This window comes from Aulonocara sp. 'chitande type north' Nkhata Bay, linkage group LG16, assembly GCF_057382095.1.
Source record: "Aulonocara sp. 'chitande type north' Nkhata Bay isolate Kocher_YH1m ecotype deep benthic linkage group LG16, A_spYH_male_GT1.1, whole genome shotgun sequence".
NCBI classification, from domain to species: domain Eukaryota; kingdom Metazoa; phylum Chordata; class Actinopteri; order Cichliformes; family Cichlidae; genus Aulonocara; species Aulonocara sp. 'chitande type north' Nkhata Bay.
Genome location: NC_141359.1, coordinates 32,104,775 through 32,176,863, shown reverse-complemented (window position 1 = coordinate 32,176,863; position 72,089 = coordinate 32,104,775). Strand labels below are relative to the sequence as shown.

The following is a 72,089-nucleotide window of genomic DNA, read 5'->3' as shown; positions in this document are numbered from 1 at the left end:
AACAGAAACGTGAGTAGCAAGCAGCTTGGCTTTTATATTCAGGTGAAGAGCAAAATGAACATTTAGGGTACAGCAGAGAGTAATTTGTGTGACAGCTGTAGTAAAACCCAATTTGTGTTTGTCTGTTTAGGTGACTTCCAAGCGAGATACGTGGAGGAGCACCGGCTTGGAGAAGGAGGATGTGGAGCAGTGTTTGCTGGCTACCGCATAAAGGATCATTTACCAGTAAGTGTTCAGATGGTGATAGTAAGACAGGCAGTAACGCAGATAAGGGATAATATCGTAAGCTGTTTTACACCTTTAATTATGTCATACTGAGGAAATGCTCATCAATGCCCTGTGTCTTTTAGGTGGCCATCAAACACATCCCAAAGGGGAACGTGTACTGCAAAGTGAAGGTAAATATGCAAAACTTGAATTGCTTTTACATTAGTGGATTGCATGCAGCGTTCACCTGTGGAACGTCTGTGCCTCATCATCCACTTTGTTGAAATATTTCAGGATGATAACGGGAAGAATGTGTCAGTGGAAGTTGCCATCATGCTGAAGCTTGCAGCTGAAGCAGATGGATCAGTGGAAACATCAGCCCCAGTGTCTCTGTTGGAGTGGTTTGACTTTGGCAGAGAGCTGATCCTGGTGATGGAGAGACCTGTCCCTGCTGTGGACCTGGATAAATACATAGAAGAAAATGGAGGATTTTTGCCAGAGGACAAGGCCAAGGCAAGTTGACTTGCCTTAGAAGAGTCTTAGACTCTACATCATTCAATCAAAGCACAGAGTGTTAGAGAAACATTAACCCATTGATTGATTATTGTCTTTTTCATCGTTTCCAGGTAGGGCTGGGCTATATCATACCGTTCACGGTAATACCGGTGTAATTTTGGGCAACGATAGGAAAATGAAATATCACGATAGAATATGGGTAAAACGCGCATGCGCAGTGCCCTTGTTTACATACGCACATGGCGGTGACGCAGAAAGAGAAGAGCAAAAGTGGATCGTTGAATGAAACGGATGAACCAGAACTGGTTTGTAAAAATGCTGCAACTTTAGTGGTGTGGAACTGGTTTAGCTTTTGTCCGTCTGATACACAACAAAGCACAATTTTTGGTAGCGAATGCTAGCGGGGCGTCGTTATTACCGTGTTGTTTGGAAAATACGGCACATTTAAAATCAATCCTTTGATTTTTCTGAAACTCGACAGTGCCCCTTATAATCCCGTGTGACTTATTGATGAATTCTGGTTGTGTTTACTGACCTCAAAACGATTTTATGTACACGGCAACTTTGCTAAGCTACAAAGCTGCACCGCTCGATGGATTGTCGGAGCATTACGGCTATCGTAGGCAGGCGCCTCGCGGAGTGATACGTACTGCACCTCAACATTATATTACCGTATTGTGTGTGTATAACCTCTTTTTAAGTTTTGTGGATATTATACATGGTTATGCTGAGGATATGTCGGCCAATTTCCACTGGAAATGCCTTTTGGTTAAACTGTCAGCAAGGAATTTGCACTGTTACATTTTTATATAACTATAATGGACATAAAAAAACAGCTGCTTGTTTAAGTGAAAATACATTGATGGGGTTTTTTGCACTAATAAAGTTGTAGAGTTGTAAAGTATTTTGTCTAGTGTCAATTATATCGTCAGTTATATCGTTATCGCAACTTTTCAAATGTATATCTTGATAAATATTTTTGGTCATATCGCCCTGCTCTATTTCCAGGTCATTCTGAAGCAGCTGGTTGATGCTGCGAAGCACCTGGAGGATAAACACATCTTTCACCGGGACATCAAGAGTGAGAACATTCTAATTGAGACCGGCTCAGATGTACCGCGTGTTCGTATCATCGACTTTGGACTGAGCTGCTTTGTTAAGGAGCAGTCGCAGTACCGCGTCTTCTATGGTAACATATTCTGCTCTTGCTCTTCACAGATGTCACAATTTTTGCCTTTTGTTTTAGAAGAAATTGCAATTGTCTCTGTTTATTAGGTACAGAAATTTACTCCCCTCCCGAGTGGTACGGGCGCAGTTGCTACAGGTGTGGACCCACCACGGTATGGCAAATGGGAGTGGTTCTGTACGAAGCGCTTCATGCGGGAGACTTTAACACCACGAGCTTCCTCAAAAAGCGCCTGAAATTCAAAAGACATCTGTCCAAAAGTAAGAAAACGTCACACTTCAAGACTGACTGATGGCTTGGACCACTGGAACTATCATCTTCATGTTTTTTCTCTTTCCTTTCTTTCCAGACTGCCGGGATTTCTTGGACGCGTGTTTAACCAAAGTCCCGGAGACGCGGCCGACGCTGGAGGAGCTACAGCATCACACGTGGCTGAGATAAGCATATCACACACACACACAAACACACACAATTCAGACGTTATCATTTATGTGTGATGTATGAATTACCTTGCTTTTTTTCAGGAAATAATTTTTTTAATTGGCCCACTTTAAATTTCAGTGTTTTGGAATTCCTGTAACCCCCCCAGCCATCCCAGGAAAGGGGATCTCTCTTTGAATGGGCTTTCCCGAGGTTTCTTCCCGTCAGTCTGGCCCCCCCAGGGGAGTTTTTCCTCGTCTTCATAGAGAGCTTGGGCTGGGTCAGGAGCTCCATCAAAACTGTCTTTATTTAATTACTCTAATGTAATCATATACTTTAAAGTAATCAAATAAAAGACAGTAAAAATCTGAAGACTTGAAGTAAACTTCCATTAAAATAAAACTTGTTTAATTCATCTTTGCTGAGGATACTGTGTTATTACTATTTCAAGGATTGTATTTTACCTACGATGTGTTTTGAAAAGTAAGCAAATTAAAAGGTAAATCAGGTTCAGGTATATACAAAAAAGTCACGCTGCCACTGCTCTGAAGACTTGCATCTGTTGCCCTAACCCCCAACCAGTCTTGACAGATTCTAGCAGAGGTTGCAGCAGTTTTTCCTTCCCACTGTTGCTGATTGTTTGCTCATAGTGGGCTGTCTGATTGGTGGGATTCTTTCTCTAATATGGTGGAATCTCTACCTTACGATGTAAAGCGACGGATGTGATTTGATGCTATAGTTACGATTGAATTTATTTGTTAATGTCCGTTCAAGAAAGTTTGATATTTCTTAATATCCGTCTATGCTCAGTGTGAACTGTGAGCTGTTTGACTGATCACCTAATGTGTGACAAAAGAATGCGCTGTGATGCTAATGACAGTCTGCGCTCTCTTACCTGTCTGCAAAGGTTGGCCATAAAATTACTGCTGCAATTTATCGGAGATGTGCAGAAGCAGAGGCAATTTACCGGATTTAAAAATGATGTAATTCATGCAATATTGGTTAAGCTACTGTTAAGACATAACGTAATAATTTAACAAACTGTGTTTATTTATTTATTTCTATAAATATTTCTATATATATATATGTGAATTCCACATTTGTTCCTTGTACTTAACCTAAATATTCAACATCCTCACTGAGGACTGCAGAGATTGACAAAAACAATCTCAAAAACTATATCTCAATCTGAGCTTGGATTGAATTTGCGTGTATGTCCGTTCAGTGAATTAGTCAAGTCAGGTGTGACTTTTTAAAAACAGAACAGAACCACTGTTGTTAAGCTTTATGCAACAGTTGCCCTAGATTAACAGTACTGGTGATTTCAAAATATGATTTTATGTTTCTGTAATAGTTAGATCAAAAATATAATGCTTAAAATTAAGGAGCTTGGAAAGAAAAGCGTCTGGACTTCTTTTAGTTGCTTGAAGGCGTTTCACCTCTCATCCGAGAGGCTTCTTCAGTTCTAAGAGTCAAATGGTGGAGAGTCCCAGATTTAAACCCAGTGAGAGTACCCCCCCAAAGAGGGACAAGGACCCCCTGATGATCCTCTACCTAATCACATGTGCCAAGGTGTGAAAACAGGTGTGGGTCACAATCAGCCAGGGTTTCGGGTGAGCTCATTGTGAAACCTGGCCCCACCCTATCATGTGATTTCCTGAGGCCAGATGCAGTGTTGCCAACTTAGCGACTTTGTCGCTATATTTAGCGAGTTTTCAGACCCCTTAGCGACTTTTTTTCTAAAAAAAAAGGCGCTACAAAAAGACGTGAAAGCGCGTATCGCTTTTACTCTCAACAAGCAGCGGGTGCTATAACGCAGTCAGTTCTTCTTTTACTCTTTTACTCTTGTGCTGTTTTGTGGATCACGAGGTTTAAAACTACTTATAAACAAACACACACAAAGTAGCTCCACCACAGTGCCTATTTCGGGTCACTTTTGCCGGTCCAAGCCCGGGTAAAGGAGCAAGGTTGGAATTGTGACATTAAAAAAAAACAATAATTGCTAAAATAAATTTAATTTGTAGTTCTAAATAAACTCTAAATGCATTTAGGACATTTTTTACTCACTTATGTCTCTTCCACGATGTTATTTCTCTCTCCAACAACATAGGTTACAATTAGATTAGCATGACCAATTATGCAAATTAGGCGATGACGTCATTTAGCGACTTCTAGCGACTTTTAGGACAACCAATGGCGATTTTCCTTACTGAGGAGTTGGCAACACTGGTCAGATAGCCCAGGATGTGAGTGGGTGTTAAGAGCCAGAGGGAGAGAGAGATAAAGAGAGCCAGGGGCAACAACGTCACATTAGAAAGGTATAGTAATCATCCACAACTATATTCAGTTGCAGATGATAAAGGATTCTGAAAGTTTATTCATGCAGGTCCATATGACAGAGAATATGCTTGTTCTTTTTGTTTTCATATTATAATTTATATTTAATTGTGTTGTGGTTTGCAGTGTTTTGTGTTGTTTCACTTTAAATTTGTAAAAGGAACAAGCTGAAAATTTAAATAGTTAAAAGTTGAAATGTGAATAGTTGATCTTTGTATTATATGATTTATTTATTATATTTTATGTGGAGTGAATAAATAAAAGTATATTTATGGTGGCCCCTAGAGACAAAGCATGTAAAAACTCCAAAACACGTACGAACTCTGAATCACGTACAAACTCCAAAACAAGTAAAAACACGTACAAACTCCAAAACATGTACAAACGAAGCACGTTAAAACTCAGAAGCACATAAAAACTCAAAACACGTACAAAAGACATCAGAAGTGCTCCAGGATGCTGGGCGCAGTGTTGAGCTGTTACCTAGTGGCTACACAAGCCAGCAAGTACCAACGACCGATTTGGTGTGTGGTAGTAACAGGTAAATGAACCTTTTTTAAATTATTTGAATATATATGAGTGCCTGTGTATAAATACACAAACAATACACACATGCTTTCAATTGTGTAATTTAAGTGATCTAGTAGCTCTGCTTTGGAAGTTCAGTTCATGCTAGAAATGTTTTTTGGCGTTTGTACATTTTGTCTCTAGGGGCCACCGCATATATTTATATATTAACATATATAAATAAAAACTTTTTTTTTTTACGTTAGTAATTCCTTTCGTGCATAATTTTATATTATTGTTAATAATAAATTAACTAGAGAAAGAAAACAACCTGAAGAGCCGGTTCGGAGCCGAAAGAGCCGGCTCTTTTTAGTGAGCCGAACCGAAAGAGCCAGATCTCTAAAAAGAGCCGGAAATCCCATCACTAGAACGCGATAGACGCGAACAAAAACGCCCCAAACGCCCCTAATTTGACATGTGCACATTCGCGCCTCAACGCGTGTCCAAGAAAAATCCATTTTGACGTGCGTGAACGGGAAATGTGGGAGGAAGTTTTGCCAGACGGTATCTTTGCAAGATGGCAGCTGTCGAGCTAGCGCTTGAAGAGAGAGTCTCCCTTCTCTATGTACTGTGGAGAGCAGAGCAGTGACGTAAAAGACGTCCTCGCCATACCTGGGTCCATCAGGTCCTCCAGAGGCGTGAGCAGTTTGCTGAGTTTCACCATTTGCTCCAGGAGCTGCGCCTGGATGACGGCCAATTCCAGCGATATCACCGTCTTTCACTCGGCCAGTTTGATGACCTGCTTGCCCGCGTTGGTCCCAGAATCGCCCGCCTAGACACCAATTACAGGCGCTCAATCCCACCTGCAGAGCGCCTGTCCATCTGCCTGAGGTTAGTAAAAGTATTTAATACAGTAGTCCTTTATTGATACCTGTGCTAATATATGCTAAACCATCTGTTTATACACTGCTAACATGGATGTGCTATGCTAACAGTGAATGCTCTCGGTGTTTACTGATAGCAAACTGTGGTACAGAGACGACTGTTTATAATATTTCTAGTGATACTCAGACGGTCTCATGAAGTCCTGATTTAATTCGATTTATGCTGTTATCAGTGTTTGCAATGACAGCATGGCTGTGGTGTCATATCAATGTATGCGCTCGGTGTTTGCTGATATCAAACTGTAGCATTAGGACCACTGAGTTAACCTTTGTAGTGATACTCACTCCTTTTTATTTAGACCTGGTTTAATTCTGGGATAGTTGAATATTTGTATATAATCACCGCAGACTGTTTTAGATTATATCTAATATATATCATGTAATTATCCTTATAATTACAAAATGTTTTATGTAAGATTTATGTTTTGTAATTTGTAATTTTGGAATTTCAATAATGTATTTTGTAACTGCAGTACACATAATACTCATTTTAAACAATTTTGTCCAGGTTCCTTGCCACCGGGGACTCCTTCAGGACCATCGCGTTCAGTTTTCGAGTTGGTGTGTCAGATCTAGTGATGGGATTTCCGGCTCTTTTTAGAGATCCAGCTCTTTCGGCTCGGCTCACTAAAAACAGCCGGTTCTTTTGGCTCCGAACCGGCTCTTCAGGTTGTTTTGTTGCTTTAATTAATTTATCATTAACAATAATATAAAATTATGCAGAAAAGGAATTACTAATGTAAAAAAAGTGATTTTATTAATATATGTTTATATATGGCCCCTAGAGACAAAGCACGTACAAACTCTAAAGCATATACAAACTCCAAAACACATTTCTAGCGTTAACCGAACTTCCAAAACAGAGCTACCCAGATCACTTAAATTACACAATTGAAAGCATGTGTGTATTGTTTGTGTATTTATAGACAAGCACTCATATTTATTCAAATAATTAAAAAAAAAAAAAAGTTCATTTACCTGTTACTACCACACACCAAATCCGGTTGTTGATACTTCCTGGCTTGTGTAGCCACTAGGTAACAAAAGCTCAACACTGCGCCCTAGCATCCTGGAGCACTTCTGTTGTCTTTTGTACGTATTCTGAGTTCGTACGTGTTTCTGAGTTTGTATGTGTTTTGGACTTTGTACGTGCTTTGTCTCTAATGGCCACCATGAATATACTTTATTTATTCACTCCACATAAAATGTAATAAATAAATCATATAATACAAAAAACAACTATTTACATTTTAAACTTTTAACTATTTAAATTTTCAGCTTTTTCCTTTGAAACAAATTTAACGTGAAACAACACAAAACACTGCAAACCACAACACAATTAAATATAAATTAAAATATTAAAACAAAAAGAAGATGCAAATTCTCTGTCATATGGGCCTGCATGATTTCTGAATCTACTATACCTTTCTAATGTGACGTTGTTGTCCCGCGCTCTTTTTTTCTCTGGCTCTGTTCCTGTGCTACTGCGAGTGTAACTAACGCCCCTCCCCCCTCTGCCCAGCGCAAAGTACAGGCCGCGCATGCGGAGTTTAGCGGAAAAAAGGGCCCGAGAGGGTGAGAGAAAGAAAAAAACAAAAAACCTCACGAGCCGGCTCGCGTCGTTCACTTCAAAGAATCGGCTCAAAGAGCCATTTCGTTCGCGAACGACCCATCACTAGTCAGATCATCCCCCAGGTAGCGACGGCCATCTGGGACTGTCTAGTGGACGATTTCATGGCTGTGCCTTCAACTGAAGACTGGCGGTCCATCACAGAGGGATTCCAGGAGAGCTGGAACTTCCCTCTGTGCTGTGGAGCTCTGGATGGGAAGCACGCCCAAAGGAACCCCATATATCATATAGGAGACACACACATTGATATATCCTAAATATTTATTCCATTTCTTTTTTTGTGGTGCCCAAATTTATGCACCTGCTAGATTTTGTTTAAACAATTATTGCACACTTTCTGTAAATCCAGTGAACTTCTTTTCACTTCTCAAATATCACTGCGTGTGTCTCCTATATGATATATTTAACTGACATTTTTTATTGTAACAACGATTTATACAGGAAAATAATGTCTATTAACAAGGTTGCCCAAACTTTTGCATCCCACTGTATTAGTATATTTTGTCATTAGTATAATATGAAATAAATTCTACATGTGTCAAGTCATGTGCCAACATTTGCTGTGTAATAGAACTGAGACATTAGTCATTATAAAAATTTATTTGAAATAATATTAAAATTCTCAAACAGAAAAACATTAAACATAAATATATAAAATATAAGTGTTTACAGAGAGACAGGAATAAAAAGGACCCAGCTGCTCTCCAGAGCAGGAACAAGGCTGAGGAGGAAATGCTCCATTGGAGACTGGTGTGGCCTCTTCAGGGACTCCAGGATGGCCAGCTCCACCGCCGATGGACCGTCCTGGGACCCGTCCCTCATCTGCCTCGGAGCTGTCCTCCTCTGTGGGCCTGTAAAACAGCACAAAACACAAAGAAATGAGAAGGCTGCTACTAGATTTTAATTTCAACATCGAAAAAAACAAACAAACAGGATATAATCAGATTGGTTGTAGACATTTAGTAAAGGTGATCACAAGGGAATCCCACTGAGTAAAAAGCTATCAGTGCTTGCTGTACATCTGATGCTACAATTACATACTAGTGATGGTAAATTTGATTCTTTTTACTGAATCGAGTTTTAATGAGTCACTCACCAAAGTGAATCGGATTTTTGAGTCATTTGATTCACTGGGTCAGTTGACCAGAGAGTGCAAAAAATTTACATTTTCACCCAAACTTAATTTGTTTCTCTTTTCATGTAAATCCCACTGCTAAGATGAATGATTCTAAAAAAACAACTATTTTATAGAGCAAAAACATTTCTAAAATTAAGCAATTTCCTATCAAAACTGCTTAATAAACATTTATTTTGTTTATTTTTATTTTATTAGCACTTTCCTTAAATGTGTTAAATATATATATTCTCATCTAAATGTCCACTGAACCAGGGGGCGGTAATGCGCCTTAACATTGGTTGCCAACCAAGAAGAAGAAGAAGAAGAAGCTGTGAGCCAGGAGGGAGGGGGTGAGTGAGTGAGTGATTCGTTCGCTTGCTCTATGATTCAGCACAGGAGGGAGGGGGTGAGCGAGTGAGTGATTCGTTCGTTCGCTCTATGATTCAGCACAGGAGGGAGGGGGTGTGTAGCTCAAATGTGCTGTTAGCAGAGCAATGCTACTGTGAACCGAGGAGCTATTTTCTTGATGTGAGCTTCTACTCAGGGTTTTTTCTTCCAGTTCAGAGCAGAAATGCTTTTGTTAAGAAACTGGCTGTTGTCCCCCCCCACACAATTTTAATTATAAGCTAGATATATTTCTACTAAGCGAATTAGTTTGCTAACAGAAACAGGGATGAGTCAGTGAGTCAGTTGGGCTTGTGAATCATGATTCACGAGTCAGTAAAGTGATTCTCGAGTATTGAACGATTCGTTCATGAATCGAACATCACTATTACATACCTGTGGTGCAGCAGCAGAAGCTCAGGGACTGGGGAGGCAGGAGAAGCAACAGGGGATGCTCTGCTGCAGAATCAGTTGGTTCTATCAATACAGTATTAAATGTTAACAGGTTGAATATAATAATCATAGAGTAGACAGTGGTCCCTCATTTATTGCAGCAGGGGTTCTCAGAATAACTAGCCCCTCGCCACACACTTTATACACTTTTTTCCCCACACACATGAACATTGGTCACAGTTCTCACAATTGATTCTCAAAGTGCAAACCTTTGTAGATTGCAAAACGTAAAAGTATTATTATGCCGCGTTTTGTCTTCATCTGCCTGCCACTTTCGTGCGCCTTTTCCCCTCACAGTGCAGGTGTCTATTTCCGAATGAGGGTCATAGTTATGGGTGTTTTTGTGCTGTTTTTTCTATTGGACGTGATGGTTATCAAAACCAAACATGATAAATTTGGCAAGCGCAGGAGACACGACACGGAGCAGATTTGTCAATCAGGCTGCAGAATGCAATGCTGTACTGTGCAATAAAAAATCACAGAAAAAGCAAAGCAGTGACGGATGAACAGCGGGACCACTGTGTGCTGTTTATTAATAAACAATAAAATATATTCCTAAATGACAACATGCATAAAAGCAGAACGGTATTTGTACGTCAGTGGGAAAATAGCGGTGGCTTGCTAGCTTTTGTGCGGCTTCCCCGGGTCAGCGAAAACTTTCAAAAGAGAAATGAATGAACTTACCAGGTTGCCCGATCTCTTTACATATCTTCCTCCAAGCTCGGTCCTTTTTATTCCTGTCTCGGTACAGAAAGCAGCTGGTGTCGTACAGCTCCAGGTTGTTTGCTACGGCATTGATTAGCCTTCCCTCCATTGAAGTATGAAGGGCTTTGGCTGGATCTGCCCCTTTGACCTAGGTCACAGCCACGTCACCAGGCTCCTGATTGGTTGTCGTGGCGTGATTTGACAGTTTAGATTTTGGAGTTTAGATTTTTCCAACTCGAGCGGTAGACGCGAAACGCGCGTATGCACAAATGCAACACAAACACTCACGCGCGTGGTTTTTTTCGCGAGTCAAACAGACCGACGCATGTTTCAGGCGTTTTCGCAACTCAAATCTGCTTCCGAATTTTCGCGGGAGCCGCAATCGCGGGTCATCACGCTTTTCCATTGACTTTACATGTAAACCTGACGTTCTATTCACGTCCATCGTGTTCGGTGTGAACACACCATTGGTCACATTACCATTGTTTAATTATAGTCCACAGACAGTGCATACCTACCTACAACAGCAAATGTCACATTGGCAGGCGGTGAGTCACGACAGGGTAAAAGTAGCGGGGCTTCGTTAGATGTGACACCGAGAGGCTCCATGTCACAAGTTTCTGGATGTTTTTTCTGCTTTTACCTCTGAACCTTATTAGGCTAAAAAAAAAAAAAGTAAAAGGAGAACCTGGAGCCGACGACAGGAGACGTCTAGAAGAATTAATGAGGTCAGCCATTTTGGTTGGTTAACAGTATTATTTTTCAGTGGTTGGGCCAGGCTGTTGTCTGCAGGAAGAGAGGAACATATGACATTTGCCTAATTAACTTGTGCCGCTGGTGGCGAGTTGGACTTCTACCATCACGGCGAGGACCCGCCGAAGATGTTTCTGCTGCTAAACCATCATTAAAAGGAGAAGCTAGTTTCCCCTCAGCCCGTCATATTATGACTTATTTTTTATCTGTTCTCTGTTCTTTTTAGCACTGAATCTTGTGCCAGAACATCTGACAAGGTTCAGAACGAGGGCAGAAGAAGATTATCAGGTTGCTGTGTTTTCCCCTGTTGAAGTGGGCAGACAGGGCTATGTCACCTGTGCAGAGATGAGGAGCTCTTAGGGCAAAGCCTCTGCTTTGGCTTAAGAGCTGAGTTAAACCAGGCAAAAACAGGTGAAAAGAATACATTTCTTTGCAGGTCTGTGTCTCTCTTGGTTAAGACTGTAGGGATCAATAAGTGAAAGATTTGAATCAAAATGTCACTGGCTGGCTGTGAAATTTAAGTGTAGCCTTGAACGGAATGTATCAAAAATTCCATAAAAGTAACATAAAAGAACTTAAAAAAAAATCAAACTTGAAAGTATGTTCCACATCAAAAAAGTGAAGCCAATGAGTGACCAGCAGGGGAAACTCCTCTGGCTGTGAAAAGAAGTCTGATTGTATAGAAGTGTGTTAGAAAATGAGCTTCCTACTTCCCTGATGAGTTTATGGTCTCAGTCGCTAACTGAATGAAATGTGATGATCATTTCAAATGATCAAGTCACTGCTGTCTGAACATGCATTGTTAAAAAAATTATGATTTAATTTGTTTATAAATTTTATTCTTGGCTTAGCATAGATGTGATTTACTTTTGGAGTCAAGCTTTATCCAGGAATGTTTTAAATGATTCTTTACTTTTGCAAAATAGAGCAAAATTGGACATTTTGCAATTATATTGACAAATCCAGCCATCCATTTCAACCTGCTAATCAAAAGTTGGGTCATAGTGGGTATTCTGAATATCCTTTCCAGTTCCTCCTGGGGGATTCTAACACCGTCTTAGTCAACATGAGACCTGTAATCTGTCAAATGATGTTTGGGTGTACTGTAGGGTCTCCTTCTAGCTGGGTGTGAGTTTAAAACCTCCAAAGGGAGACGACTAGGAGGACCAGATTCTTGAACTAAATAATTTGACGTGGCAGAGCAACAACTCTACTTTGATTTACTCTGAGGTGCTCACTCTATCTCTAAGGCCCAGCAGAGACAGCCCGAGTGGATGAACCTTATTTCAGCTGTTTATGTCTGCGACTGTGTTTGAAAGCTCCTCCATTCAGAGTTCAAAGAGGTCAGGATCCTGTTCACCAATGAATATAAAGTGGAAAACATTAGGGGAAAAATAAGGGGACATCATTTTGATTCTTAAGAAAAAACAGATATCCTTCTGGATGATGAACATTACAGGTACCGATAAAGTAAAAAAGCAGGATGCATGCTTTACAGTGTGAATGATAAGTAGCTAGCTTATAATCATACAGTGTACCTCAGTTTCTTAACCTTCCTGCCTTCTTGGGACCTTTTTGTGCCACTGCTATGTGTTAAATGGCTGCCATTTCCACTGTGTTCAGTGGAATATAACCAAACTTGCCACAGGATAGTTTTTACCTGTCAATGTTAATATTCCAGTGTGAATTCCTTAAATCAGCCTAAAATGGCTGAGCAGCAGAAATCCCCACACCCATCACCCTGGGGACCATTTTCTGCCCATTGACTTCCATTATAAACGCTATTTTTCAACCCCAAATTATCATCATATGATTTTATTTTTTCTTCTTTTCTTGGATGTCAATGAAGACTCGGGGCCTTGAAGTTTTAATTTTTAAATTGCAAAAAAAATGCAAAAAAAATAATGGCAGGTCAAAATGTATGTTGGTGCCAATCTTTGGTCCATCTAAAGGCCTACTTATAATGACAATCACATATTACTTCAACTGGTTTTTTGTGGAAATATTTAGTTTCGTTTTTTGGTTTTTGGGGCTTATAACACAGGGCGCTCATGTAATAACACTGGGATTTGAAGGGTTAAAACAACGAAAATATAATTAAAACTTTACATGAATATTTCAGGGAGAAGTAGTTTTACAAGGTTGGTTAATTTAAAGTGGAATAAAATATGGATATATGGTCTTTTTATGGCGTGGCTGAGAATGGTCCCTAGGGTGATGGGTGTGAGTTTTTTAAAGGATGGCAGGAGGGTTAATCTAAGATTTACTTTCAAAACAACAAATTGTTGGCAGCACAAATGCTCACATCACGTATGGGTGACGTCAGGGTGACCACGTCAGTGATGGAAGGTATCAATATTCAAAATGAATTTTGTTTCACAGTTGGTTTGATGCTCTGATTATCTGTACAGCATACTTAAGACATACATAGATATAAGACATACAGGATGAATTTAGTAAAAGAATTTAGTCATTGTAGAAGTGAAGTAATTTCTTCCCTCAAGTTTGACTCTAGAATTAATTTTAAGTGCTTCCTACAAACACAGCCAATTCATATTGGCATGTGTAATTCCAGGGATTAACCATCACATTGGATTAAATCCTCTGTCAATTCTGTCCCTTAACAATGCTGAGTGTTTTCATAGCTGTGTGACACTGCATCCTCCATCCTTCATTGATTGGCTCATTGAAAGAAGAGATCATCCTCTTTCTGCCTGGCCCCTGCTTATCTGACAGGCCCCAGCATCGTAAAGCTGATTGGAGTGGCAGACCTGCGCTCCTCGGCACCGGAGATGGCCCCTTTAGTGGCTGTAAATGACAAGCTGACTGACAGCTTGGGATTTAACCCTAATTACACCTGGCTAACCAGAGCCAAAACAGAGCATTTATAAGGAGAGCCCTTCGGCCGACGGAGAGTTCCATTCAATCCCCTGGAAGCTTCTATTTCACCTTCATTTTTATTTCCTGTCCCTGGAGTCTGACAAGCACCATGAAGAAGAAAACAACTTTATGCTTACCACCGAAATTTAATAACAGGTTTACGTAGGCAAAACAAAACTGCAGAGTTTGACAGCTCAGGGGACAGAGAGTGAGCCTAGCCTTGTGTTAGCATCATCGTTCTGTTTGAGCTACTGACGACCACAACCAAACCCCTTCCTCCAGGTATCACATACAGATGTAAAATGAAACCGGAAGAACTTAATCTGTCGTAGTTGTCGGTATCACCACCATCTCTCTGCCTGAGCTGTAATTCCTGTGTCTCTAGCCGTTTTCTCCTCGCAATCACTCTCCTTCTTTCCCCTGCCACCTCACACCTCTGTACCTCCCAGCTCTCTCTCTCTTCCTCCCTCTGTTCATCTCTGGCAGTCCCTGCGGGCAGATCGTAGCCTGGCAAGGCGCAGTGGCTTTATTGAACGCCGTCTCCTCATCTTTCATTTTATCGAGCGCCCCGGCCGTCGGTGCAGCCTGCCAGCCCCCTTCCTATTGCACCCCATTTGTCTTCATGTTTGGGCAGCTTTTCTCAGTCAGTCACTGATTGCATAGTGGACAACACCCTCTTGGTGCCGGCCCACACCAGCACAGACACATATCTGCACATGCACAAACACGTACTGGACCATATGTCTGGAGTATGCAGTGTGGGGGAGTGCAAGTTCTGCCGATGCATCATAGTTGTTAGTGATTGTGAAACTAATGCGCGCTTAAACACATGAAGTATGCTCCAAGCTGATCTTTGAGAAACCATATGCTGGGTACTTTTTTTGTTATCAGGGTTAGCACTGAGAAGGCTCCAAGGGTTCAAGAACTTAGTTATCAGCTGCACAATGTGACTGCACACTGTGGATTTTCTTACCATTATAAAGAACCAGAATAACCAGAAGTGTACACACTTCCAAACAGTTTGAATAAACATCTGGGAACTGAGGAGACTGGCTGTAGGACTTTTGGGAAAGGAACGTTGCCCCATGTCTCTTGTCTGATACTGGATTGTAGTTGCTCAGCAGTCCTGGGTCTTCTTTGTTTGTTGTTATTTCTTTTTTTAAAAACTTAATTCTCCAAATGTTTTCAGTCAGTCAAAGGTTTGAACCGCAGTTGGACCAGTTCAGCATCCAGACCCCTGCTAGATAAATGCAGAATGATGCTGGATAATTGAGTATCTTGCTCTACCCATGACATAAAGCATAAACAGTGGCTTTCTTGCCTTACAATACTCATGAGAAAAAGATTCTTAGAGTCAGATTTACTAACAGTCTGCACCAACACGAAACCTTTTGCCTCTAAAATGCTCCTGTGGGGATTTACAGTGTCAGCTTTGCGACTGAAAGGTGTGGACACAGATATTTTTCTTATTACATATGTTTTTGTAGGAGTTTCCCTTTCAGAGCACACAATTTTGTGAGGAAAATATTTAAATGAACTGCACAAATATAATTTACTAAAGTCTGCAGCACACAGTTTACTAGAAATCGTGTTGAACTGAACATAGAAAAGTCTAATTTTGTGCCCGACGTGGTCATTATGAGAACAAGGTTGTAGTTGCTGGGGTGGATGTCTCAAAGCTCTGCGCAGAATACCAAAACTATGCCTCTGTCCTGTAACTCTTCATTGATTTCTCACCCTGAATGTTTAGAGCCACACGTTTGTTTGGTCCCTGATAATTCTTGTATTTTCATGAGACACAGGAGAACCAAGAGGAGTAAATGGTCGGAAACCACAATAATGTCTCTGCGTGTCTTTTCTAAGCCGTTCCCTTTGTGACCTTTGGTAAGATGGCAGTATCTGATATCCTGAAAATGCGCAGTTAGGGGCAGATTTTTGTTGACATGATCTCAGAGCATTATCCAGAAAATTTAGCTCATGCTGAGCTACATGTGCGAAAATAGTAAATTTATATCGAAGCGTTTGGAGCAGCGTGAGCTGTGTGTCTCCTCAGTAACAGAGACTTCAACAGAGGAGCTCGTGTTAAATCCCCTGCAAAGTTATGAATGACGCTCTAACGGCAAAGTAAATCGTCCGAGGAGAAAAATCAATTTAGAAAATTGCTTGAATTCTTGCCGGCCTGTTTCATTGTCATTAAGAGATCAGACAGGAGGAGGGGATGAGATGAATGTCTCCTTGTGCTTAGGGGGCAAGTGCATAGCTTATACAGCGGCCTCTGAGGGCTTATTAATTTTGTCGGTGTTCCACCAACGTCTGCCGCTTCTCCTCTCTGCCTTTTTAAAGGGTCTGTCCAACAACGAACAAAGGAGGAATGTGAGTAATCGATGAGAAACTCTCTGGAGGAATTTACTCAGTCGCTTGTGTCGATCTTCACAATGGTGAAGAATCCTGTCTGTAGTTGGCTCTGATCTCTGCTGTTTTCCGCTGAATAACAGCAAAGTGTGCAGCAATGTTTGATTTTATCCTTTAACTACTTGAAGCAGCCGTTCTTTGGTACTCAGTGATGGGACATGAATGCAGTATGCCGTGATAGGGAGGAAGTGAACAGATGTTGCTATTATCTTCAGCCAAGATGTGCACAATCCATGAATGCAGCTCCCAGTCACTGTGTTCCTCCGTCTTTGTTTCCTGCAGCCTTTTGTTGCTCAACAACAGCCTGAATTAGATCACTGTCCACTGTTTTGCTCTGATGATTAGCTCATAAGCTACTGCAAGCACCCGTGATTACTGAGGCACGAGTGGAACAAGAGACAGCAGAGAGTGACTAGTTGTCATGCACAAGTCCGCCAATAGCCATCTGTTCCAACGTGTAAAATCAGTCTGTGTGAGAGCCTCGACGTATCCCAGAGGAACCGCACACACATTCAGCCACAGAGGAAAAGGCTTATTTAGGCCAGCTATACCTACAGTCAGAGTATATCAAGAATGAAGGAAGAAAAATTCAGTTACATACTGGAGAGCCAGCCTAACCCTTCAGTTAGGGTTAGTTTTGGCAACATGCTGAACGAAAAAATTTTAAGAAACTAGCAGATGTTACACTTCAAAATGAAGGCTCCGGTATATTTTGCCATCACATATTTTTTGTGAAAGATTTTCCAGTTGGCTGTCTTCACATAGTTAAAAGGTGTATAGAAAGGGATGAACAATAACTCTCTCAGGTCAAAGTTGTAATCAGTGATTACAGTGATCACTGGTGATCCCAACACTAATCCTAATCAACTGTAGCTAATGAGAATATGCAAACATGCAATCGCTCTCTCTCTCGCTCCCTCGCTCCCGATTTCCCTGTAAGTCTAATGTTACTGTGTCCTAAACCTCCTCCATGCCCAAAGCTGGCTCCAAGAAACAACTCTAAGGCTTTGCTTTTTAGAGGTCTCAGACCACAAAGAAAAATATTTTAAAATAAATTCTTATGAAGACTCTTCAATTGAGAAGTGGGAATGGGCAGACCTAAAGACTTTTATCACCTTTAGAAGTCTTTTACAAATCCAGATTCAATTCAGTGATGGTTCTTAGTGGGCAAAAAGTGCCATTTAAACTCACACGGTCAGTCTGTGGTCATTCCGTGATCTTTGTTCAATGTTAAGGTCCTGGGTATTTTTCTTCCTCACTGTCAACAAGTGCTGCTCATAGGAGATCACCAGATTGTTGGAGTACTCTCTCTCTTACAATAGAAAGCGCTTTGAGATGTCCTCCTATGAACTGGTGGGCAAAGTAATTTTTGTAATATCCATGTGAGATGGAGCAAAAGTGGAAATATTCCAATATCTTCAGGCCACATGAAAATCATGAAAAACAGGAGATGTTATCTTGATGTTCTCAAGAAAACATCTTGGATCCAGGAACCCAATTCATGCACGGTGTGGAGGAAGTATTTAGTCTTTATGAAAGGTACGCAAATCTTATTTATTAATGAAATTAATTAAAACATTTTGTGTTATTTGTTAATTAATTGATTTAATATCAACTTAAAATACCATAGTCAACCATTTCCTAAAGAACTAAGCCAATAGTCCTCTGACCTCACAGTTCTTACACTGTTTCTGTGACTGTGATCCAGACTGATAAAGGTCCTGTAGTCAAGTGGTCAATAAAATGGCAATTTATTAAAAAGCTGGTCATTTTGTCAAGTGTGTAAATGTTTTAAATTTAAACATTTATTAAATCGCTTTAAGTGAGTGTTGTTAAGGGCATTAAAACCAAATGATGGCGGTGTAATTACCCCTTTATTGTTCTCTTATTACTTGATTGCAATTTGTCTCTTTATGGTTTATTTATTGTATTTAGTCTCCAGCGCTGTGTTGTGTAAAAGTCAGAGCTGAGGTATTGCTTCATAAAACCTATGAGGGTACAACATAAGAGTTACAGATACTTGCACCTGATTCAAGTCTTTCACATCAGTAACAGAACGTTGTTTTCACACCCTGCCAAGCACTGAGGTGGCAGTAACCTCTAAACTACACCGACTGAGGGGAAGCGGTGATGGTGGGGATGAAATGTCAGATTAGGTGTTTAGATAAAGTCGGGGCTTTCACAGCTTCGCGGGATGACATGTTTTCATAGCCAGAGGTGGATTCCATCAGCAGCGAGTGCGAACGCGCCTCCTGATGCATCCCAGCAGCGTGACTGCAGAGTGAGACGGAGTTAAGGGGTGTTTGGGTTCATGCATGTTAAAATGTGCTCACACTGACTGCACACTTTAGCTGAGGATGTCATGAATATTGATCTGGAGGTGTGAGTCTGCGTGTGTGTTTGTGTGGGTGTGAAGCATGTGTAAATGACTGCGTGTCAGCTGTGTATATGTTTTTCTGTCTTGCGGGCTCCTCTGTGCCTGTTTGTAACTGTGGTGGCCCAATTTCTTGGTTGTGATCATTAAAGTTTAATCTTAAGCAATTACATGAGGTTATTTTACTTTTTGCAGTAGCTGCTGCTGCGGTTTTCAGAGATTTTGCCTGGATTTTGGTATGTGGAGTTTAAGTAAATGTTAAGGATGGAGTTTCTGTACAGGTCATAGCACTCACTGAAGACATTTATTGAAACTTAAGTTCATATTTTCAGAGGAAAGCATTTAAACTCTTAGTTAAGATGCCTGCTAAATCATGGATGGGGCAATTGGGCTACCTCACCAGGCTATGACTGAGTTGTCACATTCACAATGAAAGGACTTGGCACAGGCGGGATCCACATGCTTGTGTAACCAAAGTGGAAACCTCCAGGGCTCCAGCGTAGCTTTTGTAGGAAAAAAAAATGTATTGTGTATGTTTGCATCAAGCGCAAACCTCTTGGGCTAAAAATGAAGCCAACACTTAGTGCCAAACTCTCCAGTTCTTCTAACATCCACTAGAGGCACCAGCGGTACTTGAGTTCAGAAAGAAACACGTTCATAGTCTGACAAGGAAAATATTTTTGTTAGTATGGATGGGTACCTCCTTTATAACTATGTGGGGGTGAGCAATTTATAACTGACATGTTTGGATTTTGAGGCTTCAACTTAAGACTGTGGCTTTTGTGGATGACAGTGTGGTGCAGCGCTGTAGCCTCATACAGATGGTAAAACATGAAATGGCTGCACAAGATTTTGTTGGAGTTTATAACTGTTTTCTGGGAATTGAGTATTTCAACTGTTTACTTCAATAAAAGTTTTAATCCTTCTTTAGTGATAGTACTCAAGTTTTAGCGCCCATAAAGTAGCTAAAGTCAAATACGTGATATTACTGGGCCATAATCATGGATTCATGTGTGTCACTAATGTTTGTCATATTAATGGCATTTATATTCTTGATTAGCTTTATCTACAATAATAGTGATTCAAGTAGATTTAAACTAAAAATCAGCAAACTACAATAGAATTAAAGCTTAAAATATCAAACAAGAAACATTGAAATTAATTTAATTTTTCAATTTTTTTTCATTTATATAGCAACAAATCACAGCATTCGCAATAACAGCCTCAATGTGCTTTATGTTATAAGGTAAAGACCCTGCAATATTAGAGAGAAAACCCCAACAATCAGATGACCTATGAGCAAGCACTTAGGTGACAGCGGGGAAGAAAAACCCCCTTTTAACTGGATGAAACCTTACCAGACTCAGGGAGGGGCAGCCATCTGCCATCTGAGGGTGAGGAGAGAAAGAAAAGACAAAAAGGACTGTGGAACAGGGCCAGAGATTAATGGTTAAATGATGAAAAGTGTTGTATAAACACATGGCGAGTGAAAAAAGGTGAGTTTAATGATCCACATTTAGCTTTTTACTTATTTTTTGATGGTCTGAAGGCAGACACAGTCTCTGTGGGGATGGGGTTTTGAGGGGATGACAGGTGGGGAGAAACTGCAGTGACACGTTTAAGATTGAAACTCTGCTTATTGGTCCAAAAAATGGATCATCATATATGTTATTGTAGGGGAGTGGGGTGTCAATAAATTTGGCCAGATTTCGAGAAATGAGAGCTGCTCTACCCAAAGTGAGATGGATGTCATCTCTACTATCAAGACTGGGTTTTTCTCAGAAAGCTTACAAGTTATTGATAAAAGCAATAAACACCACAGGGACCTTCCTGGTGAAACCTGCACAACCAAGTTCAGTTTCCCTGTCGCTAACCATCTCTTCCTTAACATTCCCTGTCAGTCCACATTTTTTGCTTATACTGCTGTCAGGACCAGCAGCTCTACCTTTGAAAGAGCTGCCTGTCCCCAGTCTAAGTGTTCTACCACAAACCTTTGGTGCAGGATGATAAAACAAATCAGGTGATATGTGGAGAGGAGCTGCATGCTTCACAGGAGGTGATGGTAAGCTCTGAGCTCTTGCGAGCTGTAGCTACAGGCCTCGTTATGATTGTCAGATTGTCTAACAGCATCTGACCCCGCCTCCCCCGACACCTTTCCCCATGTGGGTTGTGGGAGCGCTGCATCCGACAATTTCTGTAACCTTTCAAAGTGGACAACCTGAAAATTGCACCTACTTACAGAGTGATGGGCCAGCTGTGGGGAAGTGAGAACGTTTACGGAAAGTCCAACACTAGCAATGACCTGAAGCAAGGACTGTCCTAAATTATATCTTCTTATGGCCATTTGTGGCACTCAACACTTCTCGCCTCACTCTTTGAGGGGAGTAGAGTTGAATACTGTGAACTGACATGTCGCCATTTTCTTTTCTAATATAAAATGGATCGAAACAAAGACTCTTGTCCTTCAGACCTTGTGAAACAAAAGACGATCCATGAAACTCTGCTCTAAAATGTTACAGAAGTGCAATATTTTAGTAGTGCAACTACACAGCCTTTATGTCCTCTTGTCCCCCTGTCACCCATATTAGGACAGTGTCCTGCATTGTGGTTGGTTAGTTTGCAAAAGTCAACCATGTAGGAGAGACATTATCCTAAAGTCTAGCATTTATTTAACATCTTTTGCTGCAAGTAAGGCTTGCACAGAGTGAAAAATTGCAAGTCAAATGAAGACTATGTAGATTTTTGTGCTTTATGATTAAAACTGCCAGCAATAAACAGAAAGCTGCATGAGGATCATGCTCAAAAAGAGAGCAGAGAATCAGCCACTGTTCTTTGTGAGTTGTATAGGTGACTTAGGTACCATGACAGGCTAACCAGGGATGCCACCTTGTTGGAGCCCAACTTTCTTTAGAAACCTAAAGAGGAAGTCTCCACCATGTTGCAGTCACAGGCATGTGTGATTGCTGTGATTCTCGATTGTGTCATTGCTGTGCATCATTTTGTGCACAGCCGAGACTCTGGGCCTGCGTCTTTAGCCGGGTTTTCACATTTATTTGTTGGAAGTGTTCCTCTGCAAATACCCTATAGCTGCTGAATGGGAAGTATGAAATAAATCGATTTGAGGTTATGACTGTATTACGACCAGCTGTGAGACTGAGGTTAATCTGAAGTTAAAATTGTTTTCATGATAATCTGCAGTTGTGTTTAAAATCAAAGTAGTTCTAATACATGGACTGTCCTTAAAATCTCACTTTCCAGCAGTTCCATACAGACTCTGGTTTTTCAGGCATACTGCAGCCTTTACACTGTTTCCTGCAATGAAAAACGCACGGCTATGTTTCTGCAAACTAGTGAAAGTTGCATAGGAGGAGGTGATTGATTCCCAGAAGACTGTCACCACCACTTTAACATGTCCATGTATAATGGTACATCTTCCTGTGTGGGCGTGCAAGCTCTGTATACAGAAGCAGCACAATGATAGTGATCAATAATAGTTGTGCTAGCAGAGTGACCCGAGCAGCCTCACAGGCCGCTCAGAAATACATCAGCCAACTCCTAACAACACCCCAGCTCGTTATTTCCTCCCTGGGGCCGCCATGCAATGCAGAGGCTAAAGGCAGCTGCAGCCACATGTATGTATATAAATATATATCTGCAGTGGGAGGTGGAGTTTGAAGGTGACAGACAAAGTCTCAGTCTCTCCAAAGTGGCTCAAGGTTACAGCTCACCCCAGAGGTTTGTCACTGAGAGGAGGGAAAGGACAGCGAGACAGCTGTGAAACGAATCGACAGTCACCAAAAGAACTGCGAAGGAGAGGCAAAGAGCTGCGTGTCTGATGTTTGTGCTGACCAAATTATTGGACAGTCATACAGCCGTTTCTATTTTAACATCATCGATACTTGTTGGTCGATTTTCTAATGACATTAATGCATTCAACTGGCGGGACGCTAGGGAGTTATACCTCTGTTACTGTTGTAAACAAGTTCAAAAGCACCATTCTGGCTCTGTGGGTGATTTGTGATCCAAATTCGGATTCATTCATTCATCTTTTTGTGAATCTGGAGGAATTCTTTGCCCTGGTGACTCATGAATCTTCCAAATGAAGAGCAGAAGCAGCCATTAGGCGACTTGTGAATGATGTCGAGTCAGCCAAGCCCCGCCACAGCCAGTTGCCGTGTGTAATTGTTCACCCTGTAGCCAGTCCTATCATTCATCATGGGCTGGTCAGTGGAAATCCGTGAGCAGGGTAAGAGAGAGGAGAGGACAAAGGGTGCGAGTTGAAGCTGAGGTTCATTAAGATTGGACCTTTTCTGCCAAAATGTGAGGGACTATAATGTCACTGGAAGCCAAAAGATGCAGTTTGTGGTGACAAGAATGAGCTTGATTTCTTTGACCTGACAGTGCTTGAAATGCCTCCAAAAACCCATTCATTTCCATGAAAGGTCAGGTTTTTTAGCATGAGATGCAAAAAGATAATGTAACGAGGCCAAAGTTAATTATTTGGCAACAAAAATTGTCCTTCTGACATGTGTGGCTTTAATCTTAACCTCTTTATAAATGAATTAACTTGAAAACATTGTTTTCTTAAATCTTACGTATATATAATGTATGTATAATGTGGGGCCAAGGTGATACAGCATAATAATATAGCCAAATTTTAATATGTAACGTGTTTGTGGGTATTAATGATGTAGTATATTCACTTCTCTATCAAGATTGTCCCACACAGTCCCAATCCATGACTGATAATGTTGTGTGTGTTCTTTTACTGTATTTTGCAGTGTGTTTGGGATTATTGTCGTACATTGACACCATTTCCAAGCAGATGCTTTCCAGATGCTTTTCATAGAGGATCAACATCCAACAGACACAATCCACTTTTTATGTTGGAATGGTTCAAATGTTGTTCAACAACAACAACAAAACACATTAATTTGAATGTGTTCAGGTGCGAGGTTTGAACTAAAAGTGAGCGACAAAGCAGTCCAAAGAAATACTTTGAAAAACCATCTGAAAGCCTGGAGAACTACTACTTTAGATCACTTTTAAGTACAAAATAGTATAATATAAAGAAATGAGGGGAGGCTCAATACTTTTGCACAGCACTGTATGTGCAAAGCCCAATTGCATGCAGCGATCTAGTTTCTACTCTATTACTACTCTACTACTCTATGGCATGCTTTAAAGTGTTAGTTTTTAGCAGAGATGTGTATAACTAGTCAAGTCGTATGATTAAACTTTGTTACCATCACCCATCACCACCAGAAATACTGGTTAGTTTGATGAATTGTTTTATTTCACCACTGTTCAACAGCACAGAACAGATATCAGCACGTCCCTTTTTTCTCTATGATACGAAGTTGCAAACAAACAAGGTGGGAAATAATATTTAAATGAAATTCTGCAGAAATTCTGCAATAGATACTCTTCAGCCTTATAGGGCTAGCTATATTCCACTGATATGATATTGATGATGATGCTTAGTTAATATTGTTTGTAAAAGGAATCCTAATGTCTATAGAGTTATGGACTCTCTTGTCTCTCTGTTTTCAAATATCTTCTACTAGAAATCCAATAATATCCTTCTAGTGAATTTTTTTGGTCCTGAATGACCTTGGATGCCGTCCCAGCCTGAATTGCTGTTTGAGTCAGCCGCTGACTGTATGCATATTTATGGCCTGACATTCAGTTCGTGACGTCTCCTATTATTAGAGAAATGGTTTCCTGTTCAATGTGCCCAGCATGTTTCCATTAAATACTTTATAGAAGAAAGAGGTACAAGAAAGCAGTACACACACACAGTACACGACTGTGTCGCAATTACAACGTATTCACTTACAACAAATCAGAGGATAAATGAGCCCCACTGGCCATGGTTTATTAAGTTGACATTGGAATACATTATTTTGATTTGAATTATTCCGAAATGTCCCAGGCTTTGCCAGAGAGCGTCACTGGCTTTACATCATTAGCAAAGCCAAACAAATAAACTCACATAATCATGTTCCTTCAGGGGAACGCTCGGCTTCACAAATGTCTCAGTTTATCTGCAGAAGTTAATGTTTCTGTAAATAATCCAGGAGCAAATGTTACATTAACATGGTCATATTTCTGTCTGAGTGTAAAGTTATGGGATTCACAAACTATGACCTGAACGACTGCTTCGGTGTTTTGATGCTTTCTCTCACAAAGTATCCATCCATATTTCCCTATTAGCTGGATTTCATGGAAGTATGGCCAAAGTTCCGCGTGAATATTGAAAGAATGTAAATGAAGGCAAATTTTTATCTGTTAACTGTTGTTAGATTATTAGGAGTCATCACATACTGATGCTTGGAGCATTTCTTCTCCCATTTCCATTCCATCTTTTAGCATCATTTTTGGTGGGTTTTCTGATATGCATGTTAAGGGTAGCGAACTGGACTCAAATCTAAAACACACTGGAAATACAAATTCATTTTAAGGCTTGTGTGGGTTGTATCAAATGCTATGAATGAGTTTGAAGTCCTTAGACCATTTTTAATGCTGGCATACACAGAGCAGCATTGGCAGTGCTTTGGCTACCGTATGAACATTGCTCTGATTTTTCTTGCTCTGCTTTTGGTCTCCTCCACACTCTCACTTGGAAGCTTTTAAAATAATCAAGAAAGTGTCTGCTACTTTTTCTACTTATTTTTAAGTTGATGTCTTTATTAGGGATGGGAATTGATGAGAAATTAGTGATTTCATTTCCTTTCTAGATATCACTTGTCAATATGATTCCTTATCGATTCTCACTGGATGCTCGTTGGTTCTGCTTTCAGAATCACCACCTGATACAGTTGACCACATGCTATATCAGTATGTGATGACTCCTAATAATCTAACAATCTTGAAGGTATTTCCCCTCTTACAAATGGACTGATACTGATCCAGACTGTTATCGGCTGACCTGTGCAGCTACTCCAACATTCTCTGATCTACCCAGTTGAATTCAACAAAATATAAGATATTGCCCAAGCTATATAGATGATTTTCAATGCAAAGACACTACATAGCTAGTTCCACATGTAGAATTCAATGAGTGAATCTAATCAGCATCATCTTAAACATAAATTGATGTCTTCTGTCCTTGATGTAACACAGACAATCACTAATGGATCAACACAATACTTCAAACTAACCAGTGTAGCCAAGTAGAAGATTTTCATGCAACCTTTAAATCACACAAAATTAGTATACTTCAATTTGTTTTCCAAGATTGATCATAAAAACATCACGTATAGATTCAAAATCAGATTTAAAAAGTCTAAATGAATGAGAACATTACACGTAAGATAAAAAAATTACAGTTTACAAAATTTCACTTGCTGAGGAGTCTTTATTTCTAAAAACAATTTCTCATCTTCCTCTCCTGCTCTCTCCCCGTAACATTTTTTCCATCTCAGCATCACACATCAACTTTTTTTCTCTCCCCGTAAATACAGCAGCTGTACATTTAACTCACTGCACAAAAGCAGTTTGTGTTTGCTGATATTTTTGTTGAGCTGTTTGAAAAGCTGCATTTGAAATTATCTTGCCACTTGAAAAAAGATATGCTCCCTCCTCTTCCGTAGTGACTATGACAGCAACGTTATTTATGTCTGCACCATGAATGCATCACAGGGATGAAAAGGGATGTGCTGAAGATGTAAGTGATCTGTGAGATGTCATTATTTTCTTATTACTGAGCAAATGCGTGGCTGCAGCACACAGAACAAATAACTCATTCAGAAGTAATATTGCAATCCATCTGTTTATTAGATTTATTAACTGGTTTATTAACTCATTAACTGAATTTGCCAAAAGACTGTTCTAGCACGTTCTGGTCCATTGATTATGAAGAGATTTATAAAGGAAATCTTGAATTAAAGTCCGACTTTAACTGATAACTCCAACTAATCATACTTAAAAATTGTTGCATGTAATAACTAAGGATTTTTGATTAATCGTAGTTCTGTGAATAACTGAGCGAATGTAATTCTCTTTTATAGTTTTATTGTGTACTAGACATTCTTACAAAAAAAGAAGAAAAACTATTAATTTAATCATTTAAGATAACATCTGTAAGTTGTTTTATTCAGTTGAGTTTCTTTTTCTACTGCTTATGTGTAGCAGTATACAGTGTATATGTTAAAGGCTTTTATTGTGACAAGCTGGAACAGGAAGAAGTCCTATCTAGTCGAGTACAACAAATTGGATTTCTGGTGACATGCCCCAGTTGGATTTGTAGTCTCGTACACAACATGACCCAACATGAGATGTTCAACTGGTTTTACAGATGCAGTCATATTGGATTCATCTCTGTGAGAGCCAAGCTGTGAAAGTCTCTTTCCAAAAAGGGACTTGTCTCTTTTTTCCCCTCCGTCAGAAATCTAAGATGTCACACTGTGTGGATAGTGAGCAGCTAAAGGAAACCTAAACTGGATTGATGTATTTATCCAAATTTTTAGTTACAGTTTATGACTCGAGCCATTTTGCATCTTTACAGTTGAGTCCAGCGTGAATGACTGTGTGCAAACGGGATAAGAACAGTCAAGAGCTGGTTATGCCCAGCCTTGAGAAATAGTGATTGCTACGCCAAGCATGAAGCGTGAAAATATAAGGTTATGCATCAACATTCTCTAGATGTGACACGCTTTATTTACGAGATGTCACAGCAGTGAGCGATAAGCAGATTTACTATTGTGCAGTATGTCAGGGGTACAGGGACGGCTTCCTGCGTCACACTATGGCAAATGAATCTCAAAAGCAATAACAACCACTGTAGAGACTGTTTAGTTATTCTTTAGGCCTCAAAGGATGATTCGTGTGATGGCACCACCCAGGACGAGCAAAGTACTGTACTGTTTTAATGACACGGTGGCTGCGTTCCAAGATCAGCTAGGCCTGTGAGCCTGAAGGCTGGACCTGCAAATAAAAGACAAGAAACAAACTTTCTGCCTTTTCTCAGGCTGAGTGGGGTTTTTTTCTTGTTTTTTTCCCACCACCTTTTTACAGCAATACCCCAATGGTGCTGAAGGAGACGATAAATACAGTTATTACTGCTTCTCTTTAGACCTTCCCTTTAAATTCATCTGGATTTGTTAGACATTGAGATTAATTGCAGTCTCTGTGAGATAGCTGATAGCTGAAAACAGTTTTTATCCCAAGAGTGTCCACAAGAAAAGACAATATCAAATCTGGAAATCAGACTGATGCTATCTGGCACTCTGACATGCCTGCCAGACACCACTCATAAAGTCACAGGCACTTTACTGAAAGATCCATCCTACAGGTCAGTACACAGCTGATAGCCATGATGGGTACTTTGGGTTATTTCCTTAAATACGTATGCTTTTCTTGGCATTTTCTTTTAACACAGCCGACATGCTGTAAAGATTAATTGATGCATGTTTTAATCTTTGGATTTGAGTTATTTAAAGGCAGCAGAAGAAATCAAAAATTGATACAAAAATACTTACTGTTGTTTTCTGCTGACAGCTGGAGGAAAGAGATAAAAAATTGGGTTTATGACATTTTTTGATTTCAGTAAATGCAGAGATAGGAATATGTACTAGTGTCCTTCACTGTGATTTACAGTTTGGGAATCAAATATAAGTTTGGTAGGTTTTCTTCTTACTTTAAAATCCTTAATCAGATATGGGGATTAAACATAAAACCCCCACAAATTGTTCTTTTCAACTGACTGACCACAAGTCGAGAGAAAACTTAGTAAGGCATCAAAATCTTCAAATCTGCTACTTTGCGAGTTTCATGATTCTCAGAATTATTCTCAAAATGAAATTTCTGATTTAATTTGAATGTTACTTGGGTGTTAATTAACAGGTATCTGTTGCCATACATACATACATTTTATCGATGCATCGTCATGACCAACCAATTAAACCTCAGCTTCACACTCAGCTCAAAGACGTTAGAGTGACTGCATTCATTTTTCACTTGTTAAAAAAAAAACCTAAAATATATTTTTAAATTACTGCAAAAGGTGAAACATTAGTTGACTCACACTTCATCCACAAAGAACTCCTTATCATTTTAATTACAATTTGCTATCTCGTAATGACAAAAAAGATCTTGTAATTACCGGTTATCCTGGTTGTACATTAAATCCAGCAGGGCAGGAACTACTCTTTCTTACACAAAACACAAACTAACTGTTAACACCTCATGTATGCTGTTTGTTGTAAGTGAAAAAACATTTCCATCATGCTGCTTTTGTGTTATCTTTTATTAAGTGTCTCCTAGTAGTTTAGTTTTTTTTAATATGAAACAAATCTTTTTCTGCTAATTACAGCTAATATAAGCAAATGTTAGCTAATTAGTTATAACTGGCCAGTTAGCTTCCTACACTTTTTCTACACCTTTGACTGTAACTGTACCACATCATGGCTACAGTTTGCATACAGTGTTTGACTTGTACGATTATGTGATCAGACTTTGTTATTTCCTGCTTTATTTTGAAATCACTCATCTCCATGCATCCCAGTTTTTGTGTACTTCCTGTGTTTGCAAGAATGTATTTGTACTCGTAATAGTTGAGCTGTCTGCTCATTTTGTGTTTGACCTTTGCCATAGCTGAGACACAGGTCGAAGACGGGCTTTCTTTTGTTAATGTGTAGATATGGATTTCTGCCTTTTCTCTTGGTTTCTGTTTGTAATGTTTGCTATTTTGACTGCCTTTATGTGTGAACTTTGTGCTTTAGCTAATGTTTTTTGTTATATATTTAAATTGGTTCTGACTGGTTTAACAGTCACTACAGTTTGATGCAGTACAGTTAGAGTGAATTATAAAGGCTGGAACAATCTGAAGACTACCTGATATATTTTTAGTCATTAACAGCATAATGGGAAAACAATGTGTTATCTACTGGGTTTTGATTGAAAAGATATAAGATATCTCTGGTAGTATCAGAAAACCTGAAGAGATGTTAATGTGGGACTATTCAGCTGTTTTAGCTCCTCCCATCTTTGTTTTGATTGGTTGTACCTGACAAGCAGAAGATTTGAATGACAGGTGAGTGGGCCTTGAGTCATTAATTCCGTAAATAGACAGATTCTTATATAGCACGTTTCTGCTCTCCTTTGCACTCAATACTTTACAGAACATTTTTACACCTCAGTGGTTTCTAACATTCAAACTCCAATTAAAGTATAACAGAGGAACTTCGGTTTATTGTTTTGCTCAAGGATACTTAGGCATACAGACTGGAGATTGGAAAACCCAGGTATTCAACCACCAGCCTTCTGATTAGTAGATGGCTTACTCTACCCGATAGTCTTTTTCTCCCAGTTCTCCCAGCGGTATCCCACTCAGGAATCATAACTATAATAATTGTATAATATTTTCATCAGAAAATCATCACCCTGGCACTTTACCATATGTAATAATCCTCTAACTGTTACCCTGACATCCTGTTAATGGAGTTTTGGGTGCTATTAGTGTTTATAGTGCACAAAATGGGCTGAACTGAAGCATGGTTGTTATATTGAGTGGGTTTTTTGTGCACAGCCAATTGTCTACTGGGTTTACATGATGCTGATGATGATGGTGTCAGATGTGGTTGCTAGGAGATTTGCGATGCAAGTCTCTATTTTGTGTTTACTCCCCACAGTGGAAATCCATTATAGTCCAAAGTGAGGTTAAAAAAAGCCTCTGTGACTGAATGAGTGAACTCGCTGTGCTTCAAATCTCTGACTTAAAGACACTATATGTCATGGCATGTGTTGTTCCTTGATAATAGGATGCAGATTTTCTATCTAACAAAGGTAAGGTCTTCAAATTGGAAAACAAAAAAATGTGGTTGAGAAGAGAAGAGATGCTTGAAATGTGTGGTGCACAATATCTGCTGTCACATCCTCTGACAGTAGCAGACATAAATGCTTGATGTTATGTGCAAGTGAGAACATGAGGATTAGCTTTTACCAGAGGTGCTGCCAAATCTGACAAGACAGGAGGAGGCAGGGAGAAGCTAACAGCATGAATACTGGCTGGTGAGTGCAGAACGGGAGTGGTCAGGTCCAGGAGCACAATGGTAGAGATATTCAAAGACACAAGCACATGCCAACAAGCATGAGTGCATGCACCAGGACCACAGTTTTAATGGCTGATGAATTTCCTAACTTCACAGCAGCCTAATTTATGAAATCTCAAGCCTAGAAATAAGCTGTGCAACCTGGCCAGCAATCAAACCACCAGAGCTTTATCAGCTGATCGACAGCCCACAGCAATCATAACTTCACATGTAGGCCCAGTGAGTATTCGATCAGCCCCCGCAGGGACTGCTCAACACAGTCTTGTGGCAGTTTGTGAAACAGTCACAACATTCAGTCAATTAATTTGTGTTTCTGGGAACAATGTTTCACAGTTTTTTTTTGTTCCTGGTCACAAATTTCTCCCCTCAGCACAGTATTTGGGGCTCTTCAGATGTGGTTAACAAACAAACAAACAAAACCAAGTAACCCTCAATTAGGTTTCGGCAATAAAGGGTAAAATGACAAAACTTCCAAAATTTCCAGTTTAGTACAGAGTTGGCTCACCTTAAATCCATGGGCCTTTACATCATGTTGTGTGTCGAGTTACATTAATTATGTTCTTGTGTAAAGCTTTGTCCTGAGTCTGCGCTGCTGTTGTGCTGTTTCTAAATATAGACTATTTTAACTTCATCTCTTCTTCTTTGTCTCTTGCTCTTCGCTGCAAGTTAGGCCTACTGTCTCTACTCCACTGTGGAAGACGGGTATCCAGTACGACCTGTATACCATGATAAATTGAACATAGCCATCTTCACTGATTGGTGCTAACACAGGACCATTGCTTTTCCTTTCTTTAGCATAACCTTATGAAAAGACGCAGCTTTGGGTTAACAATAAATTTGCTAATGGCTTAAAAAATTAAATTTGGCTAGTCAGCTCATCCCAAAGACAGAAAACCCTCACAAACTATTTAAAACCAAGTACACATGAAATGAACAAACATCGACCAGGCAGACATTTAATGCATACTTTAGGTGCTATATGAAACTATTAATCACATTCTTCATTAATCAAATCAGGTGTGGCTGAAATGTGCAGCACTTTGCAATGTGTGCAATGTGGCAAACTCAAACAGTATCAGATTTTAGAGTTTGGCTAACCTTAGTATTGCTAGCAGCAGTAGCCTACCCTACCCTAACAGCAGCTAGCATCCTCATCCTGGTGCAGAATCTGTTCACACCTGGCTTCGATTCTCCGGTTACATTCCAGGTAACTCTGTAGAAAGCCGATTTACAGCTTCTCTTTTTGTTTAATACATCAAAGTACTGCAGAATAACACTGGTTAGCAAGAGGTCTGCTCATTTAAAACTTCCATTTGTCATGGTCCGCGGCCCCACGTCCGGGGTGCTGTTGGGATGCCCACGCCCACGGGCGTGGCTGCTAACCCCACACCTGCATCCCATCCCAGGCGATCATCAGGTGGACTATTTAATCCTGCCCTACCTGCTGCTCCACGCCAGTCCGTAGTTGCCTCTCAGCGGTAACGTACACCTGCGGGGAAAAAAAACCCTTATGACAAATTGTCCATTGGAACTGACTCTGTTTTACCCTGTGTACTCAGATCACAACTCTGCGTTTTTGCGAGCCACCTGCCTGTCCACCTGTCCGCCTGAGATTCGGAAGCACTATCAGCCTCGCCGTCTCGACCCTTTTGGAGCCCCCCCCCCCTCTGGTTCACTCAGCCCGGCTACCTCCGTAAGACGTATACTCCACCTTCCCTCGTATGCTGCCTTTTTTCCGCACCCCAGTAATCTGTTTCTCTTTTTTTGTTTTGCAGCTTCTCACAGCCCCGCTCTCGGCGTTCCCTGCGCAGTTCACCTCCCCAGTCCCTCGGTTTCTTCTGGTTCCATACGTTGTTTTTTCGGCTACCCTCACGGGACACCTTTAGTTATAATAAATTTGCTTTCTTTATTCCCTCCTACCCTGGTGTGTGTGTTCTGCTTCTGGGTCCAGCTTGCGCACGGAACTTCGGTTCATGACAGTATGGACTGGCCAGTATGGACCCAGCAGATCCACTCCGCTATTAATAAACAGGGCGCTATCCTCGGTCGCCACGATCAGCAGCTCCAGTCTCTCCAAGACTGTTACCAAGAGCTCAGCGACACTCAGGATAAGCTGCAAACCAGGCCACCCGACCCCGTGCACCGCAGTGTTTCGCCTCCGTCGCTGGAACCCTTCCACGGGGAGTTAGACCTGTGTGGGGGGTTCCTTTTCCAGTGCTCCTTATTTTTCAGCCGCACGCCTCACGCTTTTCCCACGGATGCCGCTAAGATCTCCCACTTCGTGGGATTGTTACGGGGGCGTGCTCTAGCATGGGCTGAGGCTTACTTAACCTCTCACCCCATTCGCGAATGTGAGTACGATGAATTCCTGGAGGAGTTCCAGGCTACATTCTCCCCTCCGGTTTCGGAGGACGATGCCGCGCAGAAGTTGCTGGGGCTCCGTCAGGGGCGGCGCAGTATTGCGGAGTACCTAGTTGACTTCCGTACCCGAGCGGTCGCCGTAGGTTGGCCCGATTCGGCCCTCCGTGGGGTTTTTTTGCGGTCACTAAACGACCAGATGAAGGACCAACTAGCATTTCACGAGGAGACTAGATCCTTTGAAGAATTAGCATCCCTCGCCCGTAGGATCGATAGACGCTTGCGGGAGAGGGATGCCGAGCGGCGGCTTAAGCCTATGGGCTCCGTATTGCGCCCCGGGATCCGCGTTTCTCCGCCCCCGGCTGCGTGTGCGCGCTCTCCGTCGCCTCCCCCGCCCGAACCCATGCAGATCGGACGCTCTCGGCTGTCTCCGGAGGAGAGGGAACGCCGATTTCGGGCTGGAGAATGCCTGTACTGTGGGAGGCCCGGTCACCGCATCGCTGTTTGCCCGGTCCGCCCAAACGACCCGGCCCACCGGTGAGTTCGGGGATACGGGTGGGCAGCGCTCTAAGCACTAGTAGACCCCGATTGTTACTGTCCGTTACTATTGTGACTCCTAACCAGACTTTTACATGCCCCGCGTTGGTGGACTCCGGGGCGGAACAGAATCTTATGGATGAGAAGCTGGCTAAGAGGTTAGCTGTGTCTCTTACCCCACTCGAACCGCCCATCCCTGCGTCCACATTGAACAACCAAGTGTTTGCATACATAACTCACCAAACCGCGCCTGTACGGTTAGTCACATCAGGTAACCACCAAGAGCAGCTGTCCTTTTTCACTTTTCCCGCTCCTGACACCCCGCTTATCTTAGGCTACCCCTGGCTACAGAGACATAACCCACACATAGATTGGGCCGGAAAGAGTATCGCGAGCTGGAGTGTGTTTTGTCTGGCGAACTGCCTGAGGTCAGCCGTTCCCTCCGCCTCAGCGGAACGGAGTCCCGCCCCGCCACCCGCACCGGATCTCTCTTCCGTGCCCTCCGACTATCACGATCTTCGGCAGGTGTTCAGTAAAGACGAGGCGCTCTCACTCCCGCCTCACCGTCCATATGACTGTGCTATTGAGCTGCTCCCGGGTGCATCGCTGCCCTCCAGCAGATTGTATAACCTGTCTCGCCCCGAAAGAGAAACCATGGAGAATTACATCCAGGAGTCGCTAGCTGCAGGACGTATTAGGCCGTCGTCCTCCCCCGTGGCTGCGGGTTTTTTCTTCGTGGGAAAGAAAGACAGGACGCTCCGCCCGTGCATCGATTACAGGGGGCTGAACGACGTCACCGTCAAAATCAAATATCCCCTCCCACTCATTAGTTCTGTTTTTAACTCACTCCAGGGAGCCACAGTCTTCACCAAACTGGACCTGCGGAACGCCTACCACCTGGTACGGATACGTGAGGGCGACGAGTGGAAGACCGCCTTCAATACTCCGCTAGGGCATTTCGAATATCTGGTGATGCCGTTCGGGTTAACGAACGCCCCGGCGGTTTTTCAAGCCCTAGTCAACGACGTGTTACGGGATTTCCTGAACGTGTTTGTTTTTGTGTACCTGGATGATATTCTGATTTTTTCCAGGACGCTTGAGGACCATCGCATCCATGTGAGGAGCGTGCTGCAACGGCTGCTCGAAAACAGACTGTATGTCAAAGCGGAAAAATGTGAGTTCCACGTCTCATCCTGTCAATGGAAAATTGTATTTAGTAGTCAGTATAATCTTTTAGTGATATAAGTTTGCATATGGTAGAATACTGCATGTAGTTATTTGTATTAGAAAATATTCAACCATGTATACTTAGAGGCATATAATTAATTGTGTGTGATCTCTAACAGGCTGCAGGCTTGGGGTGCATCCCAGGAATGCACCCCCACGCCTGGGAGCGTGGGAGAGGTCGCACCTTGTTTTATTGTTTTAACGTAGCTATGTCTGTTTCAGTCTAAGTGCTTTAACTGCTGGACTTCCTCACCGTGCCATCTAGGGTGGGGGAGACGACCCTCTTTATGACCAAGGATGTACCTTTTGTGTTTGTATGTTATATGACCCTTTTGATCAGCAGTGACACACACACACACACACACACACACACACCACACACACACCATACACACACACATACGCTCAAGAGTATAAATAAAGACCAGGGCAGTTCTCTCACTGGAGTCTCTTAGTGTGGAGACTGCCCTTGCTAGCAAGAACTTCTGTGTGTTTCTCTTCTCTGAGTCTTTACTGAAGAAGTGTTTTAGAACATTTTCCCTAACACATCCATTTCCTTCTTGGGCTACATCCTCGCAGGTGGGCAGGTGAAGACCGACCCGGTGAAGGTTAAAGCGGTATTGGAATGGCCGGTTCCGGAGTCACGGAAGAAGCTTCAGAGCTTCCTGGGGTTTGCGAACTTTTATCGCCGCTTCATACGGAACTACAGCCAGGTGGCCGCGCCTCTCACCCAACTCACCTCACCCAAGGTGCCTTTCACATGGTCCCCTGAAGCCCACGCAGCCTTCGCTAAGTTGAAGCGATTATTCACGTCCACACCCATTCTAACCCATCCTGACACCATCCTACCCGCCGCCTGCGTGGTGGGCGCTCTCACCTGGGAGATTGAGGAGACCATTCGCCGAGCGCTCCCGGGGGACCCTGACCCAGGGACTGGACCGCCAGGACGGCGCTTCGTTCCCGCCGCCGCCCGGGGAGCGGTCATCCACTGGATCCACACAGCACGATTCACGTGCCACCCGGGCGTGAGCAGAACGGCGCGCCTCCTCAGCAGACACTTCTGGTGGAAATTGCTAACACGGGACGTGAGAGACTACGTGTCTGCCTGTGCCGTCTGCGCTCGTAATAAGTCATCCACTAAGCATCCCGTAGGTCAGCTCCACCCGCTCACTACACCCCACCGGCCCTGGTCTCACATCTCCCTTGACTTTGTTACTGGTCTCCCTACCTCTTCTGGAAAGTGTGTCATCCTCACCGTTGTGGACCGGTTTTCTAAAGCCGCTCACTTCATCCCGCTGGCCAAACTGCCCTCGGCTGCTGAGACTGCCCAAGCATTAATCACTGAGGTTTTCAGGCTCCACGGAATTCCCCTGGACATTGTCTCCGATCGTGGTCCCCAGTTCACCTCACAAGTATGGAGGACCTTCTGCTCCATTCTCGGCGCCAAGGTCAGTCTGAGTTCCGGTTTCCACCCGCAATCCAATGGGCAAACTGAACGTCTCAATCAGGAGCTGGAGACTATGCTGAGGTGTGTGGCTAGTCAAAACCCCTCCTCCTGGGTTACCTACCTGCCCTGGGTGGAGTACGCCCATAACACCCTCACCTCGTCCTCCACCGGATTATCTCTTTTCGAAGCGTCCCTCGGATATCAGCCTCCACTGTTCCCTGAAGAGGACTTAACTCTCTCCGTCCCGTCAGCTCCACATCACCTCCGGCGCTGCCAACGTGTGTGGCGCAGCGCTCGCCGCGCCCTCCTGCGTGCGAAGGAACGACACGCGCACTACGCCGATCGTCGCCGCGCCCCAGCCCCTGACTACCGGCCGGGACAGAAGGTTTGGTTGGCTGCTGGGAACATCCCGCTCCGGGGCACGTCCCGCAAACTGGCTCCCCGTTTCATCGGGCCGTACGAGGTGGACCGAGTCGTCAACCCAGTGGCGGTCAGGCTCCGGCTTCCGGCCTCTCGGCGTGTACACCCCACGTTCCATGTGTCTCAACTTAAGCCGGTCCGCCTCAGCCCCCTATGCCCTCCTTCCGAGCCCCCTCCTCCCGCCCGGCTCATCGGCGGCCATCCGGCCAATGCGGTCCGGCGGATCCTGGATGCGCGCGGGCGCGGGCGCGGCTGGCAGTATCTCGTGGATTGGAAGTTGGAAGTAACAGACGTGTCTCACTGATGCCAAAGCCTGGCTTGTCATGCTCCATTGTTTTACATCTTGAGGGCTGGGTTATGTTAACAAAATCCATATTTCTATCATTGAAAGTCATGCTGCTGGGGTACCAAGTATGTAAAATTGTGATGCAAGAGGACGAAATGTCCATATGTGATGTGTTAGAAAGTGTTTGACAGACTGACCGCCGTTTAAATCAGTCAGCAATTAACAAGGAAACTTACCTGATCGGTCTGAAAACTCTGCTCCCTTTGAAAATTGTGTCAAATTAACTAAACTGCAACATGCCAGTCATTGTCAGAAGAGAATGACACTGATGTGCACGGCTCCTCGGACCTCTGGCATTTATCAACTAATTGTTTCCACAGTAAATACACCCAAACTCAGTTTCAGAGTTGCTTTGCTGAACTTGTCAAACACATTTAAATTTCTACGTCTGTGATGTGCCTTGAGTTTGAAAAGCCATCTGGCACTCTGACAATGTGGCTCCGTATTAAAGGCAAACCTGTCATTTAAGTGCCAGTAATTTGTCAGTATCCCAGTTTAGGTTTTCCCCTCACATATGAGACTCTAAACAAACGTGGAGCCTCGTACGGTTGCCACGTGTCCATGATGCTTAAAGCAGGTGATCGGACATTTTCCTGAGCAAACAAAGGCTCAAAAATATATCCAATAAAAAAGGTGTGGCTACTAAAATTAGAGTACCATCTTTTCTACATTGCTTTTTATTCGTATTTGGATCAGAGTTGAAGTGTTGGTATGGCTTTGAGCAGAAGGTGGCACGACGTCCTCATGTGTGAAGGTGAGGCCCTATGCTAATGAAAATATGTATGCGCTAATGTGACAGGGACACCATCTCCTGTCCCCAGGTCAGTCCGTGCTCGTCCGTGTGCTCTTTAACAGCTTTTAAAGGCAAAGCAGCCATGTAGCCTGGAGGGCAGCGGCCATATCCTGCAGAGATTAGACAAATTAAAGCAGCACTTAAAGTATATGGACCTGATTAGCCCCAGTAATGAAATCAAGCCTGACACCATGGTTCCCCTTTTACACACAAACACGCACACACTCAGTTCCCTCTGCCTCTGATGTGGCCCTGCTCTCTATCGAGCCTATAAAGCCTGATAGCGAGCTGCACACACAGCCTTTCTCTCTCCCTCTTTTCTTTAAATCGCTCACCCTGCAGCTCATAAGCCACCTCCTTCTCCCTGACCCCCTCCTTCTATACTCTCTCTCTCCTTCTCAGTCATCCTCTCATTTCTGGAGTAAGTGTGCTCCCTAGTGTTGTTTCCACCGCTGAGAGCCGGAGATGGAGGAGCAGAGGAGAGGCTGCCTGTAATCATTCCTTTTGTCTATGAAGCAGTACCTTTGCAGTAGTGGCTATTCTATAGAAAATAGAGGATGAAACCTTTGTACTTGTTCTGTGCAAAAACGCTTTCAGAAGTTCAGCCAAAGCTAATTTGAGGGCTGATTTATGTTCGGCTCAGACAGTACCATATATCACTGTGTCACAGAGGGCAATACAAAGAGTCAAAGCTTTCTGCTCTATGGGAATCATGAGCAGCATCTTTTTTCTTTCCCTTCACCTTGCTTACATCTGTGGGAACTTAAGTATCCAAAGCCTGCTCAGAATGATGTGGTACGGTGGTGTGTTTGCAATATATGAGTCATTCCATGGAAAAATCAGTGACTCTCTCCCACCTACCCCCCTCAAATCAGTCGCAGGGGGCTGTTTGTATAACTTTAGTTTTTACCTTCATTCGATAAATATATTTGGATACATTCACTTCCAACAGAATCAGGCTGAGGAAAAGGCAGCCATCTGCCTCGACTGGCTGGAAAGGCAAGGAAAAGAGAAGAACAAATAATACTTATTATAGACGTCATTCATGCAATCTCCATCTAACTTTAACAACACTTTATGTAGTTTGTTGTACAGACTGTTTAAATGTCACAAAGAGATCCAAATACCAGAATAAACAGCCGCCAATTTTCTAAAACTTATCCAGGTCCAATCCACAAGAAGCTCACTTCCTTATTCCAAGCCACATCTTCCAGCAGTGCCCGAGGTGTTTCCACTGTTGTGCCATTTTTGGTAAGTGGTGACCCACCAGTTATATGAATTTTTCTTTTTGAAGCAGCAGCTAACTTGGAGTGAATAGTCCATTCATTTCTGTTGGAGAACCATGGCCTCAGACTCAGAGAATCACTGCAATTTAAGCAAGTATAGTCTAGAGATCATTGATCAACGAAGAGTATGGGTGCACATCGTCCACAAAAAGAAGCAGTAAAAAGGTGGTGACCTTGCCAGATTTAGGAACAATTAACAATAGTCTCACTCAGAAAACTTTGTATGTTGGAGAGTGTCTATTGCCAGATGAAGGTAGTGTCCAAAGTATGTGGTACAACCAGTCTGTGGGCTACTTTGAGTGAAATTCTGGGATTTTAATCCGATTTTGCTAATTAGCATGTATGATGCTTGCTATCCAAGTTAGATAGCACTAGCACTAAGATGGTGGGGATCAAAAACCTTTAGAAGTCCAACCCCAAAACTGATGAATGTTATGGTGACTACATTCAGCTATAAATGGTTGATTAGTGGCATAATTCAGGGGGTTGAGTGGGCCACATTCCATGCTCCAAAGTTGGTTGCTGTTTCTTAAGTTTTAGGATGTCTTCATTAAAGCACAATGTTGTTGCTTTGAATTACAAGGACAAGATACAGAAATATTGGTGACTAGACATCAGATGATGTAAGAAATCTGATGCAAACGAATGTCGGCTCTGTCAATGAGGTAAAGAAATGCTCATGAATAAATAGATGAAGCCTGAATGAGGACAGTGGCAGCAACGGATAACATGCAATTGCTATTTAGCTCAGTGCAGAAATGAACGAATATACTATAACAGTCATGCATAAATTTAACTTAACTGACATGCTGTACGTGTATTAAATCATACTCGCTCATTCACACAAAACACACACACACAAGCATGATCAGCTGTGTGAAATGACAGCGTGTCACGTTGCACTCCAACACTATTCACATTCACAGCTGCACTTGTGCTGAAAAGCAGTCTGTCGTCGAGCCTTTTTATTTGACAGCTGTTCCAAAAGGACTGCAGCCCTATCTATTGCTTTTTTATTATCTACATGCATTTTTTTCAACATGCTCCGACACTTGGAGGGCTTAAGGGATAAGGGAAATAGCGTATCGGTTACTCAGGCGCTGTGAAAATGCATGTAATGCTCTCTATAACCCCATTGTTAATGGAAACAAATCCAAGAACCACCCCGGCGTGGACCACATATCTCTATAACTTTTATGAAGTGACGGTCATTTGGACCCCAGCTCTCTGCAGGTACCATCCTTTCTAATTTCATTTTGACCTTTCCATAAATTCACACCCATTTCCCCAGCCAGGGATGCAGCACAGGAAGATCTTTAGTATTTTAAATTGAAATGTTGTAATTGAAAGAGTGCCCGGAGCAGAGAAATTATAGGGTATTCATTTTTTATACTGATACCCCTGAGAAATGCAGCAATAGAAGCAAGTGAGGACACCCTGCATTACTCACTGCAGGGGGGAAAAAACCCTGCTCTGGACCTTTCCATCAGCCCTCCCCTGACATGCAGAACATTACGTACACAATGTAGGAGTAATACTCTTTTGTATTTTTCATCCATGAAATTGTGCCAAATGAGTGCAGAGATTTAGGAGCACCGCTTCCGTCATCACCTTTTGCAATTAAGCAAAGCCACACAGGAGAGCGGCAGGCTCGCCTTTCCCATCGCCACACAGGAGTAATTTGAGAAAGCCAGCCTTGAGGCTGTCCTTTAACAAGCTCGCCCAGTTCGCCATATAGCCCAACACTCTGAAGTCAGCTGGCTTTAAGTGGCTGCATGTCACTCTGAGGACCAACTGACAAACATACACAGCGCCACTTAAATCTGAAACTATAGGCATCTCGATGCCATTCATAATGCAGCAACTACAGAAGGGGAGTCGTGCTCTTACATGCGAGCAGCAGTGCTCCATGTGCAAAAGGAGTTATTTGAAAAATGCTGCTGTGCTGATGCGGAATAAACGCAGCTAAAGACAGCCGCTGTATTCTGGAGGCAGCTGGCTCGGTGCAGGCTTGTGTGTTTGTCAGCTGGCACTCCAGAGGACCGTGCATGCACTGTCACACATGAATCTGTGGAGATTGTTGTCCTGTTTGCTCCGCTCCTGCTGAATCTCAGTTTCTCCACCCGCCACAGGAAATGTCCTCCCATCACGATTATGGGATGAATGTAGCCAAAAAAAGAAGGGAGGGTGTGGGGTAGCAAAAGACAAACTGCAGATCGGGGGGGGGGGCAGAAAGGAAAGTGGCCTCTTGTTTGGCATGAAAAGAGAGAGGGTGCACTTCAACCAGAATGAGGGGTCGATTTGATTTGCAATTACCCCCCAGATGATCAGCTGGTGTTTGAAGTTGATTGCTTCCTGGAGTAGAAAGTTCTGGAGGGGCTTTGACTCCTGACGACCTCAGGGCAAGCACGGTGTGACCCGGGAGCCCGGGATGTGCCCCGTGCACATCAGTCATGCAATCCATCCTCGTCAGAATCAGACAACAGATGTCTCTTCCCGTTGGCTCCATCTAACTGACCAACCTGTGACCTGGAGAAGAAGATGCAGAGAAGCATGTATGGAAACAACACAATACACACAATCGCAATTTTGAGAGTCTACAAGTGGACGTAGAAGAACAGAAACCTCATATGTGTTTGTGAAGTCTTTTCATAGGCAAACACGCTAACCCTTTGAAACCGTGACTGAGCAGCTGCGTTAAAGACAAATCTAATTGACCTGCCTGACTGGCTGTGCCCCATAATGCAATAGAAACTTAAGCCTAGAGATCACTGCTAATGCTATCCCTCTATCCCAGCAGATGACCAGGGTGTGGATCTAAAGGCAGATTTGATTACCTTGATTAGCGTGTTTGTAATTGGCTAATGTGTGAAGCAGGAAAGTATGTCAGAGAGAAAACAAGAGAAAAACAGAGCAGGGTCCCTCAGATATTTTCAAAATTTACCAAGCATGAAAAGACTGTTTATTGTCACACAGAAAATCACTTACTGCTATAAATGTTTTTTCCAACTAGAGTTTGGTTTTGTCCACTAGCATCATGCTAATAAAAAACACTTTGCAACTGCAAATGAACTTTATTGAAATGAAGAACTGAGAGAGGCAGATGGGAAATTGAATGAATTCTCAGTGCCTTTTCCATCTCAACTGTCTGATACCCGCAGTTTTCCCCTCCAAGAGCCTTAATTTCCCCTCAGTCAATATTAATCTTTTGCTCGTGACATTTGCAACACCGTATTTAGATTAGATTTCTTGATTTGCAGCACCGAGCTGTGTCACCCCGCAGTCTATTTTTACAGTTCTTAGATTGAAATCGCTTGTCCTGTAGCAGTGCTACTGTTGAACTTATGCCACCAAACTAATGATTTCTGAGAAATCATAATTACAATAAATCTTTGCCAAATAGCAATCAGAAAAAGATGGGAGATAAATGTATGTATGCAGGTGGATAAACTCACTGCAGATGTGCCTTTAAACAAGGCACTCCGGTAGCTCTAATAATAATCTTGAAGTAGCAGGATCCCAAATTGTACACTCCATGGAAATCAGATTCATTTTGATAATTTAAATTTTAGAAAACAAAACACAAAAGCAAAAACGTAAAACAAATCTCGTGGAATTTTATTATCATGAGTACAAGGTCGAAGAATCCTAGATTGTCAGTAACTCTTACAATTGTTGGTGTCATTAAGAGATGGCAAACAAGCCCCCCATGCATGATTAAAGTCTGGATCTGGATGAAGTTTGTGAATTTCCATTGCATTTGTTATGATGACACATTTTGTCCTTTCTCAGAATGGGTAAGAATATTTTTTAAAAGTTAATCAGGTCTGAGGTAGGCCTTATAGAAAAACAAACCTCGGTGGTACTAAATGGAAAAATAATAATGGATTGGATTTATATAGCGCTTTTCAAGGCACCCAAAGCGCTTTACAATGCCACTATTCATTCACTGGTGGAGGCAAGCTACGGTTGTAGCCACAGCTGCCCTGGGGCAGACTGACAGAAGCGAGGCTGCCATCGGCCCCTCTGGCCATCACCAGTAGGTGGTAGGGTAAAGTGTCTTGCCCAAGGACACAACGACCAGGACAGAGAGGCCAGGGAACGAACCGGCGACCTTCCGGTTACAGATGCGCTTCCCAACCCCCTGAGCCACGGTCTCCCCACAAAATAATAATCACAGGTTGCCAGTGAACACCAGGTCTTACTCAATAATGTGCTCTGAACAGGTTAATGTAAGATAAAGTTGTTTGGAGCAGAAGCTCATGCCTACTGTGAAGCCTGGCAGAGGAAATGTCCTGGTTCGGGGTTGCTTTGCTGCCTCAGGAACTCCAACCTGTGAGGCCATCTGTCCGAAAGTTAAGGATGAATCATAGGTGGATGTTTTGAACAGAATAATGATCCTAAGTACACTCTGATCATAGAAGGAGCAGCTCAGTAAACACAAGTCAAGGTTTATGGAGGCGTTAAACATTGAAATAATTTTGAATAGAAATTTGAGGTCTTTCCCTGTGGGGTGTGCCTGAAAAATCTCAAATCCTCCTTCTTGGTGTCATTATCAGAGCTCATAAGCAAAGGTGTTGGAAAGAAGTCAAAGAGTTCACCTCAGCTTTGTCTTCAAAACCATGGTCAGGTAAGACACCTGCACTACTGCTGACACTACAGCAATCTGTTGATCCACCTTCCTATCACTCGTGAACACTATCCTGTTTGAATTCTTTCACTTTTCACAGCCTCCTCAACCCAGGGGAGGAAATTTACATTTTTCCTCCAGCTTGGAGGAACTGACTCTCACCCTATGTGCTTCAGACTTTCGTGCATGCACTGTTATTCCTAAGATGAAGCCAACAGACCCAAAATGTCGTCTATGACTTCTACGCAAAGATGCAAACCACAATGATTGGGCTGATCTACATAGCCATTTATATTTAGTGAACATTGGAAACATCTCGGTTAACACTGGCACTCCAAATTGCAGAAGGTAAGCTTCTGTTGAGGTCATTTTTACAGCAGACATTTTGCCTTCTCTTCTGAAGAAATGGCAATGGTGTTGCAAATAATGATTGTTCTGTGCTGCCTAGGTTGGTATTAACAGTAAGACCCTGTAGAAGCAGCTAAATGAAATACAACCATTATTCATTCTACGACAGCTAGAAAATCTTCTTTGGAACTCATTTCAATACAAAAATCTAAAGCTTTAATACAGACTTTGTCATGTTGATCTATCAATATGGTAACAAAATAACAGTCAGTGTTTTCCAGGTCTACAAATGTCTGAAAAAATCTATTAACATACAATAGAGTTCACAATAGTTGTAATTGTACAATTAGTGAGCCTAATCTGAACAAATTTGGTAACAGTAAATACCCAAAGGATGTGTGATTAGAAAATATATTTCCCCACTAAGCTTCTCAAACATACAGTTCAATAAAATCACAGCCTGTTAGGTCTTTTTATTTCACCCTAACTCATCGTCTGACACATATATGTCACCTTAGCCTATTAAGTTGCACAATATATTGGAACAATAAGTAGGCACTTACACCAGAATGATTGAGAAAAATGCATGCCTCAGCCTTTATCCACTTGATGAAAATAACTAATACGGCAGAACATAATAATGACAGTAAATCCGCCCATTCATCAAAATGAGGAACGGTGTAATTTCTTCGCTCATCAAGCACCACTGACCCTGTGGATGGGCGATCTTTATTACAGCTGGCACTTTAGTGAGGTGCGCAGAGTTATGTGCATGCAATACCCAGTCATATAATAAATGTTCAATATCTGTTCAACACCCAGATTAAAAACAAGCCGCACTGAGCGACTGATTCAGAAGAATTTTGCTTCATATAGAAAATAAGGGGCTTGACACTGAAGACTGTGCTGTGAAGGTCAGAGGTATAAATATAAATGCATCTTTTAAGTCTGACGACACAGTTTCAGCACAAATCCCAGCTGGAGATGAAGTTTTCCTGTGTTGAGGAGAGTCTCGAGGCTGTCCTCCCCCACAAAACAACCCTGCAAGGTGTTTTTTTTTTCTCCAAGCTGCTATCCTCTTGTTAAGCAGTGATGTATAGATGCATCTGCTGCGTTGGATGAGACTCCTTTTTTTTTTTTATCGTACTGCAGTTCTTTGTCTTTGTTCTTTGGAAAAAAAACCCTGAAACTATTCAGCCATCACTCTCAGACCCTTCTTTTTATCAGCTCTCTTCACGTGCAGCACATTTCAAAGCTCAGTGTTTAAAAACTAGATGTAACTACAGCCCATTGGCTCGTGCTATCCTGAGCACCTATTATTTTTCATAAGTAATCCATACCATTGAGCAACAAATGATGGGTAACCTCATATTGTGGAACATCATCTCAGATTTTCTCTTTGATCTTTTGTTGGCATCTTCTTCCTGTCATAGAATTTTTACTTTTTTCTTTACAGGAAAATGAACTCTAGCACAAGGAAAATGAAATATTAGGGTTTAATTCTTCACAGTAAAAGTGTTTATATTGGTCTAACTCTGTAGCTAGCCACTAGTAAGCACATCATCATAGGTCAAATAGTCTATTTTTACTAACCATTTTTACTACTTAGTTTTCCTTCTTGGCTACCTCCAAAATTACTTCACAGCTTTAGGTTTACATTTAGTTTTTGTTTTATTTGTTTTTGTTTTTTAGAAATCCCTCAGTGAGAATATTGTATGTTATCTTTAGATGGGAACTTAGCATGCTAACTTCCTCCTAACTTCCACCTTAGCTAACTCTCCCTCATAAATTGTTTTTCTCATGAAGGCCTGGGCATTAAACCTTACTCTAAAACTTGGGAGAACAGCTACACTAATCACTTTATTGAAACTGAAAGTATTTAGACAATTTTTAACTAGTTTTGTCCAAATATGGACTCAAAAAAATCTGCATTTTTGGTCCAGGAATGGTCCAGCCCACCATGAATGATCATTCAAAATAAAAAATAAATAAATAATGATATCTTAGTTGTAGTGCAGCATGCCACAATAACCTACACTTTAGCTATCAACAGTGAGTAAGGTAGCCATTTATTTTACTTAAATCTCTCCCTTCCTAATTATGTCCCACCATCTACTTTCTTACAAAGTTACTCACATCTATCTCCTGCTGCACTTCTCCAAGACAAGTGCTAGCAACAGCAACCATTAGTGACTATGAAGGCTTCTTTTTTACTAGTTGCTACTGGTACTACTGATGGTCCATTGCTTACATGTCAGTAAATCTGACACATTTTACTGGATTTATTTGTAGTTTCTCTTTTTCTTTTATTTTCTCAGATTTTCAGCTCCACCTTTCTGCTTATGTTTGTCAATTTTTGTCAACCACTTCTTCCACACTAAACTTTTCTGCAAGGTGCATGGGTGGACAGGAATGGTAGGGGAGGGGCTGGTTATATTAAGAAATTTGACTGGACAATCCAGTGTGAGTAATGAAAATGAACCAGTGGGCTGCTGTCAGTGCTTGTGGAGCTGGTGAGCAGTGGGTCAAGTGTGTCTGCCCCCTGGCAAATGTTCAGTATGACAGAATACCAGTCCAGCCCCGGTTGTGCCCCAAAGTTGTTGTTTTTTTTTTAATTTTTGGAAGTGATGGAGCATTTGGACTTCAAAATACAATACAATATATTAAAATACAATATATTCATTATGAAGGATGCTCTTCACTTGCAGAGAAGGTGTGAGATGTTAATAAAAATACCCCTTGTTAAAAAGACGATCTTTGGGAAGCATCATGAGCAGGTGTTCCTCTACTGTTCCAAAATATTTCAGCAGTGCTCCTGGGGAAATAGTTGGTGACAGGGGATGAGTATTTTACCAGCTAACTCAAATCCACGAGAGGAATTAATAAGCAAAACAAGAACATCCAGTGCAGGCCTTGATTAAATAAAGTAAGCTAGCTGAGGTATTACGGTTCTGCAATATAACTTCAAAGACCCCAAAATAATAATGCACATAATGTAACACTGTTATCAGAGCCAAATCTATAAAATAAATATCTGTTTTAAAAATGGGTTAGTACTAGTCACAAACTAATGGGATATGATATGAGGATGTGATTTGCATACTCCCTTAGTTGAAAAAAATTGTTTCATTACAGAAAATGTTTCCTAATCAATAATAAATCATTGTTAGTGTGTTTCTACACAATGTACTATGTAAGTTCAAATGATCAGGGATATTGAGGAATGTGATTAAAACATAAACACCACGAGTTTAACTAACTTGTGATCTAATTGTTACTTTCTTCCACTCTTTTTTCTTCTGGGCCTTTCCTGTACCAGAGTAATAAATCATTTTTTTCGGGACATACTTGTCATAATCTTTTTGCAAAGAGTTACAGTGTGCATAAAGGTGATCAGTACGGGTTAAGCAGTTCAGCATAGATAGCTAACCATACAGTCATATAGTCTCCCTTGGTCACCAAGCATGGTTTTAAGATATATTAACTGAATATGAAACTTTATGAACCTTTGCTATACATGTAATCTACGGCACTGGAGTATTGTGACTATTAGCCAATGTAGTGGTTCTTCTTTTCTACATAGGCTACATTTCCAGCTCTGTTTATTTTTAGCAAAGCTGGAGCAGCTAAATACATGAAATGTCTTGACTGACAGGAAAAAAGTGGGGCAGCCTTGGTTTGAACTTCTAATGTTTCCCATCCTTGTTTTCAGAGGTGACACATGGGTGAACACAGTTCAATAAAGACTTCAAACTTAGGTTCAGCAGTGTGCTAAATAAATATGATATTCTCTGAGGAAAATGTATTCAAAAGACTCAGAGTGCAGAATCAAAGCACAAGCTACCATAGAACAAGAAGCAGTTTATAACATCCACAGATGGAAGTGGCAGAATGGCCCACTGTGGATTCAAGCTGAATGTATTCCTCTTGTCTCGATCACGAGAGGAATAACAACTAAGCAGCAGGGAGTTCCTGTAAATACTCAGTAGCGGTAAAGTTGCAGTGAGTGTTTTTGATGTTTCAGCTGACACGTTATTGGGTTTAAGATTCTGTGATTTGTTTATTAATGAATCAGATTATTCATGTGTTTATGCTGCTATGAGTCAGAGTCAATACTTTAATATGCGTGTCACGTACAGGTCGTTGACATGGTTTTTAAAAACAACATAAACAGGAGAGTGAAAAGTTTATGAAGGATACGTGTTTTACATATTTTGCACTGGATATCTTATGTCTTATAGGATCACTCTGCTTAACAAATCCAGGTGAATCGAGGTATGAGGCGCTTGGTCATTTTGTTTTTTGTATGAAGAACTTTGTGTGTTTGTTTCAGCTCTCAGATAAAATTACAGAATTTCCAAAAAGTAAATGGCTGTGGTTGGCATTTACTCGCTTTAACATTACTCTGGGTTCTTAGCTAGCTTTATGTTAGCGTACTGTCAGTGCAGATGTTTGCAAAGACCTGATGTTGTGTGAGCAGCTGTTTCTATCCTGGACCATCGGAAGCTTTTCCTTTTATGCGCTAACAGTAAAAATAATGTCCATTTCTCCACTCCTTAAAAGGTAAAGATCTCTCCACCTGTTAGGGACCCTTGGTCTTAAATCTTTGTGAGTTTATTATTTGTTTTTGGTTTTGAGTAGGGAATTAAGTTCAAGTTTAATAGTCTCCTGTTTGAGTGGTTTGATTTTGCTGTCTTGTGTATATTAGCTTTTGTTATTTCCTGCCTTTAGTCCCTTGCTTAGTTTTTTGTGTTTAACCAGTTTCCCTGTTGTGATACCTTTCCGTTCCTCCAGTCTCCATGACTCCTTGTCTCTCTGTGTTCTTTCTGTCGACGCTGTGCCACTAACTGAAGAAACTTTTCAACACAAGTAACAACATAAATTATAACTGTAATGTAATTACACTAGAAAACTGAGTAGGAGTGGCTAGTACAGGAACACATTAAATTACTACGTGAGCATGTTACACCCACAACACAGCGACACAGAGGTGTTCCCAAACTATACAAGTGATATAACCCCTCCCGTGTCCTGGTCTGACCTAACGCCTCCTACCAGTCGAGCATGTCTCCTGTTTGTTTCATTGTGGAGGAGCAGCGGCTGTACTGAGCTCCCACAAATGTATAAAACCATCAACGACATTTCTTTCTTCTACAACTGTGCCATCAGCAGCGTTCTGACGTATGGATTTCTAGTGTGGTTCCCCAGCTGCACCAAGGCCGATCAGCAAGCACTCCAGCGGGTGGTGAAAGAAGCTGGCAGAATTATTGGAACAAGTCTGCCAGAGATCAGTAATATCTTCCCCACTCGCTGTCTGAGGAGGGTGCACAGTATCCTGCGGGACCAACATCACCCTGCGCGCCACCTTTTCCATCTGCTGCCCTCAGGGAGAAGGTACAGGTCTATACAGGCCAGAACATCCAGACTGGCCAACAGCCTGTATCCACAGGCTGTGAGGCTCCTGAACTCTCTGCCCCCCCTCTCACGGACAATAACCATATCCAACTTCTTAATAGCAATGAACTGGTCTGCATTGGTGCATCATATCTTTATTCTCTTCCCCCTCCTGCCCCCCCCCCCCCCCCTCTTTCTTAAATAGATAACTATCATATCTGATATCATATCTCACAGTACAATAATATTAAATGGGTTGCATTGTTGTATTTTGTCATGTTTCTCAGGTCTTTGTCTGAATTTCTATGAACATTATTGCTAAGGATTGTCTTATTGCATTGGAGTCACACTGGGTTAAATATGTACACTTGGGTTTTAAGGGGTATTTATTATTTTCTTCTTTTTTTTGGGTTGTATGGAAGCCCCAAACGCAATTTCATTGTTCTTGACAATGACAATAAATAAATAAATACTAAATACTAAAAATACTAATCAAAGTAAACATTTATATTTAATCTACTGTTTATTTACAAACGAGCGTTAAAAAGATTGAAATTTTAAAAAATACCTTACATTTTAACATTTTGTCTTATTACATGTGTGTTACCGATCACAGTAGATGTACAGAAGCACAACACCATTATGTTAGAGTTTCTTGAGCTAAAAAAAACCAAGAAATATTTTTAGTTTTGCACACATTTTCATGCCTGAGACTATTTTTTTATCTACTTTCTTCAGTTTTCTTTATTAAGTTTGTCTTTGTGGTGGATAAAAATATGTTTGACACCTGCTGCCTGTGGTTACATGAACATCAGCTGAATGTGAGACATCGCAGTAATCAGCACGTTCTAAAACATCTAGACCAGAAATGTACTTTAGCACCTTTCACTTTAGCACACATGTTAAAGTCCTGCCAACAACTTTAATGAACAGGCGCATCAGAACCGGAGCATTTTGTAATGATCCCTCGATGACGAGGCGACCAGATGCTGGCAGACATCGTTACTGAAATCCCGTCTTACACAGAGGTGGCAGAGTAAAGGGGGAGGCTGCTAACTCACATGCTGCAGGTGTTGGTGTTCTAGGATCAGTAAAAGAAAAATTCAGTCGCAAAATAATTTCACAGAATCTCCGCGCAGTGACACGAATTACATACATAAACATGCCAATTCCCTCCTTCAATCTGCTGTCCATTCAGTGTAACAGTGGTGCGCCACTGTGTGGGCGTTTATAATAATGGGGTGGTTGGTTGGTGGCAGAGGGGGGTTGACAGAGCGCCTCACATGTATTAGAGTGGTACAAGCTCACTGATGAGGCCTGCTGAGAGACTAGCAAACGGCTTCATCTCGGTGAACAGGCTCACTCTGTGCAATATGACTTGATGAAAGAGGATATGATTCACGGTTCCCGTTGGCTTCCCAGCGCGGATTCCTCCATTTCACCTCTTTGTCAGTGTCTCGCTTCTTCTAAATGGGGCTGATGGTAGGACTGTGGGGCCCCGTGTTTTAAGTCGCACGAGATGGGAACAAGTTCTCATTTCTCTTTTTAGGGTTGTATATGAAACGCTATGAAAATGGCACAGAGATGTTTGACATGTGCTGGAATTGGAGGGTTTGCATTAACAGCTGTGACATTAGCTGATTAATGTGAGGCAGAAGAGGGGCCCGAGGGCCAAAACTGAGCTCTACCTGTCGCTTCCATTGACAGTGACTTCGTCCCATCAACATTTGTTTCCTATTTCCAACAAAGAGAATGCTCCGTGTCTTAGGCCGCTGCAAACGTTTGTCTCAATTACAACTTCTCCACTAAAGAAGAAGTCAAAGGTTAAATATTTCCTCCCACGCTTCCCCCTCAGCTACCAGCCTCAGACACAGATATGTCTCGTCAAAGGTCGCAGTCTTGAACTTCAGCTGCCGTAGCTGGACAGAGCCGCGCCAGCAACTCATTCATAAAGGCAGGGCGTGCGTGAAAGCGCTTCGTGTTTACAGTCACTCGCTTGATTTATTAGTGCAGCGTTAGCGTCTGCAACACATTAGTTATTCTGCTCGCCATTTAAAAAGCCCATTCTACACGTTAATTAGTTGTTGATAACAGCCACGGGACAATGCCAAAATACGGGAAAGATGGGCGAGATCAGGTCTGTTGCCAAAGCGTGGGGTCGTTGAGAGCCGAGTATCAGTACTCTTGGCTGTGGCGGCTCCTCTGGGGTTCATACTGTAATTTGGTAAGTCATAAACACAGGAAGCTGAGAAATACATTAGTCAAATAAGTGCTAATGGTTTAAGAAGCTTTCATTCATAGGATTTGAAAAACTTAAAATGCACTGGAAATCAGCCATTTGGGAGTTTGTGCTAAATGTACTGTCAACATTGGTTTGGCAGTCAGTCATATAAACTGTGTTTTCCAGCCAGGGTTACACAATATACCTCCTCTTACCTTAAACATGGAAAGAGGAGCATAATGATAGCTCACTGTAATCCTATTATTAACTTTGACCTACTGGCGCCATTGGCAGGCCCGTGCCAATGTCGTTATAGTTTTTCATTTCTTCGTGATATTTTTAAAAATGTCTGTTTTCTACCTTAAATCTGTTGTTTCTTTTGGTTTCAGAAGAAAGTGGTTAATTTCAGTCTAGCCTTTTCATCTCATGAAAATATTTTAATTTAGTTTTTTTTGTTTCATTCGTTCTTTATTTTTAAAATATGGAAAATATTTATCAAGGGCAGTAGTTCAGAACAGCTATTTTATATCGTTTTTCTTTTATATGGTTTTCTTTTATAAATGATTGCACTAGTTTTAGATTTTTGTTTAGTTTACCTTGCTCAATACCAAACAGCACACAAGCCTTTTCGGACTGCTATGACTTCTTTGTCTTTATCACTTCATCGTGGGAAGTTTTTGAACATACTTATTAAAAAAAATGCTACATTAAACCATTATTTTTGCCCACGAGGAATCCCAGCTAGAAAATGATCCTGGTGTCAAATGTAGGCTAAAAATGAGCCAACTATCCCACACCTGTGAGTTTTGAATTTATTATTTATCCAGAATGCAATTTCTTGGAAGTTTTCTCTAGAAAACAGATCAGCCAACCAGGGTACCAATGCTTGTTTTAGTTCCTCTACATCACTGATGCAGTTTATCCCAACTACAGTATGATACTGATGCTCAGAGCTGGTCATAGAAAGAAAAAAACCAAAACATTTTTCTTGGAGGGCTTTGAGCTCTCAACAATGCTTAAAAAAAATAACAAAAATTGAAAATAGTGCAAAATTTCAACCCGCCACCTCAAAAATATTTCTAATGCAAACGTTTGCATTAATTGACTAAATGACTACCTTAAACCCTCATCTGATTTTGTGGGGGTCACACTGGATGTAATTGGTTTTTCCAATTCAATACAAAAACTTTAAGAGTTGTTTTTGTTGTTACATAGATCATAAGCATTCATAGTATTCACTAGAGTATTTACACAGATTATAAGCATATATCCATTCACTCATTCTCTTCCTCTTATCCAAAGTTGAGTCACAGTGGTGGCAGACTAAGCAGGGTATTACAGACATGTTTTTCGCCCGCCAGTGTTTTCCAGTTTCTCCTGGGGAATCCCATTGTGTATCCAGGCCAGATGAGATATGCACCTCATGTGAGACATGACTGGAAAACATCCAGCAGTAATTGTCTAAGAGGGATCCAAATCGGAAACCTGAACCACCTCCATTGGTTCCTTTCACATGAAGCAGTGACTGCTACGTTTGAAAAAACAAAAACAAACTATACTTCAGTCATGAACTATGAGTCATGACTGAAAACGAGGGTTTGTGTGTGAAGTAAACTGTTTTCATGATTATCAATCACTAGTGACAGCTTGTTTTATCACATTACCTCCAGCCAAAATCTTAAATACTGTAGGAGATTAAAAAAAAGTGTCAGTGCCAAATATGCTGTTGGTTCTCTGCGTGGCACCAAAACAGCGCTGACCCTTGAAGGCCTGGACTCTACATGACCCCTTGAGGTGCTATTTGGTATTGAGTACCAGGACATCAGCAGGGGATGCTCTGAAAGTCCTGGAAGCTGTGAGTGGAGCCTCGGTGGATCAGAATTGTTCCAGCTCGTCTACAAACACCCTGTAACTAATTCATGCCATCAGCGTCTCTCATCAGACCACTGATGGTAGCACTCATCACTGCTGACTGAGAATAACCAAGCATTGTTGTTTAGAGGCCATAATGACTGCCTATCTATTTGTCCCACATTTAGCATGGAAACTTACCTTCTTAAGTTGCTGAGACATTGATATATAAGACAACCTATACTCTGTTCAATTATGATGTACAAATAGCAAAAGTGTGTTTCCCCTTTTGCTTTTGGATGTTTGTCTTCTAGTCCCAAAGATCTCATGTAGTATAACTTGGAAATGGACGGATCAGACGCCACCTCTCTGGGGACACCTCAGGCCCTCCAAGGTTTGGAGGCCTATCTCCACCCACCACCACTTCCCCTGCCGGTGGCGGACTCCCTCAGGTGTCGGTGTGTTGGTGGTTCTTTGTGTCTGGGGTGGGCGTCCGGGTACACACCGGCTCACTCCTTGGCGGCCGCTTGTCGGGGCCTGGGGCCTGGGGCTCGCTCGGGCCCCTTTGGAGGTGGGGTGCCCCCGGCCTCTCGGCCTGGGGCTCGGTCACTCAGGCACAGCTGGGGGCCGGCGGAGCTCACGGGCGCGTCACTGCAACTCCCCCTGACTTCTGCTCCGCGGCTGCTGGGCGAGCCCTCATCTGGGACTCTCCTCAGCTCTTACTGGGACAGTGGCGCGGCTGCCCCTCTGTTGGTCTTCCATGGTCTCTTGTGTTCTGGGTGCCTCTGGATGTCTGGAGTTTTGATCTCCTCCATACCCGCTTCACACCCTGGAGGACGGGGCTGTGGCCCCCCCACACTCCCTAGCAGATCATTACATGGAGAAACCTTTGGAATGCAAGCATGCTGATCCACACAGGTATGCACACATGGGTATTCACAGACGCGGACTAAAGCTTTCTTGGCTGCTGCCTCAAAGCACACTGTGCGCTGTCTATCTTGCGTGCTGCACAATATCGTTTATTATTTAGTAAATATTGATATCTATGACTAGCTAGTTTATTGTGATGGTGCTTTGTTTTCTCTATTATTATGTTGCTCTTTGTTGTTTGCTGTCTCCTCTGTTTGTTTTTTTTGTTTTTTTTTTTTGTTTTTTTCTCCATACAGGTGACCCAGGAGTTCTTTTTTTTTTTCTCTCTCCCTCTTCCCCCCCCTTCTCACCGTCTCTTCTCCCCTTTGGTTTTCTTTCTTTCTCTCCCCCTCTTTCTCTCATTCATTCCCCCTGTCCTATTTATTAAAAAAAAAAAAAAAAAAAAAAAAAGGAAATGGACGGATCAGTGAATTTATTGCATGTGTGCTCATAAGATGAGCTAGATTTAGTTTGCACTCTGAAAATCCTCCAGATGATATCCACAATGAATGTTGTTCCCCTTCATCAAATCATCAGGAGCATGGGACTGTCTCAAAGGTGTGATGGTCAAGAGGATTTGGGAATGAAAAGCTTTGATGTTTCTGGAACGGGTCATTTAAAGTGTGTGGCACATTTCCCCTGGCACAGATTTTATCGTTGGGGTAGAATTGTCTAGGCACTAATCTGTCACACCCTCGATACAAAAGGCCATATCGAAATGCTTTCATGTCTCATTCTACTCTGCTGGCTAACAGTTGTTGGCTAATGGATTAATCAGCTTTGATTTTGAGCTTCGGTTTGGAGAAAACATGAGTACTCTGTAATACAAAGATGAAATGCCCAACCCTCGCCTCCAAAGGCTGAGGAGGAAGGCTGTAAACATCAGCTGGCAGGATGTCTGCCCATTGAGCAGACCTAGCATGACATAAAGTTTGCCGAAAGGGAAGATCTCGCTGACAAGGGGCTGCCAAAATCGGTCAACGGGAGGTTTTTGGGTCAATCTGAACTTAATACTCTCAGATTTGGCTCAACGTATTTTGCCAATAACAATAATAAAATGGTCCCAAGCTCATTTTTCTACCATCTGTATTCTTTCACACGTGTAGACTAGACCTCTTGATCCTATAATAATATTTAGCTCATGTTGGGTTCATGGAGAGTTCACGTGGAATTTCAGAATAATTGAAAGTAAAAGAAAATTCACGCAATGGTTCACTGGGCGAGTTCACTTCCACTAAATACATTTTCTCTCGCTCCAATTAAGACACGTTAAAGAGGCACGCCAGGCAAATGGCCTCTTTATGTTTTTGAACATGAAGAACTTGGAGTGAATACAGTAATGAAACGTCTGTCATTTATTTAGTGTTATGAACAAATTTTTCATTGAAGAGCACATCGCTAGAAACAAGGGTGTAGTAAAAGCTACTCCATGCATGTGATCCACATGAGTGTACCCCTTAGGGTTAATTATTCAACCTCCTTCCTTCAGGACCTAATGGCACATACGTGTCTGAGCCGCAAAAGGCTTACGTTTGCACGGTTTCTTCAAGATTTTACATTGCAAATAAAGTAAAACATACATTTTAGACTCAGATTTTAAGGTTTTACCATTTTATTTAGTTAACCTTTTAACCCTGTGAGGCTGAAGTCATCGGTAAAAGCCTGAACCCCAACTGTAACACTAGACAATCAGATTACATTTTTTAAACTGCTCTGTCTTGGCAAGCTGTAAAAATATAAACACAGACAAAAATATTTAAATGATTTCCTCAAAAAAGTGTTTTATGTTTCTCCAAATCATAGTTAGGGTTGATTTGCTTCTAATATTTTATATTGAATTTTCATCTATATAACACAACTAATTACAAATCTTGCTCATTGGGGGTCACATGATTGTTGGGGTTTTTTTGTGTTATTGTAGAGTCTTTATGTTACAATATAAAATAGCTTCAGGTAACTGCTGTTGTGATTATGCACTATATTAATAAAACTGAACTGAATTGAACACCTGCAAATGTATACCAGAGAGACTTAATGGAAAAGGTAAAACCTACTTGTTTCAAAACCAGGGAAGTTTTGGAACAAGTAGAAGTGTTAGGTTACATTAAATTAAAAACATTTTATCTATTAAAAAAAATATATACAATTTTTTTTTTTTTAGTTTTTCTTTTGCCTTGTTGCATTGTGTTGCTGTTATTGTGACTGTCACTTCCCAGCAAGAAGGTTCAAAAAGTGCTGCACAGTACTAGACTATTACTAAATGTATGACTTAATAATTTGGACTGGCGTTAGCCCCCTGTGACCCTGAATTAATAAGTTGTTAAGAAAATAAATAGATGGGTGAAGTTACAATTAATTTTGCACATTTATGTCCATGTTGCACAATCACATTGAGGTGCAAAACTGATACTAGAGGTTCAGCACTGATCTCAGTCAAGTTGACGCCACAGAAGTACAAATCATTATCCTCTCATTCAACTTTAATCTTAAGAATACAACAGCAGTGTCTAATTTTAGAAAATATAACCCTCAGTCGCCAACATGTTGACCTTTTGACCTCCAATGGCTTCCTGTTAGCTGTAAGCAAAACAAATCAAAAATATATTGATTTGAAGTGAATATTTTTTTTTTATTATTATTGTATTTACGTTCCCAAACTGTAAATCTGTCTAGCCTATTCAACACATAGCATGCATGCATACACCTGATTATACCCCCAGGTATGGGCTCTAAATACCAAAGAAAGAAAGTCGTGCTGATAAATAGGAAAGTTCACATTGAGAGGAAAATTTTGTGTGCTTCAATCACAGGGAAATTAGCAACAGCGAACAAAAAATTAAATAATTTTGAAAAACAAGCACATTATTGTTGTGCTCGCAGGCAGTGTGTAGCTGGAGAAAACAATAAAGGATTAGCTTGTAGTGACCTGGACTTTAGTCAAAATTAAACAGAAACTGGTCGATTTTGTTTTGTTTTGACTATAATTAAAACTATTGAGTTGCTATGTTTGTGATCTTAGGAAAAATATTTTTAATTTGATTCATTTGCACAAACATGAGTAGGACTCAGCGTGCCTGCAGGGCAGTGTTCCAAAGTAGGCCTAAACATATGAGATTAGATAGGACCATGACATTGTACAATAAACAGTTCACTACAGGGTAGGTGATAAAAAGTTTTAATTATTTACACCTGTTAGTGTTATCGATCCGCTTGTTTCTTTTCAGCAGGCTGCTGCCTTCATCATGAGGCTAACATACATATTTTTTTGAATAACCAGGACTTAACTCAAAAATGTCTCTTTGGTATTAACAGTTTCCAACCCCCTCTATTATAGTCGGATACCTCTAATAATATTATCTTTGAGGTTACATTAGAAAAGTATGGATGCTTTAATTCTCTCTCATTGATCATTTTCCTTGATTTTTATCTTTTGATATATTTTTCTCTGCTTGCAGATGCCCAGGATATTTAACAGTAGGTGCAGTAATCTACACACTGAGCTAAAGTCGTAGCCTGTGGCCCACGTTAGAACTTAGAGGAGGTCAAAGCATGTAACAAGCTCCAAGGGCTTTGACAAATTTGTTAAAAATTTATAGCGGAGTGAAAGCGGCTCAAGTGTGGCTGTCAGAGCCGCCAGAGCGCTGTCCCCATCTTGTCAGCCGCACTGTCCCACAGCAGGAGCACAAACAGCATCGCTGAGACAGGAAGGCTTTTGAGTGCTCAGTATTCATTATTTACACGAGGAACGTGGCGAGGAGGAAATCCACGGGCATCCAGCTGCAAGGAAAAGATCAAGGAAGAAGATCTATGTTTTTTCTGTCTCTGAGCGAAAAGACTTTGAGGCAGGTTAATGGGCGGGAACTGATGAATCATTTCGCACATGTGTTGTGATTTAATTTATTTGTCAGAACAGGTAAGATAGTCGCTGTGCTGTGATTTTTGTCTCTCGGTCAATTTTTATATGAGTGATGAAAATAAATCGTTCGTTACAAGTCCCGACAGATGAGTCAGAGCTGTGAATCACAGTTTTATAGTTTGCTGAAGATGCTGGTGGCTGGATGTTAACGGCTGAATGCACTCACATGATTAAGTCATAATTTTACATGAGTAAGTCATACAAAGAACACCATAGCCGACGAATAAGGGCACATTTTACAAGCAGAGATATTACCGCCTACTTGTGCACACCCCAGCCACCATCCATCAGGTTGGGTTCAGCACTCGGAACAAATTTCTCTCTCATCATTTATCTGGTTTCTTCTTTTTCTTTTTTTTTGAGAGCCGTCAAGCTCATTTCTGCTCCCACTAATCCCTCCATTCTAATGCTTGTCCACATCGGGGCTTGGCCACATTAAACCAATGATTAATGATGTATTGATTGGGCTGTTTTCCACCACCGAGCCAAGGTGCTGAGTTGACAGCACACTTGCTTATCTGTGCCACCCAGCTTGCCAGAGGAGAATGTTTCCTGCAGGGGAATAAAGGCCTGGTACACGCCGGAGAGCCAAGGAGCATTTGTACGCTTTTGTTCTCCAACCGGGCAAAAACAAAATCCCCAAGAAATTTTAATTTGTCGTTGTGATGGATGTGCCGTGTTTCCTTGTCATTTCAAATTCATCCATTTGTGTTATTATCTGCCGTGCTTTTCATGGAGTATTTCACGGAGATCTTTCGACGTTAAACCAAATGAAGACAACATTAATTTTTCCTGATTCGAGAATGAACCAATAAATCCCAGGTGTTAAAAATGATTTCATTATTATGAAACTTGAAGATAATTTGTATTTAAAAGCAATATCTTTAAAATGCTTTCATAACACAATTTTTCCATTGAGAAATTTTTGCAGTTTTTTTAACCACGGCTGTCCACTTCTTTCGGCCGAGTTTTTGGCTTTCACCAGCTTCATATTTTCAAACCAGACATCGCAGTCAAGCGATAACTACCACTGACTACCATATTTCTTATGGTAGTCAGTGTAATAAAATGATAGCTATGCCGTAAGTCATACATTTCTTTATTGTCTGTTTGACTCTAAATGGACCATAATTTACTAAATAAACATGAAAAAACAAACAGGAGAAGTTTTTACTGAGGTCATAAAACAGTCTGCCGTCTGCCTTCTACTTTAGACCATTAGAAAGATTGCATTTGCCATCATAAAGGGAATTGTCATACAGTTTCTCATTTGTGTAACTTTTTTATTCAGCTAGTCATTTGATGTAGAATTATTTTATTGTATTTTTCTTTTATTCCCTTTTGTTCTGTATATTTAACTGTATTCTGATATCATATATTTTAGTTGTACAGCACTCTTTATCTATATTTCTGTGTAAAGAACTTTATAAATACCTTTTGTATACTTATTTACTTATTGATCCATTTTGGATATGGCACTTTTGCACTTCTTACACACACACAGGCGGCTGTAGCTGCTAGCTGTCTGCTAGGCTTGCTCAGCTAATTGTATTCCCTGAAATGGAGCGTTTTGGCGTAATTTTAATGAAATTATCTCATTGATAATATGGCTGTTAATTGTACTAACGGGCTGCCCAAAAAATGTGAGCACCAGTTTTGATGAATGAAGTTTTAGGATTTTTTTTTGATGTTACTGAGCACCACCTATCAGATATCTGTGTCTGTGCAATGTTCCCATACAGTCTGTGGTTGTAGCCTAGCAACCAAGCTTTAGCATTAGCTGATAACTTTGTATTCTACCCTTGAATGCACTTCTTGCTTTAAAACTAACACAACCTGTTGATGACCTAAAATGTCACCTAATTTTCACGTCATAACTAGAGCAATCTCAAAAGTACCCTCACAAGGTAAACCAAACGCAGCACAATAAATAAGTTCCACATTTGTTTATTTCAACATGGCTATAGGTGATAATAAGTGCTAGCTAGCTTTGGATAAATTAGGAGCAGAAAGCCTAGATGACCTACACATAGAACTTTTTACAGGGTGGTAAATGTAGGGTTAATATAAAAGATTATTCTAATTCTGTTTAAATTTAGTCACATAAAATGGTGTAGATATTGTGTACTAATGCAGACATGACAATGGATCTTGGTAAGAAGCCGGCCGCGTTTCTGGGTGTTGTTGATATATGGCTTTCGCTTTGCACGGTAGAGTTTTAACTTGCAGGTGTAGCGCATACTGTGTTAACTGACAATGGTTTTCTGAAGTATTCCTGAGTCCACGTGGTAATATCCTTTACAGGAGGATGTTGGTTTTTAATGCAGTACCGCCTGACATATCGAAGGTCATGGGTATCCAGTGTTGGTATTCAGCCTTGCTGCTTACGTGCAGAGATTTCTCCAGATTCTCTGAATCTTTTGATGATATTATGGACAATTAAATGATATTAAATGATAAAATCCCCAGATTCCTTGCAATTGTACAATAAGAAATGTTGTTCTTAAACTGCTGGACTATTTGCCCACACAGTTGTTCACAAAGTGGTGATCCTCGCCCCATCCTTGCTTGTGAACGCCTGAGCCTTTTGGGGATGCTCCTTTTATATGTAATCATGACAAACACCTGTTTCAAATTAACCTGTTCACCAGTGGCATGTTCAAAACAGGTGTTTTTTTTATGAACATCTCTCAAACTGCCCAGTGTTTTGCTGCCCCTGTCCCAGCTTTTTTGGAACCTGTAGCAGGCATCAAATTCAGAATGAGTGAAGATTTGCAAAACAACAATAAAGTTTATCAGTTTGAACATTAGATATCTTGTCTTTGTAGTGTATTCGTAATTGGATATAGGTTGAAAAGGATTTGCAAATCATTGTTTTCTGTTTTTATTTACGTCCCAACTTTATTGGAATTGTACATGGATTTACTTTAAGTATTGAATATTTCAATACTTGTAGGTATCCATTATATTTGCGGTGTCTGGACTGTGTCATTTTATTTCGGGAGATTTTCAGCTTGCCCTTCCCACTCATCATCACACTGTGCATGTACCCATCAGCCTGTTCTCTCCTGACCTTTACCATTTTGAAGAGCACATTTTAAGCAGGGGAGAGTAAATTACCTGTATGGAGATGACATTTTCATCTAATGTTCACTTTGTGGCAAAATTGGTATCTTCCCCAATTGCACGAAGTGAAAAAAAGGTCTGCTGTTCTTTTTTCCCCATTACATTTCTCTCTCTCCTCCCTCCTCTCACCCACCTACTATTTCTCTGAGTCACGCTTGCTTTCTCTGCCTGCACACCCTCTTTCTCTTTCATGACCCACGTGTGCTTTTTCAGCAGCAATCTATTACCTACTCCACATCCTCCTCCCTCATTCGCCTGCAATCTGAGCGCTGTTCAATCTCTCGTCCCCCCTTGTATCTCTCTCCGGCACTCTCTCCTTTACTTCCTTACCCTCGTCTGACACCTCACTTCCTCGTGTCTCTTCACCTGCGATCCGCTTTTCCTTATCACAGATTCCCTCCCTGATTGGCAGATAAGTATCATTTTGGAGGGCCTCCACAAGCCGCTGCCTTCTCATTTCCTGACTGAAATGGCTTTTCTGCCTATTTGCACTGTCAGTGATCATACAGAGCATTCTCTGCATAGAGCACTGATTCCTATCTCCTCCACAGATACAGTAAAAGGGGGCGATTGGGAGAGTCACCTTTAATGGATGTGCTCTCTCTCCCCTCTAAAATGCGAGTTTTGACTTTGGTTTTGGGAGTGAGAGGTCACAGAATTATTCTCTGAGAGATACAAAATTGCGACATGTAAAAATCTTTTTGCGGTCCTATTGCCAAACGAAAATGGGTTTTGTGTAGGATTACAGTTTGTCTATAGTGTCTGATGCAACGGTGCTACCTGCTGTTAAACTGATCTTTCCATGGTGCTATCAGCATATTAAAGTGCAAGAGGAATCACTGAAGGCGGAATCAGTTATGTTTTAAACAGATCAACAGCCAGAAGCTGAAAAAATAAAACCTGCAGTTCCTGTAATGGCCATGAGGGGCTCCAGCAGTTAGTCAGTCCCCCATAGACTTCAAAGTTAAAATGTCCAAATTTGTATCAGAAATAAACATGTTTACAGCCTGCTGCAAAAATGATGTGAAGCATTTTAAATATAATTATCTGACGAGTAAGATGGTGTGCTTAATTGTACTGTTCCAGTTTTGGTGCATGAAATTCTTAGACTTTTGTGCATATAGTTTCAGTTTATTCAGCCTAATGTTGAAGCTATTAGATGTTGAAGCTATTAGAGCACTCACTCATCAAAGTATGGTCACATTTGGCTCCAAAAAAGGGATTTCACAAATCAGTTGTTTGGGAATCTTCCTTGCAAATCTTTTCCACAGATTCCAAATATGGAGAGGATTCTGTGATTAAATGTTTTTCATTCATAGACAAAAAAATGATTTGTGTTTTGACACAGTGTGGTACATGCACTCATCAGCCACAATATTAGAACCAATAACTGTGGAATGAATAACATTGCTCAATTTGTTGAGAAATCTTGGGCCCTGACAGCCACGAGGATGATATGGAACATATCTGTCCTCCCCGTCCCCGGGCATTGTCTTTGCAAATTTATGATCAGACACAAATTATTTTTCATATTCCACATCACATCCTCATCAACTGTTGTCAGATTTTCATAATAGAATCACAATCTCACAGATGTTTGTACTTTTCATGTCCTTAGTGAACTTTAGGGTTCACAGGCTTACCTGCAATTGAGAGAATCTGAATTTTCAACTCTAACAAAGTTGCATCTTATATGAGTAAATTCAGCAAATATAGTTAGTTGCAGCTCATTAGGGTGGAAAGCACAATATGTGCTCACCCACCCATTTTTTTTCCTATTGTATATGTACAAAGATAACTCCCATAGGTCCTCAGGCTTCAGTCTAGAGTTCATAGCATGTCATTTGATCAAATATCTTTTTTTCCACAGCTTATCTGGTTCAGGGTTGCAGGGTGAACAGAGCCTGTCCCTGCTTATATTTGGATCTAAAAGTTGGTTGTTGGATCTCTGGATTGAGCTGATGGCCCCCTCGAGGCGTGCTACCATCTGTTCCAGCCCCTGACTCTCAGCGCCCTCTTGATGCTCATAACTCGAGTGTCCCACAGGGTCCAGAGATTTGGAAAAATTGGAATGTCCATAACAGGCATGGATGACTGCATAGTGCGGCGAGAAATAAAAGAACATGACACAGGTTTTGTTTTGTAGTTTTCTCTCTGAACTGGGAGGATTTGTATTGTGCCTCTAGAGACTTGGAGCAGCACAAACATTGATCAAGAATGAAAGTTGGAGCTTTAAAAATATTCAGTTCCTGTTGTTCTACCCAGAAATGATGAAAAATAGTGATCGACCAGCATTATTCCTATAACCCACCACAGAGAGTATGGATTCAAAGCTTTCTTCTTTTCCTGCACAAGTAAAATGCTAAAGGCTTTGTGACTGTCCTATATCATGACCTTGAAGAGCAAGCCAGTATGCACTTTATCAAACTCAACACTCCTAACCTTTAAGACCAACCTGAGGACAACAATCTTTGTCAGGTTTGCTGTTTTTCTTTCTTCTCTTTTGTTAAGCATTGAGGAGCTGTAATTTCCACACGGCCCGGTCCCCAGTGGTCCGTCAGTAAGATACCTGGAGTTGTTACAGATTTATGATTAAACCTCAAAGCCTCCACAGGTTTGAAGAGCATGTGGTGCTATTTGTTGGATTACTACAGTTGATATCAACAGTACACATCGCACAATAAAAATACAAAGAATGACAGAATCACAACACATTCGATCCCACTGGTAATAAAGACCATATTGCATTGTTTTCTTGGTGTCTGAATTTCTTTGCGTGAAGGACGTGTCCCTGTTTTCAATTCCAGGTTCTCTGCGTCGTCTCTCTGCTCTGCCCTCTGTGAACTAAAGCTGCGAATCTTGTCTGCATTAAGCGCCCACTTCATGTTGTCACGCTGACACAAATGCTGGCTCAGAGCCTGGCTTCAGCCGGCCCCACCCCGAGTTTATTACAGAGAGGGGAAAGTAAGTCATCGTCCATTTTCTGCATCTGCCGAGCGGCCTGATCCGCTGAGATGACAGGACATGACGGACAGGAGCAGAGATAGATTTAGGGAGATGGGAAATATGAAAGTGAGCAGGCAGAGAAGAGGGGCAGGAAGATAAAAGCACGGTGAAAAACCGAAAGACAGACAGCGCGGTAGAAGGGGAGTTAAAACAGGAGAGATGAGAGACCATGGGGAGAAAGGAAAGAGAAGAGAGGGCTTGTTGAAAGGGAGGAGAGAGACAAAGAGATCAAGAAAGGCAAAGGGAAAGTGAGAATAGAGAGAGACTCAGACGGGGGGGGGGGGGTTATCTGTCATTTAGTTCCAGTCGAGGTCTGATGGTTGCTCTCTGTGCTTCTATCAAGCGCAGCACTGATATAATGGTTAGCTGGATGCTTGGTCTCTTTAGTCCTGACAGACTGCTACAGATATAATGGGAGACTGACAGTTCATGTCAGATCGGGTGTCCTTGTGACCTGAAAACAAAGTGTGGGTGTTCAAGATGAGCAAAAAAAACCCCATCCACCAAAGTCACTGTGAACTCGTGCACACAGAGTATACATCCATATTTTTATTATCAGGGTCATTCCATAAAAAATCAATCAGTGCCTCTGGCCTGACCTGCTGGAGAGGGGTGTTTTTTCTGCAGTAGCTGTGGTATATTTAATGAGGACATGCAAGATTTTACCCACATACCCTGAAAACTTTCCAAGTTCCAGACCCCTGAAATACACTGAAAAAAAGGGATTGGAAATCTCTTGGTTTTATATAAGCATCTTGGCAACACAATTGCTTCATGCTTTAAAGTTATGTGTAATTATATAGTGTAGAAACAACATGATATGCAGAGGGCATATTAAATTGCTCATATCATGTTCGAGTGAAGTAAGTCAATAATATAGCAATGTTAAATCTCGCGACATGATTTCATCTCGTGCGCTTTGGATCGTGGTTTGAGGAAGGCATCCATCTCAGTCAAGTCGAGCAGCCGCCTCTACTTTTTCCAGTATATCGAAAAAAGGAAATTGGGTGGTTGTTACATTTACAAAAGTCTAACTTGAACAAAATAATTTCATGTTTCTATGGTGAACGTAATTATCTGTAGGATCTGTATGAAATTCAACAACTTAGTTTGCATCATGTCATCTCAGCAAGAACAATCTAGTAAGAGCGGTTAGTTGCTGGACGCATGAAATCCACAAGATCACATGAGATTTCAAACTGCAGGAAAATCATTGGAGTTATAAGAGGTAGACAACTACACACACACTACATGTATGCTATCGCTATTTATTGTGGTTTAACCTGTCAAGGACAAAATCTTACAGAAAACTGCGCATCAAGCCTTGAAATCATAGCTTTCCTACTTTTGTTAAACGTTGATTGGCAACTTGGTGGCGTGGTGGTTAGTGCTGTTTCCTCACAGCACAAAGGTCCTGGGTTCAAATCCACAAACTGGCTAGTTTGCAGTTGGTTCTCTCTGGGTATACTGGTTAAATGTCATGCATTTATTAGAGTTAGGTTTATTGGTGTTTTTAAATTACCCATGAATGTGATTGCAAATGGTTTTTTTGTCTCTATGTGATAGACTGGTGAGCTGTCCAGGGTGTACCCTGCTTTGGAACCATCACTTCAGGGTTTATGCCCCTGCAACTTGGATGAAGATAGCAGGTTGATTCAATTTTTCTGTTAACCAGACTATTATGTAATATGAAGACAACATGTAGTATTTAAGTGACCAAGTAGTATTGGGGTAAAAGTTGACAAAATTGTGAAGGATTAAAACATTCCAAGAGCTCAACTTACTTCATCTAAACATCTGTCAATCACGTTTTATCAACAAGAAATGCACAGGTTTATTGAATATGAATAAGTTGTGTTGATTTAACTCCATTGTTTAAGGTTCTGCCAAAGCAAAACAACTGCGTGCAACCCATGTCCACTATTGAATTAAGTAAATCCGACATGCTCTTTTTTTCAGTGTACACAGGATGTCCCCATGCACTGACTGAGCAAAGCGTCCACACACTGAACCGCCTGCAGCAGAGTTTTGATGCGCTGCACTAATGTGGCGCCACCACCCATATGGAAAAGATATATATAAATCTTATAAAGTTTGAATCTGTCTTGTGTGAAACTCGTATGAAAAGCATATAAGAGTGAAAACGGATATAAGATCCCTTGAAAAATTATATAATGAAACTTGTATGTTTTGGATACTTACTAAAACAATGTATGAAAGTAATGAGAAAGTGGCCACTTTCATGAGTAATCACATATAAGTTTTTACTATTTCTTTTCCATATGGGCACTGCAGCAAAGATACTAATTTGCTGCCCTGCATTATCGGAGTAGTTTGATTTAATTAATTTATTCTAAATTATTGTTAATAATCTTTTTTTTATTTTTCATTTGATCGACTCGATGCTATTGGTGTTGAGTGAATGTTTTCTTTTATTGTGTGCGTGATCAGCTGACAACCATGGTGAATTTCCTTCAGGACTAATAAAGATCTATGAAACTAAACATCATACTAGTATGACACTTTTGCAGCTGCCTGTTTACATCAAATTAGTTGTAAAAATCATTATATATTAAAAAAGACACATGGACTTAAGTTCTGTATTGTAACAACAATATACTTGGAAGAACATCATCTGTCCATCTACGATGCCTTTTTTTTGTTTGATGGTCAGATTATAAAACATTGCACTGCAGCAGTTTAGCTGAGCTAGCACTATTGCTAAGGACAAAACTGTGGCAGGACAGGAGGAAGTAAACTTTTGTTATTCAGAGAGACACCCCAATTCAGTCAAATCAAAGGTCCAGAAATGCCTGTGACATTTTTTGCTGCTGCTGCTGCTGTTACTCCACACAGAGCAACAATCAGATGTCTGCTTTTTATCTCAGTGAATATGAATTATCAATCTAAAAAGTCACAGATTAGCATAAAGGATGCTAAAGTATGACTAACATTAAAAGTAGCCCTTATTATCCTTTTTCAAACCTTTCAGAATAAATAAAGGTTTGTAAATGCTTTACATGCAGCTAAACGTGTTTCATACCAGCACTGCAGATTGTCCTTCAGACATGTACTCAACCACTTAACCCTTCTGAGAATGCAGCAGGAACGCCTGACTTGTTTACGGCATCTGCTGGGTGAAGGCTGGACCAGGAGGGATGAATGACGGGGTTAAGGGTATTATCTCCTCCTCATCCAACACCCTGACACTTGAGCCCATTCTGCTGAACCATCTGTGATCTGATCGAAATTTGTGAGCTGGCAACCTTCAACTTGTGTACCGTAATAAACGGACAGCACTACAATAGAAGCTGTAAGAAATGATCTCTATTCTCATACAGCCTGGCTTCAGGGGAGATGGCGACTGTAGATGGAGCTGGGAGGACACATTTTGTTCACAAAAGGTTCTTTGAGTTGAAGCCTTTTCACTTATAGGTGACTAATAGCTAATGACCCTTTGAAAGCTTTGATAGCAAACACTTCTACTTCTGTGATCACATTCAAACTCTGCCTTAGTATTTGATGAGCTCAACTGCTTTTGTTCAAAACAGTTGCTTCATTTATCATTTGTGCTTCTGACAACTTTTCACATCATTAGGTCAAGGGTGTTATGGGTAAAATTAAATAAGCACAATATAATGTGCATGATATAATTTAAGAGATGCCAAAGGGAGATCTAGAGTGATTGAAAAAACATGTTCAGTCTAAGTTGTAACTCTTTTCATAGAGTTCTAATACTGGGACATTTTGTGTCCTTCGAAATTAAATAATAAACACAACACGTCTCTGCTCTTTTTAAGTAGGTTTATATCAATATTGAAGGAACTGGATGTGAGAAACAACCCAGACTGTACATGCAGTGCAGATTGGAACAAGCTGGATATGAGCACACGTGTATTTTTTGATGATTTCTGGAAACACTTTGTGAATCTTCTGTTCTTGCATGGTCAGCTCATCACTCTTAGTATTGACTGTAATAATGAAAGTGTAATTTACTGACCACCACCAGCTAAATGGTCAACGTGTTCGGGGGTAAAATGACAATTTTCTCCACTGTGCTGTTACTAATGTTCTGTCTCCAGCAGCAGTAATATAACATTATATCTGCTGTCACAATAAGACCGTGGAAAATCACCCACAACACAGCTGCAGGCTTCTTGAAATGAAGGCACTGTGGACAGTTGTTTTCTTCATCTCAAATTCTGCAAAGTGGTTTGTAGATTATAAAAGATGAGAACATTACTTTACCAAGGTGGAGCTCAGATCATCCTGCTCCAACAATCATAATAAACAGTGTTTTTTTCTTGTAACCCTCTAAAAGGCTTGTAAAATTTCTGAAAGTGTCACAGATGAAAGTGCCACCATCACAGTGCTGCTTTGTCCAACCAACAGCCCAAACCTGAAATTATCAAAATGACTGGAATGACAAACAGCAAGCTGGAACCATCAAATGATGGTATCTTATTTTTATTTTAAGTGCTTCAGCTCTCAGGCTTAAATTACACAACATCCGAGAAGCTCTTCTTACATTTTTCGAGCTGGTGTCTTATTTTGAAAAAGCAACTCGAGCTGTCAAAAAACCCCCACAGTGAAGCAAAAGAATGTTTGTCTAAGTACAAGTGTACATTATTTATTCAAGAAAAGAAAGCCACTGAAAAAGTCAACAGCACTTACCGTCTTTCAATGAAGGTATTGTCAAATCAAATGTTTGACCATGAAGTTACTCAGAAATGTCTTTGTACAATAAAGAATACACAAGGTAGTATTTGTGTTTCAGCCACATCTCCTGGATCAACTCCCAGCACTCATCGCTGCTTACCCACCTCTCCCCAAGACTCCGAGAAGTTTCTTGTCTACAGCCGTGGCCACACTCCAGCTGTTGAGAGGCAGCTGCAGCTCACGAGGTAACACAGGTGATCTACTACATCATCAGTTTAAGCCCGTTAATCTATTTAGAACTGAGGACTCGACAACAATTCTGTTCCAGACCATTTCCAGTTAACTGAATGCTGCTGTTTTGTCAGAGCAGCTGGCTTTTCACACTTACACACATTTACCTTTGGCGGTGCTTGATGATGAACTGGGTTATGATTGATTGATTGATTGATTGATTGGTAATTTATTTCAACATGTGAACAATATACAAGTACATTTAGAAAAGAAAAAAAACCACAATTCATTGATGTTATATTTAAATTCACTAGATAGGGGTCATTTTTCATTGTGCAGTATTGCTGTTGTAACTGTGTATATTTTAACCCAGATGTCTTCCCCCTAAACCTAACCAGCACGTGAAAGCGATAAATGTGGCTGATAAACCTGCAGCACATGCCCCAACTTCTCCTTCCTAACATGGACTTTGTGGTCAGACTTGTGTGCCAAAGGACCACCATCAAAGGACATCCCGCGGGTAACGTGGCATACATGCAACACGTGTGTGAAATAACCTTACACTGACACGAGCAGTGTGTGTGTGTGTTTAACTAGGGAAAAAAATCAGAAAAGATGAGGTTCATTTAGGTAAAGAGCTATAAATGAGCTTGTATATTTGTGTACTCATCAAACAAATCCATATCATGCTGTACTAATAAGTCCAGCAGCATACTTTCCTAATTAAGAGCAGCCTGGAGGTTACATATGGGGAAGCAAATGCCAAACCATTAAAAGTATTTATTTACTTAAAGCAGAAAAAGAGAGACCACCATTACAGCACAACTCCTCCTTACAAAAAAAACCCCTTTCTGAACTGGAGTATGTGTATTTATACACCTCCTTCTGTGTTTTGGTCTTTCCTCGGGATAAATAAATGAGTCAGCCATGTAGGGATGGATGTGAAGAAGTAAACATAACAAAGTGAACACATTTACCCCCTCGTTCTCATTCTTCACAAACCTGTGATGTTGTTTCAGCACTTAGCAAAGAAAGACCTGCAGGTGGCCGTGGAGATAAATGAATCTGAGGCACAGAGTTTCCTTGGAGAGCTTTCATTTGCACCAAAAGGCACCTGCTTTGTGTCCTTCCTTCCTGGGGAAGACACCACTTCAAGTCTTCCCTCCATCTGCTTGTCATTTTTCATGCGTACTGTGTGGTCATCCATGCTGTGTATACAGTACCAGCTGCCATGTGACAACCACATTTCAGCACTGGCATTAAGCATATTAAATGGGTTTCTTATGTCACTGATACACAAAGCTTGCCAGAACTTAACAGGATGTCCACTCACTTTTTAAATTTTAAAGTGGTCTTTCAGCATCTTTCAAAGTATTTTCTTGGACACTGGCTGCTTTTCCCACTGATTTTCAGTCCAGTCCTTGTACCTTGTGTTGCATATAACAGACAAGGCCATTTCTACTCTAGCAGTCTGTTGCAAAAACATAATTTGTTCCAATTTCTTTAGTTGAATCTGTGAAAAATGCCAAAGATGAAACAGTTCGACAGGCAAAAAATAATATTTTTGCAACAACCAGATGAGTCCAGGCGATATCATCTGGAAAACAATGATATCTGATTGGCAGTGGCTTGTTATAAAATCTGGATGAAACGTGGTCAAAATCAAAGGAAAAGCTTTGAATGTCCTTCAAGAAGTCTGGAGAGATTTTCCTGAAGACTGCTTAAAGACATTTAAGCAGTCAGTGTATGAACAGCAAACCTAGTGATCCAAAAGCTCAGGCTGCATTACAAATGTTGATGTCAGAGAGGTGGGGTATTCTTAAATGGTCATATCAAACATACAAAAGCTCCACCCACCTGTTGTTTCAACTGTCCATTTATAAGGGACATCCAGTCGAGAGGATGCTAGATGAAACCATTTGTTTGCTATTGCATGACATTTATGTTAAATTTGATTCCCTTTCAAACTTTAGTCACCGATAAAAGCTTCAAGGTACGAGGTCTGAACTTTTTTTAGCTTCAAAATGAAGTTTGCAAGTTTAAGACAGAAGATGAACTGAGGGCATCAAAGCATAATATAAATAATTATTTTGAAATATTAATTATTTTAACCTGGATATGCTCTTTAGGTCTTTATATGGCAATACAATGGGTTAACCAATTATATTGGCCTATTAAGGGTTAAAATTTCCATACAATTCAAAATTTACTTATATAGTGCCAAATCACAACAGCAGTGTCCTCAAGGCAAACATGTTGCATATTGCAGCTAACATTGGTGACTGGTGACTTCACTTGAGTGCTAATAAATAATCAGCTTTATCCAAAGGGAGCTTCTCTTTACAAAGGTTTGACTGTAGGCACCACGGTCCGACTTTCAGGATCTCAGCCAAACTGTTTCAGGCACAGAAACAATTCAGTCTGCTGTTAGTGTTTGTTAGGGTACATCACATGAGAATTCCCAGGAATTTCAACAGTATCATCATCGTCCAAACGAAGTCCTTCT

The 72,089-nt window shown here is 41.2% G+C and overlaps 2 protein-coding genes across 5 annotated transcripts in view; both read left to right on the top strand.

Annotated features, from left to right (window-relative positions):
* Positions 1-4,783, top strand: part of LOC147311887 (serine/threonine-protein kinase pim-1-like) — a 13,789-nt gene extending 9,006 nt beyond the window's left edge. For 2 of the 3 annotated variants that reach the window (XM_086266483.1, XM_086266482.1), the window contains 7 exons: positions 1-9; positions 131-225; positions 351-398; positions 502-720; positions 1,732-1,912; positions 1,999-2,169; positions 2,259-4,783. The exon at positions 1-9 is cut by the window's left edge and continues 144 nt beyond it. In XM_086266483.1, the coding sequence (XP_086122609.1) occupies positions 1-9; positions 131-225; positions 351-398; positions 502-720; positions 1,732-1,912; positions 1,999-2,169; positions 2,259-2,350 (815 nt within the window). In that variant the 3' untranslated portion in view covers positions 2,351-4,783. The remainder of the gene's footprint in view (positions 10-130; positions 226-350; positions 399-501; positions 721-1,731; positions 1,913-1,998; positions 2,170-2,258) is intronic. The other variant, XM_086266481.1, reaches the window with a different exon arrangement.
* A 22,035-nt stretch (positions 4,784-26,818) lies between these two features.
* On the top strand, positions 26,819-37,831 carry LOC147311886 (uncharacterized). 2 transcript variants are annotated; one of them, XM_086266696.1, is made up of 4 exons: positions 26,819-32,571; positions 32,654-33,773; positions 34,865-34,947; positions 35,580-37,831. In XM_086266696.1, the coding sequence occupies exons 2-4, from the start codon at positions 32,860-32,862 to the stop codon at positions 37,169-37,171; spliced, it is 2,589 nt and encodes an 862-aa protein (XP_086122822.1). In that variant the 5' UTR covers positions 26,819-32,571; positions 32,654-32,859; the 3' UTR covers positions 37,172-37,831. The 2 variants fall into 2 exon arrangements, with proteins under 2 accessions (XP_086122822.1, XP_086122821.1); XM_086266695.1 differs by having other exon boundaries at positions 26,819-33,773.
* Positions 37,832-72,089: the final 34,258 nt, after the last annotated feature.

Coding starts and splice junctions, on each gene's coding strand:
- LOC147311886 (XM_086266695.1), top strand. CDS start 32,389: ATGACAAATTGTCCATTGGAACTGACTCTGTTTTACCCTGTGTACTCA. Junction 33,774..34,864: donor CCAAACGACCCGGCCCACCG/GTGAGTTCGGGG, acceptor GATTTTTTCCAG/GACGCTTGAGGACCATCGCA. Junction 34,948..35,579: donor GTATGTCAAAGCGGAAAAAT/GTGAGTTCCACG, acceptor ACATCCTCGCAG/GTGGGCAGGTGAAGACCGAC.